At 41.7% G+C, this 61,781-nt stretch overlaps 1 protein-coding gene and 1 long non-coding RNA gene across 3 annotated transcripts; both read left to right on the top strand.

Moving 5' to 3' along the window:
- Positions 1 to 13,205: 13,205 nt before the first annotated feature.
- LOC309709382 lies at positions 13,206 to 36,038 on the top strand. Of its 2 annotated transcripts, XR_014277495.1 has the most exons (7): positions 13,206 to 13,790; positions 21,151 to 21,250; positions 22,550 to 22,634; positions 33,198 to 33,808; positions 34,177 to 34,324; positions 34,686 to 34,776; positions 35,363 to 36,038. It is a non-coding gene; the product is annotated as an uncharacterized lncRNA (long non-coding RNA). The 2 variants fall into 2 exon arrangements; XR_014277496.1 differs by lacking the exons at positions 13,206 to 13,790; positions 21,151 to 21,250; positions 22,550 to 22,634 and adding an exon at positions 33,023 to 33,076.
- On the top strand, positions 27,955 to 29,507 carry LOC309689341 (forkhead box protein B1-like). The gene has a single exon (XM_082505677.1). The coding sequence runs from the start codon at positions 28,501 to 28,503 to the stop codon at positions 29,422 to 29,424; it is 924 nt and encodes a 307-aa protein (XP_082361803.1). The 5' UTR covers positions 27,955 to 28,500; the 3' UTR covers positions 29,425 to 29,507.
- Positions 36,039 to 61,781: the final 25,743 nt, after the last annotated feature.

A 61,781-nucleotide genomic window follows, 5' to 3' on the forward strand; every position in this document is an offset into this window, starting at 1 on the left:
CTAATGACAGAGTGGGTCGAGTGTTCCTCCTAAAGTTGGATGAATTAATCTCCTCTGTCACTGCTCAGTCAGAGTTCAGCAGATAGAGCCATTATTCAGCTAAAATTCAATCACAGTTTTCCCGTGAAGTTCCCAGGCTGAGGGCAGTGACTTCTCCAGTTTAAACAGGAAATCCACACAGGAAGGAAGCTTAGATTTAAGGTTCACAGTCTGTTAGTTCAAATATTAACTGGTCTCTTCCTGTTAAAAGGGAATTCTTCCTCCACACCATCACCGAATGCTGTTCACAGCAATCTCTCTGTCTTCGAGACAGAAAGCAAAACAAATTGAACAACCAAACCGAAGCTGCTGCTTTTCCTTCTTCAGGTGACATGTTTCGTATCTCCTGAATACAGCTGCCTGCTACCTGCTCTACAGTTCTTGAACCTTTCTCTCCTGGTCTTACCTTCAACAGGTAACGTGCGGTCTACCTTCATGGCCCCGGGTCGTAGCATACAGTGCATATTGATGGATGATGATGCTCAGGGGTTTTTGAGGCCAGTGGCCAAGAGTATGAAGCTTTCTGGAGGTCAGTACATCTGTCAGGCGTGTCTGTCCGGTTCTTCAGTACTACGTCATTGGTTACTCGCTCTTTTCTCTACAGCAACAGATGGCAGCAAATGAGTTCTGCTGGTTCTTTGTGCACTGATTCAAAGGTTTCCTTTGCATAGGTCAGGAGTCCCCAACCCCCGGACTCCGGTCCAGAGCCGGAAACCATTTTCTCTTTCACTGTGTAGTTTGATATTTTATTCCTTACAGCTGCCGTGGTTGACTTTTGAACAGGCGCGAGGGGGAGTTATGTGGGTCAGTAACTTTCTGGTCCACACTCCAAGCCAGCTAGTGGCGGTATTGCACCACCAACCACCATAAAAACAGCAAAGAAGAAGAAACTATGCGGGCCTTTCAACGGCTGTATCCCAATTCAGGGTCTGCAGCCTTAAAGGCCGCATTTTAAGGCCGATTACATCACAGCGACGCGACGAAGGCTGTCCCAATTCGAAGGCTGCTCGAAATGCGGCCCTCAAATGCGTCCTTCATTTCCCTGAATTTTAAGGATGTGGCGGTGTAGACTTCGTGGCCCAACATATCCCACAATTCATAGCGCGGCGGTGGGTGTGGATAATTTTGCTGCAGACGGCAGAAGCGGAGCGGCGAAGAGTAAACTGTGAAAAGTAAGGACTGAATATTATGTCACTTATTTATGTGCAAATGTTTAATAACGAAGAACATTAAACATTCCTGTTGGCCACATGTCGGCAAAGTCATGTGACATTAGTGACGTTTGTACTAACTTGGTTTTAAAGCCTTTACTTTAAAATATACGGCGTTCAATAGCTGAGCTTAATCTTACAGAGAATGATCAAAGCTCATGTAGAAACAAACAATTGAACAAAAGATTTTCTCCTTCATTTCTGTCAAACACAGCTGTATGACACGTTTCTAGCTGTTAGTATCATGGTTGCTAGGCAACCTGGGCAGCGCGACGGACGCTAGACCGTCCCATTTCATAAGCCTCGCACTTCCGGCCTCAGCGGTCTTTGAGTACGCGGCCCTTGAGGACCGTTAAGGCTGCAGACCCTGAATTGGGATACAGCCAGCGTGGGTCGCTAAGTTACTAGCTTGGGACCTTTGCACTGGGAGGTCTGCACTTTGGACCACTGCAGCAGCTCCATTCTTGTTTTTCCAGCCATTCTTTTGGAGATTTGTTGCTGTTGTCCTGCTGAGGACCCAGTTTGGTCCAATTCAATTCAATTTTATTTATATAGCGCCAAATCACAACAAAAGTCACCTCAAGGCACTTTATATTGGACAGTAGATACAGAGAAAAACCCAACAATCATATGACCCCCTATGAGCAATATCTCACCCTGGGTCAACACACCTGAATCAAATGATTAGTTCATTACCAGGCTTCTGGAGAACTTCAAGACATGTTGAGGAGGTCATTTAGCCATTTAAATCACCTGTGTTGGACCAAGGACACATCTAAAACCTGCAGGACACCGGCCCTCGAGGCCTGGAGTTGGACACCTGTGCTGTAGAGTCTGAGTTTGAGCTGTTGGCTTTTTTGTTGTGTCTCAGCGTCTTCCAAAACACCGTCCAAAAACCAGGGGGTGGTTATGTCGCTTTAAAATCTAATATATGGTGATGCGCCTTGACAAGCTGTCAGAAGCTGGCCAATCTAAAGAGAGCGGACTTTTAGTGAGGAGGATATTAAAGCGATTAACGGCTTGTTTCAGATATAGCCAACCATTTTAGGGTAAATAGGGATTATTTTGAAGTGCGATTCATACAAAGCTACTCTAATGAAGTCTGAGATAAAAAGAGCTGTCTGTTAAAGAGCACAGAGATCCGTTTAAATCTGTGAGATGGTAACTCAAACCTTCTGCTCACATTCTTTAAATGTTTTTCTGACTACTCTAAGAATCGCTCTTCCTGTCAAACAGTTGGAGACGTCTGGTTTTAGCTCCGACCTGTATTCAAACGGCTCTCAGGTAAATATCATCGGCAGTCAGGTTGTGATGATGGCAGAGACGGCCGCCTCGGTCACGCCTGTCGCGTTGAACGAGTGCTTTCATTGAACTGCAGCAGACGTGTGATCAGCTGGAGACGATCTGTCTCTATGTGAGGCTCGGCTCATCGTTCAGCAGACTGAAGGAAAACCCCGAGAGGAGCAGCTCGGATCCAGGAGGACTCGGCTTCAGCAGAGGCAGGAGAAACGTCTGAGCAGTCTGAGAAACATCCCTGAAGACTGAAGCAATCAGCTTCAGTGAGATTAAAGTCTTTGTAAAGGAGTAAGACAAGAAAGGAGGTGGGTCCAGATATCAATAAATATATGTATGAAGAGATTTTAAAATTCACAAGTTTGGGGGTCCTGCGCAGTATTATTTTTTTACCATGAAGACTGACCCCTGCAGCTGCTCTGCAACATATTAAAAATCCAACAAAAACAGAAGCAGCACAACATCTTTTATAAAGTTTAGATGTTTCTTTTGGGTTTTCCTTGTCCAAGGTGTGCAGTAGGAAACGCACTTTCTCCACATCTTTGAAAGGTTTGTTCCTGCCAGGCTGCACTGAGGGCTCAGCTTAGCGCCGGGCAGTTCATTGAAAACAAACTGACGTAATCTTACCTGCGTCAGTTCATTTCTTTGTTACTGAGTTCTGTTAATACTTCCCCTTCATATCGTCCCTTCAAACAAAGAACAGTTTGTGTCACGTGACTTGTTCCCGTGCAGCCAGTAACATGCACGTTTCTGTTGTTTGGACACATCTTTGGATTTAGTAGCGACGACGTCAAACAAAAAGATAAAAACAGAAAACTAAGAAAGGTGGACCAGTCTGTTGCAACACAGTACAAAGCTGCTGAACTGTGAGGCCAAGCAGCTAAATATGGCATGTGCTGATTGTTAATGAAATCAAACTAATAATTTCACTGTGTCATACAATCATACAAACACAAACAGCTAATCTTAAATCATAACTGCCTCTGATTTGTTTCAGTTGAAGCTTTTTAGTTTTTCTGTCTTGTTATTTTGCTGAATTTCCCCCTGAATCTTTTTAAAGATTAGTTTCCCCATTACTATAAAAAAGAATATCCTGTGAAATTTTTCCTCATTTAGACAAACAGCTCGTTGAAATATGTTTTTATTTCAAACTCAAATGTATCACTTTATTGTCCTTTTTTAGCCAAAAACTGTGATGACGGCTGATAATGTGGCGATATTGTGCAAAGTCTAAGGCATGTCTTTAGCCACTGTTTCATTGCTGCAGACAACCCCACCTCCAAGAGGGTTAGAAAAGGTCAGAGGTCATCACTCACTGACGTGCAGTTAGGACACTTTCTGTCTGAGCTGCCATGTTTAACACTGCGAACTTAAAGATCAGCAGACCGATCAGGTTCCTCGAGTACATCAATCTGAAAAATCCACAGACATTGGCACAGATCCGTGTGTGCTGAGACATGTGTGCTGGTCTCACTGCTGATGTGGGGACAGAAGTGTGTTTAAACACTCTCATTGTGGGGACTGGACATAGGCATGCAGTCCTTTGAATAAATAGTCATTAAATTTTTCTTGGTGTAAGATTATTCTGCAGCAAGTGAGTGTGATGTCCTCTGAAGAGGTGGAAACATGACTGTGTGTGTGTGTGTGTGTGTGTGTGTGTGTGTGTGTGTGTGTGTGTGTGTGTGTGTGTGTGACAGATGGCGGGTTAATGAAGGCCTCGTGTGGCTGACATTTCAGTCGATACAGTATTGACGTCCCAGTTAAGCCGACAAACGAGCAGATTATTGTGTCGACTCCTGTTAGTGAACCGATCAATCAGCTCACTGTCTGTCCATTTATCAACACACTCACACACACACACACACGCACGCACGCACGCACGCAAGCACACACACACACACACCTGACTGTCACCGTGTCTTGTTAGGCTGCTCTCATTACATCTGCTGCTTTAACCTGTCATTAATGAGCTAAATACACAGCTGTATGCCTCTAGTGGTGTTCTGTGGAACTGCAAGAAAAACTGCTACAGGACTGAAAGGGGAAGCTGAAAGCTGCAGTTCCTGTGACGTCCAGCAGGGGGTTCCAGCAGCGAGTTAGTCCCCATAGACTCCCATGATAAAACTTTACAGCAGAAATAAACATGTTTACAGCCTGTTACACAAACTGTGTTGGTCTATATGGATAATTTCCCCCTTTATGAAGACCGTATGGAAAGTTGGAGGGATGGTTAATGTCTTTGTAGGGGCGTGGCCTCTTTGATTAACAGGTGGATGGCGACAAGGGTGGCTGCTGGGCTTCACCTCAGCCAACTGGAGTCCCTGAACTGGACCTCTGGACCACATTTGATTGTTTTAATGACATCATGTGACCAATAATATGGCTGCTGGGAGGTTACTGTCCTAACAGACCGTCCAGGACGACTGAGCTGCAGTTCTGGTGCAGGGTGAAATTCTGGGTATGTGATAAAGTTGGCCAATTAGGAGGAAGTACATATTACAAGGTATCTGCTTTTTAAATGAGGTAATTGGCTCCACAAAACCAACTAAATGGCGTGGCCAAAATCCCAATGTTCGAAATGTAAAGGCCGCTATGGTGTCATGTTTTTAATGTAATTTCATATTATTTAACATAGTAACATAATATATATCTTTAAAAGGCAAAGGGGAAACTGAATATACTCGAAGAAAAGTGTGTGTCGTCCTCTTCACATTAATGTTGACTTAAATCATGGTAACTCCTGCCAGAACGTGCCGAGGGCCAAATTCGTCTCCGGGGGCCAGAGGCAGCAGAGTAATGGAGGACTTCCTCCCTGGCTCTATTTAATAACCACCGCTGCTCCTGGGTCCCACGGTCCCTGAACACATCAGAGCCGTAATGTTGGCAGATCGTCTCCTAACAGGTCAGGACCATTTGGATGCTCCGACCCCCCCACACCTTGTTAAATCCCACTTTGTTTGCGTCCCTCGTCCTCTGACAGTTAAAGAAGTGACGGATGGCCATTATTATGGAAAGAAGGTTACTTTTATACACGGCTCGTGGTGCCGGATGAGGGGGGTGCCGCCGGCCGCTCCATCACTGTCAGGGAAACTAATGATAAGATATCATAAGACACAGGACGGCCATGTTAAGATGGAGTGGCCTCCCAGCGAGTTTTCATCAGCCGGCGTCTGTCTGAGCTCAGCATTCATCTTGATTCTGCATCCACTTGCACTTATTTTGCTTTACACCTGCAAAACTGCATCAAACACCCAGAGCTGCATGGATTTATAAACGGACAAATCTGCAAATGAATAATGATGATGAAAGCAGCTTTATTTCTGCACGATGCCACTGTTCTGTAAATGAGGAGTCTACTGCTGCCTGTTTGGGTATCAGGCGCTGACACGCTGACAGGAACAACAAATAAAGTTCAATCAAACAGTCTCAACACAGAATAAATATAAAGACAGCAAATAAATCTCACCAATTTTGGGTCAAAATAAACCATTAATTTGTTTTAATTATAGATAAATGGACTGAGCATCTGGCCACCACCCTGAGGACCCTCCTCCTGATATATATCCAACACACAGACATGTCTGCACACACTCTCCAGCTACTCCCAGAGTGACAGTGCAACACAAAGCACAAATGGTGGCCAATCTGCTTCAAAATAAAGGTTCCACCTTTTCAAAAATGTTGGCTCAAACTGAGTCTTTTACTTTGAAGGCAAACAGTCGTCATTTCTGTTTTTCTACGTTACTTTTCAGTTTTTGGGCGAGTGACAGCCAGAAACGTCCTAAAAGCGCTCACCGACGACTGGTGGAGTCGCAGCCGGAGGTTGTATCACGTCCAATATGGTGACAACTCTTGATCAATGTGAGAAACCTCTATTTGGGGCTTTGCGTTGTGCTCATTGTGGCTACTCGAGCTTTACAGCAAGTTAAAAAGACGACTGCCTTAATGAACTCGGCGCTCGGACCAGGAAGCAGGGTTGATATTTCATGACTTAATAAGCAGATAACTGAAGCTGAAAGGGCGCCATCCTTTGAACGTCCGCTCTTTGGAGCCAACAGAGAATCAGGAAACGAAATGAGCATCGAACAACCATCATTACACATATACAGCGTTAAAGCATTGCTAGAGCCCAAGGTTTAAAATAAGGTGATACACGCTAGACCAGGGGGTGGGCAACTCCAGGCCTCGAGGGCCGGTATCCTGCAGGTTGTAGTTGTGTCTTTGATCCAACACAGCTGATTCAAATGGCTAAATTAGCTCCTCAACATGTCCTGAAGTTCTCCAGAGGCCTGGTAACGAACTAATCATGTGATTCAGGTGTGTTGACCCAGGGTGAGATCTAAAACCTGCAGGACACCAGCACTCGAGGCCTGGAGTTGCCCACCCCTGCGCTAGACTAATAAATTTCTTTATTCATTTTTAATTATAATAAATCCCAAAAGGTTGATTCTGTTCATCTAGACGTGACGTTTTCAGTAGGATCATGGAACTGAGCTCCCAGCCCAGTGTTCCTTCAGTGGTGCTGGTTTCAGTCATTGTGCAAATGTCCTGTTTATAAGGTTGGAAACCTGCAGTCAGCTGAGACTGAAGACGTCACCTGGATGACGATGAAATGTTTCTCCCACTGAAAGCGTCCAGATGAACAGAATCAACTATTTGGGAAAAAACATGAAATCCACCAAAGTGTGGGACATGATTTAATGTTACAGACAGAAATCTCACATTTTTAAATATACTTTCACCTCACTACAGCATCAGCACAGAGAACCGCCGGATTTTTAGTGTTTTCAGACCCACAATGCATCCGACAACCATTGTCCTGCAGCTCCTGCGACACCAGAAGAAGAAGAAGACGAAGACGAGTGTAAGTTTTAATGAGTGGATCGTCTCGGACTCTCGCCTCTGATGGACGGATTAGAGGCTCAGATTGTTTTCCTGCTGCAGTTTCATTGAAGTTTCCTGTGAATTAATTGAAAGCGTGTGCTGCCTAAGCCCTGGAAAAACATGCAGTTTTCACCGGTCGGTTCCCAAATCTGCCCGCGATGTGTTTGAGGAGGATTTTGATTTAATTTACCGCACACATCCAGGAGCGGGGCGGCGCTGTGCTGCTCTTAATTTACAACAAAATCACACACTAATCTTCTGATAATTAAATCTTTATTTATTAGACAGCTTTTGTTTAATCGCCAGCGAGGGGAGATGAAGTTCTGCAGCAAATATATGCACAGACAGGCAAAATAAAACCTCCGATCGCACCGCTGCGAACAAAGTGAACTGTTAACAGAAACTATACGAGGGGAGAGAATTCATTTTTATCATCGTCGTTGCTTACAAGACGATCGGGGACGTGAATGTACCGGGAGTATTTGAGCAACACATCTTCTTCCTTTGGGTTTAAGATTTGGGACTTTTAATGTGAAATAAAGTAAAAGGGACAAAATATGGGACAAAGGCAGAAAGACTAAAATCAGTTATCAGTCCCGCGCAGCTTTCTGCTCTGATTGAGATGGAGAGACGACCGTGCTGGCAAAAACAAAAATCGTTTTCTGGAGGTTTCCTAAATGCCTGGAACGTCAGTGGCCAGGTTATTCCTTAAAAACCCTACATAGGTTTGATCGACTTCACATCCTCGAAAGGGCAGAACAACAGAAAAGTGCTGTGGAGGCTTTGATGTAGTGTTTTGAATGTTGGTGTTGGGCCAAAGCAGAGGAGGAGCCAGACATTTGAAACACCCGGGGCTTAGCCCTAAAGGGTAGTATGCATGTGGGATTTTTTTTTTTTTTTGAGGGGGGGGGTGTAGAAATGACTGAAAGATTAATAGGCTCTGTTTTGAGTTTTGTTCAAAAAAGAATGACTTCATATAGGGAAATATATATATCACACATGCAGGACACCTTAAACTAGTTTTTTAATTGAGCAGCAAGACAGAACGAAGTCAGGGCTGTATCAAGACACAGGGACTAAACCCCAATTCAACCAGACCCAGAACTGATCCGGAATTAAAACAGGACTACAACAGTTCAAAATCAGGACTACTGAGGACTTAACCAAGACATAACCACAATCAGAACTAGATGACAGTAGCACTAAAAATCATCATAGACCTGCACTACACTTATTTATTTAATTCTACCAAAGTACAATATTTAGATTGAGAAAAGTTTATATAATTATTCAGCCTTGTTGTGCAAACAAGCCTGCAGAACTTAATAAATATAGAATTTGAAAAATAGCAAACCTAAAAAGAAACACTAGGTACGAGATACACGAGGACCTGTGATACGCTGATACTTTTGGTAAACCACCATTTGACTAACATGTGTGTCTCACCTGCTCTTGTTCATCTCTGTTCCTCTCTCTCCCTCTTTGTGCTGACAATCATCAAATATACAGTTGAAACCAGATATTTACAAACTCTTCAGATCAAAACACTTTTTTAATTGTAACATCAAATCAGACTAAATGTTTATTTTTTTAGATTGATAAATATAAAAACATATTTGTTAACTTTAAGAGTAAAGAGAGAAACTGTCTGTATTTCTTAATTTTAAATGGCACCAAATTGTATTCAAATTGAGCCACACTTATGGAGCTCCACAGTTCTTTTCCTGGTGTTTTGTTGACATCTCTTGATGTTCCCATGTCACAGAAACAGGCTCTGTGTTTTGCCTTATATGCATCCACAGCTGTGCCACCAATTTACTCACATGGACTCTACTAACCTATCAGAAGCTTCTTCAGCTCAGAATGGAATCGTCTGGAGTTTTCTTATTAATTAACAATAAACTTAGTGTACATGTACTCCTAAATTTAATGAAAGTGATAAAAAAATAGACAGCTCTGTCTCTCTTTATTCTGACATTTAACTAATTCAAAATATATTTCAATATTTATCTAAAACAAAAGTTTACTCTAAATTGATGTTGTACAATAAAAATGTTTTATGTTTTCTCCCTAAAGTGTATGTAAATATCTGGTTACAAATGTGAATATCCTGCTGTGTACTGAAATCCCTCTTGTTTTGCATAGAAATATACTGAACAACATACAAAGCATAATATATAAAATAACATTTACCTGAGTTTTTTCTTTGAAAGAAGCCTCTAATGTCCATTCTTATATTTCAGTACATAACTGAAACCGATTTAGTCGGGGAGGGTAAGAACTGAAAATATGAAATAAACACACGTAAGCTAAGACTCTCTAAAAAATAGCATTTGTTCGGCTTTTCATTTCGCCATTTGTTGATTCACTTGAAGAGCAAGTAAAATAATATTGGTCAAGTGATCAGTTTCATATCAATCTTTCGTGATGCACCGTCATATTTACATTATTTGTACAGTACGAATGATTTGCTTTGGTACCTGGTCAAACTTAAGCTCTCCTTAGTATGGCTGGCTCCGTCTCTCCAACAGCGCACTCACGGGCAGCAGCTCCCCCCGCCCCCTCGCTCAGTCGCTTAGTGCCTGAGCTTGGATCATACCAATATCAGGGGGGGATTCACGCACAGTCGTAAATTCCCACAGTGTGCACTATGTGCTTCGAATATTGTGTGTACTTTTTGTTTTATACAGTTGTCAGCCAGACATCTAACTATGAAAAAATTACACTCCAAAAGACCCCGGGCTTCTGACAAAACAACCCGGGCTTAAGCCCAGTAAGCCACCCCCACGCTCCGCCCCTGGGCCAAAGTTCTCCAGCTTTCTGAAGGTGTTTCAAAGTTTTTCTGATTTTTCACCCATTTTCAATCCAGTCCTGGTACCTGAACAATTTGACAGGAATGTTTTTGTCTGTTAATACCAGTCTATGGATTATTCAGGAAGAAAAAAAGCTCCTAATTCAAGAGATGAGACAACCTGGCAAATAACCCTTATTAAATTAAATCGGGCATAGCAGGTTGTCACGAAACGCTTAATTTGGTCTCTTGACTCGTGTGATTAGGTAGAGGATCAACAGGGGGTCCATGACCCTCTTGTGGGACACTCCCCTAGGACTTAAATCTGGGACTCTCCACCGTTTGACCTTAGAACTGAAGAAGCTTCTTGGATGAGAGGTGAAACATCTTCAAGCAACTTAACCCTTTAAGACCTACCATAGAACCAAGTCCGCCAGAGCTGATATCATATTTTTACATGCTGTGGAGCCATTTTTGGGAACATTTCAAGTTGCTATACATCAATACAACCATTATAGCCCAAATTTTAATAATATGTATGCATTAAGTGCATAGTAATTACATAAATTGCAAAAAAGTGCAATTCACTACAAAAAAATTGAAAATCGTTTTTGTTTTTTTAACATAAATTTCTAGTTAGAGAAATTTAAGAGGCTTATCCTCAAAACTGTAAATACAAAAAAGTTGCACAAAATAGTTTCCCACCACAGGAAATTTATTTTGAGTCTCTTCATAGTTTTGTTTTTGAAATACACCAATTTTTATACACTGAAAGAAAAACGAAAATAAATATTATACTGCAAATTTGCAAAAAAGCAGCATCTGCATCAAAATAAACTATTTCCAGCAGTGCAATATGAGTCCTAAGCATCCCAGAAACGACACAGAAAGTCATAAAGTCAAAGACAACTTTTAAAAACAAGCTGATGGCATAAGATGTAAGTACAACTCCTCTGGTTTCATGTGCAAAAAAATTATTGCGCTAGCTTAGGCGGTTGCAGTGCTACCGGGATTTAAAAATAGTTACGCAAAACAGAGCGTGCTGCTCCGATCAGTTTTAAAGGGTTAAAGAAGTCCAGACGCTTTTCTTTCCAAACTCCTTAGACTACCATGATCTGGATGACTGAGAACCTTCACAGACATCATTTGGTCCAGTTTCATTAGTTAAATAAAGAAGCTTTTATTCACTATGTTCACTGAAACCTCATCAGAAATAGTCTCAGTGGAAGGGCGGCTGTCAGGAAGCCATTCTTTAAGAAGGGAAACAGGAGAAAATGAAAATGATACAAGAAGATCAGAGGAGCAGATCTGATGGAGCGATGGATCCAGATCATGGTCAGTATGTACGAGGAGGTCCAACAGTGCAGTCTGCAGCCATCTGTGAGGCTCTGTCATGGTTTCAGCTGCACGTCAGCCAGTGGTGTTTATAATCTGTGTTAAAAATGATGAATTATAATTTCTCTAAAAAGAAGCCAGGCAGTATTTTTCCATCTATTAACTCATTGTGTGATAAATGCAAAGCAATGGAAAGAACCCTAGGCCACCTTTTCTGGTGCTGCCCTACACTCAGGAGTTTCTGGGAAGAGATATTTAATATATATAACCAGATTTATGACTTAAAATTAAAGTCAGATGGAACTTGGAACATCACTGGAACTTCGGTGTCCTCTTCAGAAAGCCTTAATGTTTGTCATGATTGAAGGTAAAACACTTATTCTTAGAGCCTGGAAAGCACCACCTCCTCCCTCGTTTAGGGTTTGGCTACGTGAGCTGATCGCATGTTTCTATATTGAAGAGGTTTGTCATCGTCTGGCTGGCACATTTGTCGAAATCTGGACCCTTTTCTCAATCACATTAACGGGGATTCAAGATCATCTTTAACCCATTTGACTGCGCTTTGTGTTTATGTGAAACCACACTTCTGTCACGATCCCGGGTCTCTGACCAGCGTTTTCAGTTTACGTTTTGAGTTCTTCAATTATCCCTTTAAATATGTTGAGTAACAGGATTATCATTTGGTTGTCTTAAGTTTAGTCTAGTTATGTTTCACTTCTGTGTTAGTCTGTCATGTTTCTTGTCTTCTTGTTCATGTTGTCAAGCTACTTGCTGTTTCCTGTTTTATTTTGAAAGTCTGTGTCTTATTTCAGTGCTTTGCTTGCTTTGTCTCATGTCAGATTAGCCTCAGCCGTTTCCCCGTGTGTTTCCACTTCCCCTGATCACCTCATGTGTGTATTTAGTCTGTGTGTTTTCTTCATTCGTCGTCAGGTCGTCCGTTATTTCTCGCCATGTTTCATGTCCAGGTTTCTGTCAAGGCTCTTTTTATCAGCCTTATTAAACGGCTCGCCTTTGTTCCACCTTCTTTTGTGTCTGCATTTGGGTCTATTAACAATTCATACAGGCTGCTTCGGCACACTGTGACAACTTCTGCTGGACCCTGATTCCTTCCTGGACGTGTTCCGAACATCTATTGGACTCGGTGAACTCTCTGCTGCCCTGTCTAACTTTACACGGAAGATCATCTTCTTCGGACTCCAGCATTTGTCTCAAACTTTTGATTTGAACTGACTAACTTGGTTTTGTTGTTTTTTTGGTGGCACGGTGGTTAGCACTGTTGCTGCACAGCAAGAGTTCAATTCCACCATCAGGCTGGGTCTCTCTGTGTGGAGTTTGCATGTTCCCCTTGTTTGCGTGGGTTCCCTCCGGGGACTCCGGCTTTCTCCCACCATCCAAAGTCTTGCAGTTAGGTTCACTGATTAATCTAAACTGCCCATTGGTGTGAATGTGAGAGCGAATGGTCCCTGTGTGTTAGCCCTGCGACAAACTGGCGACCTGTCCAGGGTGTACCCCGCCTCTTGCCCATGACAGCCAGTGTTGGTCAAGTTACTTGAAAAAAAGTAATCAGTAACTAATTACTGATTACTTCCCCCAAAAAGTAATCCCGTTACTTTACTGATTACTTATTTTCAAAAGTAATTAGTTACTTAGTTACCTTTTTAAAAACACGATTTACAACCTGAAGAGGTGATAAAACGATAGATCTTTCAGCCCAATTCTACTTTTTCTGCATAATCCATCATACAAAATGTAATCAAATGGAAAAGTCTCTTTTTAAAACTTGTTTTATTAGTTTTAATCTTTTAACTTTATGCATCAAGCAAAAATGTAATTATCTGCAACATTCTCTGACTGGAAGAAATTAGTTTAACATTTAAACCTATTTTCTGCACATTCCAGCTCATAAAATAAAATATTTTGTGTGTTTACACTCAGTCTTTCAAATAGATGCAAGTAAAACACAGCAGAAAATAAATAAAGTCAAAGACTCAGCGGTCCTGTTGCTCTATTTTCACCTGTAAAGCAGGAGTGGGGTAGGCGGAGGTTTACCCTGGTGCAGGTGTGCCGCGGTCAGTGGAAGAATCCGCGAGTTTCTCTGTGAGTTTCCCATTACGTCGTAGCTACTCGGTGCTTGTTGGAAGTTTAGGGGTTTTTTCGCTGTAAAAAGAAGTTTTCTTCCCACGCACAGCGGACACTAATGTTTTTGTCACTTTTTATGGAATCAAACTCAAAGTAAGGTCAGTACTTCCACGCTTTAAACGCTGCACGCTCATACTCTCTCTGCACTCCATATATGATCCATTGTTGATCTGCACACAGCTGTTGTTACGAACGGCGCACTCGCTTACGTCACTGTCATGAGACATTCTCGCAAAAAATCACGGTTTTAGTAACGCAGTAACGCAGCGTTCCTACGGGAAAGTAACAGTAATCTAATTACCATTTTTGCAATAGTAATCCCTTACTTTACTCGTTACTTGAAAAAAATAATCAGATTACAGTAACGCGTTACTGCCCATCTCTGATGACAGCTGGGATAGGCTCCAGCACCCCCCGTGACCCAGAAAAGGAGAAGTGGAAGTGGATGGATGACCTGTGGGGGTTTTTTTTCTTCTTTTTTTGCTGTTTTGTTTTCTCTTCTCTGTGCTTGGATGTTTTTGTTTTATAATTTTTTTTCCTTTGTCTGGAGTGATTTTAATGTAATTTTGAACTTGAAATCTTATAAATTAAAAAAAAAAGATGAATTATGAACCGAGAAAAGTTTGAGCCATTACGCAGTAACATCTGGAAACATCTGATTAACAGCAACTTCATTTTTCAGCATATAGTGATCCTAAAGTCACTGTGAGTGCAGTAAAAGCATGGCTGGATAGAAACATGCGCAATGAGCCACAGAGCTGTGGTTAGGCTAACAGTTCCCGTGCTTTGGGAAAGTCAAACGCTGTCATGGCAGGAAGAAGGCGGCAGACCAGGTTAATCGTTAATGTATTGATAGCTTGATATGACAGCTTTGCTGGCCCAGAGTGATTCTTCCACTTGTACCTATTTGGTGTGACGCCACCACGAGGCCACGGGCTGCAGCTACATCACGAGATTTTAAGCACGTTTGGAGCGTGTCATAAATGTCTTCCTCCCATTTCTTGTGTCTCTTTAGTTACAAAGTATTCACATATTTCTAATTCAAAGTTCCCGCAGATACGCTGAACTCATGTGTCTCTAAGTCGAGACGTTTCTGTGTGAATGACAGAAATGAAAGACCTGCAAAACAATAATAATAGCTTTTTCAAAAAAGGGTTTGTGTCTGTGTTTGTGCTGTGGACCGCTCCTCAGTAAAATGTTTCCTCCTCAGAGAGGCCGGGCTGAAGGCTTCTAAGCCTCACAGGTTAACGAGTGTTTCTGCTCCGTGCCGCCGCCGATCCTCAGTTCGCAGCTGAGCCACCTTTACATTTACCTCCACTGATCTCCAGAGCTTTTACTCTGAAAAACAGGCTGTGGGCTCTGTCAGATCGTATATCAACACGTGTCTTTCTCCCCGTGTTCTCGCCGCCTCCTCGGGCGCCATCAGGAGAAAACAGATTGGAGAATCAGTGGATTAAACCCACAGATCACCTGCAGGAAATCCCCGCCGCCCGCCGCTCTTTCAGAGCTTTACAGAGTTGTCTGAAAGAAAAATGAAATAACGGGCTTCTTTAAGGTCAAGATTTGCTGTGGCGGGCTCAGCTCAGGCGTAAACGCTCAGTAACACCGGCTCGGCTGATTGCTTTGCTCTCTAGACGATGTCAATTTTTGGCCGAGGAGCGCTCGGTATTAAGGTGGCGGCGCATCGAGGGCCCTTGTTGGCAGCAGGTGAGTCCTGAAGCTCCGCTCTATTATCGGCTGAGCCCAGAGGAATATCTCACAGAGTAATAGCACATTACATTCTTAATGCGTCTAAAACACGAGGCGCTCCTCACACAATCCCCCCGCCATCTCTGCACAACCTTTTTGTTTTTGTCCTGTTGTTGTTTTTGTCACTTTGCTCCGGTCTCCCAGCGGCGTTTTGGCTCGCGCTCGCTGGGCCGCGGAGCATCCATCAAACCGGAACTACGTGCCGAGGGAGCGTTGGCCAACAAGGAAGTCATTAGAGAGGATGAATCTGTTGTATTTACTCCTCTGTTATGCAATAATAAAGACAGAGTGCAGCGCAGGACAAAAGGAAATGATGGTCTTTACACAGCGCTGGTTGGAGCCGCTGTGAGGGGAGCAAACTGCGTCTCTAAGATCAGGAAGAGGCTCCGATGTAAATGCACCGCGCTGGACCCTCCAGCTTTACCAGCACCTGTCTGTACAAATGAGAGCGTTACCTAAAACCATTAGGACGTATGAGCAGCTTAAGACTCACAAAGTGCTGAAATACATTCACATCCATGATTGTTAGTAAATGTGACGGATGGCTTTAAAATGAGCTTGAAAACAAGAAATTTCAACTTCCTGGTGTTCATCTGGTGCACAAACACATCAGTAAATGGTAAATGGCCTGTATTTGTATAGCGCTTTACGCACCAGTCATCCACACATTCACACACTGGTGATGGCAGCTACATTGTAGCCAAACCCACCCTGGGGCGCAATGACAGAGGCGCCACCGGCCCTCTGACCACCACCAGTAGGCAACGGGTGAAGTGTCTTGCCCAAGGACACAACGACCGGGACTGTTCAAGCCGGGGCTCGAACCTTGGACACTTCATACGTTCTAAGAACACACGACTTGGTTAAGCTGAGGCAGGATTAAGCGCCTCTCGTTTGGGCCCATTTATCTGAACAATACTCGCTCCAAACACAAAATATACTTACGTACGCAGTCATCGAGAAAAGCAAGTGACAGACTGTCAGTAATCCACGAGAGTTTAATGACAGCGTTTAAAACTGAAGCTGTGCTCTCTGCTATTTAAGTTATGTTTTGAAAAAGCTCCAACCTGCTGATAGTCTTTTAGGAAGTCCAGGAAAGACGCGTAGCAGTGATCCCGTCGACTGGAGAATATCTACAGTTTAATTCCAGGATTAAAACGTCAGCTTTTGACCTCGTGACCTCTCGTGCAGAGATAAAAGATGTCACGTCCTCTTTTCCTTCGTCTCTCTGTATGTTTTGGGTTTGTTTTTTGGCCTCCTGTGATCTGCCAGTCATTAAAGCCTCTGGTTCGACCCAATTGTTGAGGAAACGGCCCGTTTTAAGCCTTTAGAGTCAACACAGACGCCTCCTCGGGGAGAAACGAGCGGCAGTTTAAGTGATTTCTCTCTGAGCGGCCCCATAAGTGCAGCAAATATCGCCTTTAAAGCCCGAGACCTGTAAAACATCTCACTCTGAGGTCTTTTTTTCTCTCTCTGACGCGTCTTTTTAGAAAGCTCAGCGATCACCGCCGCCGTCTGAGGAGATGAGCTAATTAAATTGGTACTTTTTACAAGTCTTACTCAATAAATCTGAATAAATTAACAAGGCATTACTAAGGCTGCTACATTAAATTTGCATAGTGCATTTAATGAATATGCAGCCGCGACTGGAAAGGTCTGCCACTGTGAACCCCGGCGAATTAGCATAACTACTTCCAGCATGTTTCTTAAATAATGCTCTCATTTGCACATCACTGAGTTGGCTAATTCTGGCATCGGCGAGGGCGGCCCCGTAATTAAAGAATCTCACTTTAATTTTTAATGAAGTTTATGTTACATCAATCCTGACAGTAATGAGGGAGACATGGAAACAAAAAGGCTGCTAATAATTAAATTCACAAACCAGTTTGAGGGATAATAACTCCTGAGGAGGAATTACATGACTAATTATTAATTAAATATTCATAGTATCATGCAGCAGCAGCAGCAGCGGCGGCAGCTCCTTACCGCACGCCGCCGGAGCCCAGATGCCAAACGGCTTTTATCTGTGGAGGACCTGAGTGGATCATAACGGCGCTCCAGACTGCCATTAATTATAATGACCCTACAACAAAAACAGGCTGTAATTGGTGGGCGTCCGCCACGTCCACGGATCTGTCTGGGAGGCTTTCCCTCTGATTTGTGAAGCTGCAACTCGTCCCGGCGCCTGAATGGACTCAAATAGCTTTCATTCAGTTCACTGTTAGCACTACATTATTGTACTCATAAATATACTTTTTGAACGTCTTCAAATAAATTGATGCATTCTCATAAACTTATTAGATTAAAAATAGAGATGTTAGCCACCATGTTGCCCCGCCATCTCGAATGCAGTGGCAGAGACGTACCTCGCCACGTGTGGCTGGAGACGGGTGAAACAGCAGCGCTCGCCGATAGAAAACTTAACGATATCTCCAACAAGTCGCCTGCTCTTCAAGTATCGATGTCCTCGGACAGACGTGAGCTTCACGGACTCGTCCACTCGCAGGTTTTACAGCCTCCTCCAGGGCAAGGCTGGACTGGGACAAAAAATCGGCCCGGGCATTTTGACTAGAGACCGGCCCACCAGGATAAAGATTGAAAATGTGACGTCATTCAAGGGTAAAACCGCAAAGGATTCTGGGAACTTGTGGCAAGACGTACTAGCGCGCGCAGGCTTTCAATTGAAATCAGTCACACAGCGATAAAAAGAAACACAAAAAATGGCAAGAAGCTGTTGTATTATTAACTGCAATAGCCGGTCGCATGACAGCCACGGGAAGCCGACGGGTAAAGAGATCGTTTTTTTCGGATTACGTCGTTGAAGAGAAATTTTTTAAGCCATGTTTCCGAAGTAAGAGCCGACGGATGGTCTGGATATACCAAATATAACATCTCAGAACACTCCAGCTCACAGGTTAGTCTGCTCCAAGCATTCCCACAAAGGTCAGTCTGCTGTTGTAGTTAATACGTCATTTTTCTTAACATAATTGGTGATATAGGTTACAAGCAAGTCTGGCGCTGAACAGAAATGGTCGCGCTATGCTCCTTTATTTATTGTGCATAAATAGTGAATTGTCCTGACACAATATTGCGTTTCGCTTCTGTTATTATGGTACACTGACAAAAACATATACTTTTATTCACAGGATAAAACAGGTTTTTTGTATCACTAATTGCCCAGTACGATTACAGCATACAGTATTATTGTCACTGCTACATTTCTGTAACGGGTACCAGAAATTATTTCCACTACTAATTAATTACCGTTGAGCTCAAAGGTTATATTAATAAACGGTTAACGAATGTGTATTTATGAGGACGATTTGTGAGACTGGTAAACTTACCTTTGTTCGTACGATGGTCTTTACTTTCTACACGGTGCATTTCAAGGTCCTGCACCCATCCGTCAGTAAACTGTACCTGGGCTTGTTGCAGTGACCTGAAGTTACTAAACTTCATGAGTGTATGCACTCACTCCAAGAACTGTGTAATTATAAATATGAGCGTGGTGAAAGTTGGGCAGCACGCTGACGTCTTTTGTCCCTCTGTGTGCTCGTAAGGGTCTGACCCTTTCACTGCTTTGATTTTTTCCTCGTATCTTTTCTTTGTCTTTTCGTCGAGTCTGTCTTTGTACGGACCGGCATTGTTCTCCTTTTGTTTTGTACATTCCTTTTTTGTACGGCAAAGAAAAAGCAAGAATTTATTGGAACCGGAGAATGAACGTTTTGCGGTGCTGCAAATGCTTGCATTTGATGCGGTACTTGGATTGTTTTGCCACGAGTTCCCGGCATGCAATGCGCGAAAATCACGTGATTGCTAAACAAGGGGGAGGGTGCATCCGGCCTCCTCGGCTGTAATTGGTCCAGCCCAGAGTCGATCATGACCAATTGGCCAATCCAACACCTTTCATTATATATACCCTTCCTAAAAAAAAAAATAAATAAAAAAAAAAATCCATCGGCCCATAGAAACAAAAAATCGCCAGCGGCCCACCGGGCAAATGCCCGGTATGCCCGATGGCCAGTCCAGCTATGCTCCAGGGTAAAGAGACGTGGACACCCGGCATGAGCAGCCGGACAAAAACCTTCATGGAAAATCACGAACACATTTTTGTTTTTTTAAGACGAAAAGAAAAAAGATGTGACAACTGTTACGTGACGTTTTCTAAATTTAACCTGAGATGATAAAATATGGAGATAAAGTCCGGCCAGTGTGGAAGTCCTGTTCTATTTAATGTCCACCAGGAGGCGATACCTGTGGTTAAAGAAAGAGTCTATGGGAACTCAGTCGTGACCTCTAAGTGCTTTCCTGATGAGCTCAGTTTGTTTTAATTCTGAAGTCCATTTAATAAATGTTGGTGATGCTGATGCTGCTTCCTCACAGGAAGCGATTCATCTCAAATCGCTCTGCAGTGACTGTTGGTCGCTAGCAGGTGTTCCAGGCTACAGTTGCCTAGGCAACTGGTAACCTGCGTTTTCATTGGTAGTTGAACCTCATAAACGAGGTCAAAAGCTGTGTCCCAAAATGTCGGCTGCATCCTCCGGAGGCCGCATTTGAAGGCCGATTACGTCACAGCCAGGCGACGAAGGCTGTCCCAATTCGTCGACTCCTTCAAATGCGTCCTTCATTTCCTGGAATTTGAAGGATGGGTTGGGTGTGTCCTTCGTGGCCCACCATATCCCAGAATTCATAGCACGGCCCAGCCTAATTTCAGCTGCCAACAATGGCGGCAGTTACTGAGTTTTAAAATTACTCTTATTAATCTTTCTGGGCCACAAAATAAACTTTTAACATATTTTCAGGCGAGAAAGTAGCTGTGTAAACATCAAATATCTGCTCGTTTATCAAGACATCACATATTTGGAAAAGTGTGCCAACGTTTTCAGAGACGTCTGTTACCCACCCACTCGATAGCAAGCCGGGGGGCTCAATGGTCACTCGAGCCGGCGAGAGCAGCGGACTCCCGGCTTCATCGTTTTCCGACCCCTGCTGTCTTTCGCTACTCAGGTTAAACATGATATATAAGTCTCTCAGATAACTTAAAAATTTAATTTTTTACCCTTTTTCTATGTTTTATTTGTTCCGGAGTAAATCGGTTTGGCTGAGATCAAAGTTATTAGATTAAATAAAACTTTATTAATCCATCGGTTGGGGTCCTCCGGGATTTTCACACAGCTGAATAAACGTCAAACAGAAAACTGATTAAACAGAAGTGTGAGATGGTCGAGAGTTTACTCCAGTGCCCTGTTATATTTTAGATAGCAAGGAGCAGACGGACGAGTTTATTAAACTCCACCGACACAGCGGTGACGCAAATCTGAAGGCTAGACCGTCCAATTTCACAGCCTCGCACTTCCGGCCTTCTCGGTCTTCGAAGGACCCGGCCCACGTAGACCACGAAGGCCGGGTCTTCCGAAGGACGCAGCCTACGTTTTGGGACACAGCTCAAGAAACAAAATTCAGGCAAAGAACTGTGAAGTTCATAAACAAGGGTGTGTATATATAATGGCTGATCAGACCACTATAACACAGCAGGGGTCACTAAACACAACACGATTGCAAGCCACAAAAACGATGCAGTACAATCCAGTTTGTTAATAAACTCAGCACCACAGAAGAAAATCAAAAACACTAAAGTCTGAATTCACATATTTAGTTAAATACAAATGCTTGTTTAACTGAAGAAAATACACATTCTCCCCCCTTCAGCAAGACGTGGTGGTGCCGTCCAATCGGCCCCTCTTCGTATTAAAGTGCTCTAAACCCCGGCCACCATCTTTTGTCTGGCAACTCCCAGGGATCACGGCAGGTAAGAAACAAAGAGCAGTCACAATCACAACCCACAAATAAGAAATGAACTGTTATAAAATCACAGGCAAACTAAATGTGCACGCTTGCAAATAGAACAAATGTATTTAACCAATCAATAAACTGCAAACTAAGGTGTGTCGTTGTGTTTAGATGAAGCAAAGACTAAAAATACATGAGAGTTACTGACTTTTAGAGTCAGTCAGTAACAGCTGGAGCTAGGAACTGAACCCACAGATACTCGTTTTCTTGTGGAGTCGCCCTCTGCTGGACATTACAGAGAGTGCAGGATTGAGTGCTCAGCACTGTTGGTTTTTGTCAGATGTTGAAGGGGCGTTAGCGTCTGGAAACAACCAGCAGACTTTAAACTGAGTGACGGTTCAAATGTAAATGTGTCGCTGTTGGCGGGACTGAGTCGTAAGCTCTTCAGTCTAATCAGAGCCGAGAGTTTCTGCCATGTTTAAAAGTTAATTTCAGAGGTAATGACTGCTGAGCTCCCGCTAATACGCCACCGCTCTGAAATCCAGCACGAGGAGGCCGAGCCCGTCTGTCCTCATTACAGGCAGCAGAAACATCCTCATCGCTCCTCTATTTAATTGAGCTGCAGAAATGCAGCATCAGGAAGACTTGGGGATAAATAGGAAGCGTTCCCATTGGTCCCACAGAGGAGCTATTGATGTTCCATAAATCCCAGTCAGGAGAAATTTAATTGAGTTATACCACACTGAATTACCTTGCATCTAAATGGCACCCAGATCCAAGCAAATGGAATAATTAGGCGCCGGACAAAATGTTAGGGAGCGCTATCCCGAGCGACGAGGCGGCTGCCGATATTCATGCATGTTAACGCGATCGGCTGCATTTATGAAGAAGCTAATCAGGTAACAGGGCCGAGCAGGGAGCACTTCACAAGCTCAGAGGAGGAAGACGCTGAAAATAACGATCCACACTAATCCTCCAGCTTCACAAATACCACGGCCACATTTAGACTTTTAATTTATGTCATGATGTCTGTGGAGATTTCACTTCGTCACATGATCTTCAGCAGATGGTGGAAACTTTTTAAATGTGTATGTTGGAGCATCGGGTGAGAGGACGCACTAAAGCTCCTTCCTGCCGCAGGAAGGAAAGTAAATTTCTTGTAGACCACTTCTGCGTTCAGATGCATATCACCTCTGCCCTCCAGTATATCTCATGATTTATCAGAAAGCATGAAATCATTTGTCTTTTCCCAAGTTCTGTTTATTAGCTTGCGTTTGTTAGCAGTGGCCTCACTAATCACAGATGTTCCCACCTGCAGTGATCAGGCTATAAGACTCCATCCTGGGAACCCGCCGTGCTTCCACGGAAGCAGGATGACCTCATAAACGAGCGCTGGATCGGAGGTGGGTTTCAGAGTGGCTTGCAGATGTGGGCGGGATAAAGCAACTTTAGTGGCCCCTGTTAAAGAGAATATCAGCTGATCTGGTGCGACTGTTGCAGAAACTGACCTCATGTTGCTCCTGAACATTTTTGTAGTTGTTTTTGGCCTTTTGTAGTTCTTTGCTCCTCGCCGGGTTTGTTCAACCCGGTGTGTTTATGGGTGATTTTGGCACCTTTCTGTGTATTTTCTCTGTGGGATGGTTGTTTTGTTGTTTTATCTGCTGTTTTTAATATAACTTTATTAAAATTTGATAAATCCACAATACAATGAAATCAATAATAGGGGAACACTCCCCGTCCTTCATACTCCACTTGAACCTGACCATTAAAGGAGTCAGGACTAGTTTGGCACTTCCGGGGTCCAAAACAGGAATACTGGGTGCACTTTGGAGGAGATTTGAGAAACAGAAACAAACGAGTCAAATTAGTGAACTTTAGCATTTATATATAGACTTAATAGGTTTCTACGTTAGTCAGCCGTGGCTCAATTTGCTGTCCACTCTGTGCTTTAAAAAAAATACTGCCGTGAAAGAAAAAGTTAGAAATGGCACAGAGACAATGCCTCTCCTCGCTAAAGCTCAGGTACACTTCAAGAACACTCAAACCAAACTTGATTTCCTCATTAACGGTGCTTCTCAGTATTAATCGGATGTTTCCCATCAGGGTAAAAAGGTCCAAACCAGCCGCTGCAGGAAGGAGCTGAAGATGAAACACGAGAATTTGATGATAATAAAAAGTCCAGGATAATGCCTCGAGATTGAAAGGAGCCTTCCTGGACGTCGTCTGCGACATCTCGCTGTGACGCGGCAGCATTTTGGCAGCCCGATGGAGTAATAATCTGTCAGTGTGGCTCTTAACGAGCGCTGACGCCTCATTCGCTGCTCTTCACACGCTAATCGCCTCACTAATTAGCAGCAGCTCTCCTGAAGGCCGCTGCTCGTTTACTAATCAGCCTCCAATCTGCTTAATCAGCGATTTAATTGAAGTGATCGCCTCCCACAGGCAAAGAACCACTCGAGCATGAGAGAGCTGGGAATCGAACCTGCAACCTCAGTCTTTAACCCAGGCTCAATGGCCTTTGACCTTCAGATTTTAACAGTTATATATATATATTTTTTTTTTTAATATTTTTGATCAGTCCTTTAATTTTCGCATTCTTTGTGGTGAGTTGACTGTCTGTAGTAATATTGGGATAGTGGAGTGTCTGTTTAGCTCCGCCCAAGCCGCTGTGTCCAAACACTATAATTGAGTGATTTACATTGTTTTGAATTGTGTCCTCCTCCTGATAAATCAGCAGCTCTAATGGAGGCCAGCAGCTCCGACTGGGGGTTGGAGGAAGGTGGGGGGACGGTGGGCGACGTGCTGGGCGGTAACAGCTATGACACGTTCGGTGGCACCCATTCATTCATTTCATAATAAGGGCCTGGCAAATCTGCGGCGGTGGGAGGGTCGTCATTAATCCGTCACAAATTGGTGCCTGGATGAGGAACATTTAGAGGAGAAACACGGGTTCAGGTTAATGAGTTTGTGTCAACGTGACAGAAGAACCACAAACAGATTTTTACTTTTTTCCTGTTTGTCGATAAAAGTCCGAAACAGAAATTTCCTCTGAGCTTCTGGGTTTTTGTTTCCCGACACCATTTGAAATATATGTTTGAAAAATAACAACAGTTGGGCAAAAAGAAGATGATTATTTGGAAAATGGGGGGTATTAGTTTGCAATGTGCGCACATTTATCGGACACCTGGAAAGAGCAGGACTGGTTTTAGAAGTATGGACGTGTATTTGCAGAAGTTTGGATGTTACCACAAAGATTCAAAGCTCTGTTTGTGACATCAGACGAGGGTTTGGGTCAGTTTAGGATCATATTCCAATTTTAGGGTTAATGTCCCAGGAATGCATTGTGTTAACGAAGGTCCTCACAAAGACAGGTGTGTGTGTGTGTGTGTGTGTGTGTGTGTGTGTGTGTGTGTGTGTGTGTGTGTGTGTGAGGTCGTGCTTATTTCCTGAGTGCAGCTGAAGTGTTGGTAGATGATGAGAAGCGTGCTCAAGTACCACCGCCACTGCTGCTCTGCATTTTGAATCCCCTCAAACACACACACACACACGCATGTATGTTTTTCTGCCTTTGTGGGAGCCTCAGTAACATAATGCATTCCTGGGACGCTAACCCTCAGCCTGAACCTGAACCTTAAAACCAGACCTTTGATGCTCTATCACAGAGTGAAGATCTCCTCGGGTTCTGCAAATGTCCCCGCAAAGTTTGAAACGTGAACGGGTCCCCACAAAGTCAGATAAATGACAACACACCCCCACATGTAAAAGTGATGGGGAATGTGTAGTCCCTCATTTTTAAGAGCCCCCACCCCCCATTAAAAAGAAATCACGGGAACACCCCTGGAGAGTACAGCATTATAGCTGAATAACATCAAACCTTTTCATACTGAAAACAATTTTACATGAACTGATTTGAAAGCAGATGTTAGAAGATTTGTTCTGATAAATGTTTGGTGGCATGCCGTCTTTGTTCAGAGCTGAGACAGAAAACCTCGAACATGTCAGGGAACATGTTGGGGAACATTTCAGTGGACCGTGGGGATGAAACCTGAACAGGGTTAGGTGTTCCTCCTCTTCCTCCTCTGCTGTCGGCTGCTTTGAGCTCTGCTTTAGTCAGTTAACAGAGCCGTTAATGAGAATCCTCCTGCTGCTAATTAACTGCAGCCGGCTGAATATTTATACCTGCTGATGATTGTTATCGTCATTGCAGGTGCTATTAATGTTTGCATCACAAACCTGTAAGTGATAATAATAATAATATTAGAGGTGGTGTTTAATTCAGTTCAACTTTATTTATCTCAGTCAGAGGTGAGACCAAAACAGCTTCAAAAGCTCCCGGCTGTACCTGCCAATAGTGATCAATACATTGATTCATTAATAGCATTAAAAGTGAAAAGGCTGTTCTTCCCTTTACTTGTAATTCTGATATTATTTGTCTGTTTTCAGTGTAAATATAATTAATAAAGCATATTACGTAACGAGGATTAATTATGATAATTGGGATTACAGCTTCAGCAGGTTAGGAGAAGCTTTAAAATGTGTTTTTCATTTGCTCACATTAAATAATAATAATAATAAAAATGTAAAAACCACTGCTGCAGAAAAAATATAAACTGGCTCATTCAATATAGTATGGATAATTTTTATAAGAATGAGTCGTATTTATTGCATTTGTATTCAATATTTATTATGTTGGATATTACTTTTAAGTGAACACTGATTTTTTTTTTTTTTACAAGAAAAAATTGTTTTGTCAAACATTTTAAACTAAATATACATTAAAACAGTTTTTATTTTATAAAAAAAAAAAAAACAGCGCTCAAAGAGTTTTCAATAAAACCTTAAGAGGAAGCAGTGACCTAATTTAACTAAAACTATCACACTGACCATAAAATCTGCAGCTACGTGCTGAATATTATCAATAAGTCATAAATCACAGAACTTATTACATTCAGCACCAAAATAAAATCACATCATAAAAAACTGATTTTATCATTTAAATTCTTTTAATCAGTTTTTGAAAACTAAATTTATTTTATTTGTATTTAAGTCACCAGAAAAATTAAACTCACAGCCTAATGCAACATGAATGAATGAAATCATAAATGATGATACAAGAATTAAATGACACTGAAATGAATTTTCATCAATTTAAAAAATAAACAAAAAAACCTAAAATGAAAACACCTAAAATGCACTGAATAAATAAAATAAAATATAAATAAAAAACAGAGAATAACTAAAGTGATGAGCACCAACAATAAGAGTAACTGGAATAAATGATAACAGGAAACTGAAACTAGAAAATGAAATGACCAAAATCAAAAATATTAAACAGGAAACAAGTGGAAACAATAAAAAACACAATATAATTCTGTATGAAACCCTCTCATGTCACATTATCAGCTCACAGGTCAAAGGTCAGACGTGTGAAAGTAGCTGTTTGGTGTCACCCCCTCCCCCCCCCCTCCTCTGGGACTGTTAAACCCCGGGGCTCCTCCAGTTTAATCCTCCTTCTGCTGCACTTTAACTGACACGATGAAACGATGAAGAACAAAAAGAAAACAATGGACATGAAAGCAGCCGTTACGTCAATAATTAATGACCAAAATATGAAGAAGAAAATCAGATTTAATGCTGCAGCTTTTTAGAGTGATCATTAGTTTTGTTTTGAAGAAACAACTTTAGTTTTTACTGATAACTGATCGTATTGTAAGATCATAAAATCAGTCAACAAATTAACTCATCATCAGATGATTCTTGCACAAAAATGACTTGAGAATATATCAAGTCTCAGAAATAAGTTCTGCAAATAAATACATTTGGTAAAACATTTTTCAGTGTTAATATAATAATAATAATAATAATATATGGCAATATATCTGCTAGACTATTTCCTTTATTTTAAAACTGACAAGTCTTTTTTCAGGATGATGAAATCATTCTGTCTCTTTAACGATCAATAAGATTTTTAATTGTAAATTACTAGATAAAATAAATGTATGTGCTACAAATATCAGATATTAAGATTATAATACGTTAATTAAATTGCATTATATTAGAGTTATACTGACAGATCAGTTCAGATGAAAAATGAAGCTTTGCTGAGTAAAATAAAAATGATTAAGAACTTTAAGGCGGAACCTTCAGATCCATCTGAGGAAAAAAGACTCAAAGCTTTACAGGCTCCTTAAAAATATCTGCCTATTATTTTAGAAAAAAAAGATAAATGTGGCATTTGGGCAAAAACGGGAGAAAAAAAGCAAAAAGGGTTAATCGTATGAAATTAATCGCAGAAATTATAAACTCATTGTTTAAAGTTCAGGGTTGTTGTTTCCACACAGAGCTGTGGATAATAATTATAACAATAATTTGTTTAAATTTCGTGGAAATTCCCTTTAATTCCGTAGTTCAAGGAAAGTGGAAAAACAGGAGCTTATTAAAGGAGTTTCTCTCCCACAGTGAGAGAAGTCTCGTCTTCATCAGCTCAGACTCTGTGAAAGATACCTGGATGTTTGGAGAGAAGCTTCGTAACGGTTCTGTGAACAGAGACAAACGACAAAAAGACAAATAAAACAAATTAAAGCGCTCACACAGCAGCTCTCAGCGGCTCTATTAGTCAATGCAAATTGGTGCGAGAGGCCACAAACAACCCCCCGACACACACACACACACACACACACACAGACACACACTGCGCGTAAAACGGTGCCAACACACCTCCGCTCAGCGCACACGTTCCCGACAGTCGTGCTCCTCTCTTTTGCTCTTTCTCCGCTGCAGCTTCAAATGAAAGACTCGTGTCGGTTCACCGTGTAAATGACAGCACGGTGTGCCCCCCGCTTCCCCCTACACCCCCGCCTCCCTCCTCCTCCTCTTGGCTGTGATCATGTGATGGCGCAGAAGTGGCCCATTAATGAAGCTCCTCACCGGGGGTCTTTTCTGCTCCTGTCACCGCGCACGGGACAGATCTGAGAGGGGCATGGAAGAGGCAGCAGCAGCCGCTTAGCGCAGCTCACCAGCGGGCAGCAGGAGGACGGACACCGCGCTGCACCTGCCACCCAAGCGGAGGAGAGGAGGAGCACCCACCGCTTCAACTTCTCCCAAAGTTTCGCTACCAACTGTGCGTAAAAACTGGGAGCATGCGTCCAGGACAGCCGGCGGTTTCCGTCTCATGCGTAAAGGCGCAGTGAAGAGTTTGGAGAAAGTTTCCGAAAACAAAGCGAAGAGAGGCTCTTCTGACGGGATCCCGGTCCGGCTCGGCAGGACAAAATGCCGCGCCCCGGGAGGAACACGTACAGCGACCAGAAGCCTCCGTACTCGTACATCTCCCTGACGGCCATGGCCATCCAGAGCTGCCCGGAGAAGATGCTCCCACTCAGCGAGATTTACAAGTTCATCATGGACCGGTTCCCGTACTACCGAGAAAACACGCAGCGCTGGCAGAACTCGCTGCGCCACAACCTCTCTTTCAACGATTGCTTCATCAAGATCCCCCGTAGGCCGGACCAGCCCGGCAAGGGCAGCTTCTGGGCTCTGCACCCCAGCTGCGGTGACATGTTCGAGAACGGGAGCTTCCTGCGGCGCCGGAAACGCTTCAAGGTGGGCAGCATGCAGGCCGCGGACCCGCTGGCCGCCAGCAAGCCGCAGGATGCGACGCACTACCTGCAGCAGCAGGCCAAGCTGCGGCTGAGCGCGCTGCACGCAGCCGCGCACCTCCCGCAGATGCCGGCCGGATACAACCTGAGCTCCGTCTCGCAGCCGTCCAGCTTCAAGCACCCGTTCGCCATCGAGAACATCATCGCCAGAGAGTACAAGATGCCCGGCGGACTGGCGGCCTTCTCCACCGCCGGGTACCCGCTGCACAACCAGCTGACCCCGGCCTGGCCGCACATGTACGGCTCCGGAATGATGGAGACTGCGGCCCCCATCTCCATGGCCGCCAGCGACTACTCGGCCTACGGCATGCCACTCACGACCATCTGTCACGGCGGGCAGACGCTGCCCGCCATCCCGGTGCCGATCAAACCCTCCCCAGCCTCGGTACCCGGCCTGCCGAGGCTGCCCGCGCACATTCCGGCTTTCCTCGCGAACTCGCCCCAGTCTCTGAGCCCCACCTCCCCGCAGACAGCCACCGGCCAGAGCAGCCCGGGCGGCCCCGGAGAAGCGCTGCAGTCCGCGGTGGCGGTGCACTGACGGGGGCTGCTCCGCTTTTTCTATATTTAAAAAAAAAAAAAAAAAAAAAAACTTCCACCGCAGAGAGTTTAGGAAACCGCAGGCTGACCTCTGACCTCCACAGAATTAATCAAAATGATCGACTGGCTTTCTTTTCCACCGAGGTCAGAAACAAATTTGCTCCACATTCCTTCGCTTCACCGTGACTGAGTTTAACGGCTCGGTGGATCCCGCACAGACAAATTATCCGGATCTTTTGTGTTTGCAGCCTTTTCTTCTCGGACTCAAAGAAACCCTCAGATTAATGACTCCAGAAGATTTTTCTCCCTCTTGAGCCTCTCCGTTTCTTTTCTGCCCCCAAAACAAAAGTTAAACCTAAAAGGAGGTTAATTTGATCCCATTTGTAAAACTCAAGAGGAAAATCTGCCTAAAGAAGCCGGCAGGCGTGTGAACAACCAAATATGTCCCCGCTGTTTTTTCCTTTCTCAATCGAGTTTATTTTGTAATAATCGATATGAACAATCGCAGAGAAGATGAAACGTAAAAGCATATATTTATGTCACAGTCTAAAAACCCACCGGAGAGGTTTGAATGCAAGGATCTATGTCTCTGAAGCACTTTTTAAAGACCAACTTTAGATGTTTTTTATTGAGTAGCGAGGCCATGTTGGTTTGATTTAAAGGTTTGGTGTTACAATGAGCCGCTGTCTGTGTATTTGTACTGCTGCATGCTCCTCCGTCTGAAAAGCAGAGAATAATCCAGTGTTTGTATGTTTTTTTTAAATGATTATTTTCATTTTGGGGGCATTGAAAAGCATGAACATGACTAATGGGCTTTTTATTCCCTTCGCTGTGTCTGCTCATCCAGATCCATTAAAGAAACCTTCATGGGCAAAAATACAGGAAATAAAACCAGTCCGAGTGCATTTTTAACATTTTCAGCTTTCGTGGATTTGTGCAGTTATAATTCAGTCCTCTAAGTTTGTACATTTAACCTCTAACCTGCTGTTTTCTCCCTTTCTTAAAATCACAAAGTGACATTTTTTATTTGAGTGGGATATTTATTATATTTCAGCCCAATATCACAGCAGATTGTGAAATAGTCACAAAAAACAAATGAAAGTAGAAAAAGTTATGACTATTTCACAATCTTTGTTAAATCAAATTAAAATTAAATTAAGAATAATTTAGATTCGCACCTTTAATCTCAGTAAACGTGGCTCTTAAAGCTGACTTTCTTTTAACTGCAGAATTCTTTTTAAATTTATTTTTCTTGTAACCTGAAATGTGGTTTAATAAATCTGCTTTACCAGGTGTTACATAAACTCAGCAGTTTACCTGGTAACAGCTGTATTTTCTTTGAACTCCTCACTCTGTGAAATTTCACCTGTTCAGGTATTTTAACAGCCTGACACTACTTCTTGTTTCCCTTCTGTTATATATAAACCCAAGATCAAAGGTACCTTAAATTCAAACCGTTTTATCAAAGTGTAGGCCTCCTGTCGTGAAGTACGAGTACGTCTGTATTCCTGAGATTTGGAGCCGGAGGCCTCCGACAACAAACCAGTTTTAAAATGAGATTTTACGGTTTCTCTGTCTCGCCCGTTTTATTTTTAACATTTCTTTGTCACTTTCACAAAGCAGCAGCTGAGAAACTGAACTTCTGTCAGTGATTTATAGGTGATCATTTCAGTGCAGCCAAATATAAAATCAGAGTTCATTTTGGGAAGCTGAGATTCACATTTCAGGCTCAGTGTTATTAAATCAGGATTAAATGAACCCTCAGACTGTTTCTATTGGAACACATTAACGTGCTCAGATATTAAAACTGGACCAACGCACCGTCTCACACAGTTCATCAATGCTGCGCTGCATTTTAATGCTAAATCATTTATTTAATAAGACAGCAACATAAAAATACACACTGAACTAATGGGCGTGAATAATCTTAACACATTTTTAGTTTAGTATCATAAAAAAATCATTTGAAAAAATATTTAATGCACACTAAAAATTCTTTATTCTTTATAATTTGGTAAGTAAGAAAATAAAAATGAGTGAAGCTTTATTTTGCTTTGTCTTTTTTTATATACACAAAAAACATTTACAATAAATGTGAAATTATGTTTAACCTGTTCAGGTGGCAAATCTGTTGAGTGAGACAACAACATAAATATAAGTTTAAATAAAGGTTTGAATATTTTTCAGTCACCTGTGACTGCAGATTTGTTCTTGTCATAGTTCACTGATGTTCGTGCAGTGAGCTGATATCAGAATCAGGTAAAAAGTCCCGTTGAGCAGACCCGACATGTTTCATTTAATATTACGCTGTAAGAAAACGTCATCGATAAACTTTGACTCAGTTTTAACGTCTAAATGTGAAAACAAACAAAATGTGAAACAGAGAGTGAACACAGAACGAATTCAAAAATAATCCTTTCAGTTAATAACTAAGATTTTTTTTGTTAGACTACAAAACAAAGTCAGTTTCTTTGGTTTTGTTTTCTTTACATCAGATGAATTTCCACGTGTGTGACAGGATAAAAGATGCTGAGAAACAGGAAGTGGCGCGTCTTTGATTTATCGCATTAAAAAAATAAGATGGAAATGGAAAACCTCGTAAAAACATTCACAGTAAATCAACATAAATGTGACTCCTTTATACATCAACTCGGATATTAATAAAATATAAATGCAGCATGTACTGATGTCAAGAGAAAAATCTCTTCGTACCAAATTTATTTACTAAATATTTCACACTTGTGAGGATCCTCAACATGTCGTGACTGTAAATCAGAAGAAGACCGAGTCCCGCTTCACGTTAGTGCCGAGTCACATTAATATATTCTCAGGGTGTGAACCATCAGTGCAGCACGTTCACATGGAAACGCTCCACAAACATGCGTGTTACACACGAGTGTAAAACATGAACCATGGACGATGACTTCCCTTCAGATAACATTAACCTGGTATGTCGAGCGGCCGCGGCACTACAAACATTTCCATATCACATTTAGCAGGAGTTCAGTGCTCCAATCATGTGATCCATTATTTTCAGCTTTTGTAACTTTTATCTTGTTGTCATTACTGTGACACAACTGCAGCATTTAACCTTTTAATTAAGCGCCTTTAGCTTCTCATTATCCTTCACATTTACTTGGAACCAGAAGAAAAGGGGCAAATAAAGTTGGATACTTCAGCTTTCACGCATGTAGTCTGACAATGATAACACATTTGTACTGTTGGGGCATTTTCTTATGTAATTATCTGACCAATAATGCGGCTCCTGTGCGATTAACGGCGCTAACAGAGCGTCCAAGAGACCGTGAGCTGAACTTGGCACTTCCTCCTCTTGCTGAAGCGGCACCGAGATCCAGTTCAAGGCAAGATTTAACTTGAACTGTGATTTATGCAAAGCTGCTCTAGTAGAGACCAAAAGTAAAGTCTGCAGTGTCAGTTTTGTCTAGAAAAAGCGTAGATGTCACCATGACAACCAAGAACCCAGAGCTTAACAGGAAGTAGGAAGTGTTTTAACACAAACCAAGCCCTCTTCCTAAACCTGAACCGGATACTGAAACCATGTCACTTGAATAATGTAAACATAATCAAGTTTATTTGTGTTTATTTTAGTCGTCTACACTGAAAAAAAGGGACTGGCCATCTCTTGGATTTATGTAAGCATCTTGCATGTATTTAACGCAATTGCCTCATGTTTTAAAGATAAATGTAACTATATAGTGTAAAAACTACATGATATGCAGAAAGGGTGTATTAAATTGTTCATATCATGTTCAGGTGAAGTAAGTCAATAAGATAGCAACGTTAAATCTCGTGAAACCACGCGTGATTTCATCTCGCGGGCTTTGGATCGTGGTTTAAAAAATGCATCCATCTCAGTCAAGTCGAGCAGCCAACTCTACGTTTTTTGGTATGTCTTGATTTTTTGAATTAATATTTACCATATTTCAGCCAAATGTAGTTAAACGTCTAGATTGCCGCCATGTAACATGCTAAAAAAGAGCCGTTAGCTTATTTGCTGTTTTATCTGTTGTCAAAGAATTGGCGCTTTTTCATTTGAATTTGTCTTTGGCACAAGAGCCGTAATATCACATTAAACCTAATTATGAGGCACTCATAACATAATTTGGTTTTCTGTGTGAATAGATTTGTCAACTGACTCTTCAGTTACATTGTGTATTTACTGCACCGTGGTGTTAGTGAGATTTTGGACATTGAACAGCTTTAGCTAATATCATCAGCGGCATTATGCTAGCTTACATCCCTACCCCTCCTGCCCTCACCTGCTGTCCTTTTGTTTTTGTTTTTGTTGATGCACATTGAGAGACCACATCTATTCTGCATTTCACCAGGAGTCAGCTGATGGATTGTGGGTTCAAGGTGTTATGGTAAGAAAGTATATTCTATTTTCGCTTAAGGTTTCTGTAACTTAATTATAATAGGTTTTTTTATAATTATTAGGTGCATGCATACTCAAATAGACCACCCTATTAATACAACTGAGAAATCCAAAATCTGCCATAGGTTTAACCTGTATGTATTGTCAGAAAGGTGATTACTGGACTCACATTAATGCACACTTGAACTAAAATGAGGTTGTAACTTGTGGGTTCTTGGGTTGCAAATCAGAAACAAACATCTTTGGATTTTTTTAATCCCATAAGATCTGGAAACACAGTTTTTATTCAACAAAACATTACTGATTAACCAAGCACAGTGCCTGCTGTTATTTCAAAATAATTTTATGTCATTTCAGATGAAATGCAGCATTCCAGTGCATCCCAACCATGCCTTTACAGGTTTCTGACGGAGCTGAGTTTCTCTCTCACAGTCTGCTGAAAGTGTTTGCAAAGTGATCGGGGGAACAGGGCACAAAACTAAAGGATGTAGCTGCCATGATGACAGTAAGAACTTTAAAATTCTTTAACTACAAAGTGTATATGTATTGCATTAGGTCAGTAAAAGATTTTTATGCTGCATCCATTGAAACAGTCAACTATTACCTGTGAGTACCGATTCCACTAAAAGGATGCCATAATTTTCGTCATGCATTTACTGGCCCACTGAGAAAAATTTATCTTTTTAAAAAAATAAATGTTCTGGAAACTATATATCCATAAAGTTGATGTCAAACAGAAACTTTTGATATTTCTTTGTAGATGCTGGTGTTGCATGTTGACTGGTTTAAGTTTTGGTCTGGGATCATTTTCTTCTGTGCTACTGAAAAGTTCACAAATCTCTGTTTTCTTTGTTATAATACTTTAGGATGACATTAATGCTCAAAGGGAGTCTCATCAAAGTGCTCCGCATCCGTGTGAAAGACAATTGCAACATCTTCTCCACGCAGGAGTTCATGGTGAGTGTTTTATGAGTAGATTGTGGCTTTGCAACATTTAAAAATGCATTTAGTTATCCACTTGATCCTCATTGGACCAGTTAGGACCAGTAGTCCTCTTTAATAATTTGAAGTTCACATGAGGCCTGGTAGTGAACTCGGCCACCCCCCCTTGAGGCCCCACCCCCCTATATTAGGGGTCACATCAGTGTGAAAAAACTTTAAATTTGTCATTCTAGTGAACAAAGGAAAATCCCACCAGTATTTACATTAGCTTTTGTTTGAAAAAAAAAAAGACCAACAGCTAACCAAATTGTGGGGCTGAAAGTCTAAATTCTAACATCTTCTGAGTGACAAAACCTGGATTTCTGATGGGCCGGTGTCTTTCTAACAAAAACTAATGTAAAGCATTTGAAATTATTATGTTTTTCACTCTGTCTTAGAAACTCTGTTAGACCATGAATGGCAGCATGGCAGGCAACTCTTTGGCTATAGCTATTTACTATGTTGCTTGCATTGGTTTAAATTACTCTAACATTAGAACTGGTAGATTCAAAAGAGATGAGTTTAAAAAGGAATCTTAAAGAAATGTTTTGTGTTTAACCAGGACTTGACTGAGGCCACTGCACAGATTGAGAAAACCACAATGAACATCTGTCTCCAGAGATGCGCCAGGCAATGACTTTTCTGATGTTGTTCTTCAAGATCTGGATAACGTGACCTTTGCAGTAGCCATGCTGTTTGGACCTTTTTTATTCCTTCAATATGAGTTACCCATCACAACTCTGCTACACTTTTGAGGTGATTCAAAGGGTGGTAATGGAGTTGGATGCAACTCAGCTCTCAAGAAAAGCTCACAACTGAGACAAAACTGCTCCTGCAAGGAAAGCTCACTGTTATGCATGTGAGGTGACCAGCTCTAGGTGAGAGGACATTTAAATCTCACACTTGTTCTGCTGCATTTTGAAGCTCAATTCCAGGAACAGATCGCAGGGTTCATTTTTATAAACTCTGCAACTGCCATGAGGACGAGCCGTTTTTGTTGTTGTTGTTTGTTTTTCCTTTTGCTCTGTACAAGTTCTCTGTCTGTTTGGCAGCATTTTTAAATTTGTCTTTGTATTTTTTCTTTCTTTTACTAGTGAAGAGATGTAGCATGAACAGTTATGCAGTCTAAATATCCCATATGGGTCGTGTGAAATGGTATTTTCAATTTCATTCAGTTGAAGTAAGGAACGTTGAATATTTCTAAGTGTGCTGTTTTGAACCAAGATGTCACAGTATGATCAGTGCTGTATTTTTTGACAGTCACTGTATCAATGTTATTTTTGCATCTCTTGAATAAAGGTTTTGACCTGCAGGTGCTAATTTCTTTAGTTATTGGGGTAAAATGGGTAGTGTTAATAGGAAGGTGTTTGCCAATTCAGTAACCTAATTTAATGTTAATGGAAACTAACATTACCTCAAATTGTTTAGTTATAATTGTTGTTTAACTGAATCTTGACGTCAGAGGCCTTAAATAGAATGTTTTGATTTGTTCTTTCCCAACATTTTTCAAAAGAAACAGTCTAATTTCTTTGCTGTGATTGATTCCAGAGAACACGGAAGAACTGACATTATTTAACTGTTGATTTATGTAGATTCAGTAGTGGAGTAATGTCAGTTTAATTCTTTACCTACTGTCAATGCAGTGAAATTAGACATTTTGTTTTGAAAGGTTACTGGTGGATGCCAGCAACCATCTTGGAAGAGAACAATACAATCTGTTATAAGGCCTCCATTTGAAAATTGTGTATTTGATACTAGAATATAATAGCAAAATGTAATTTGAAGATAACATGTAGTATTTAAGTGACCAAGTAGTATTGGGTAAAAGTTATCGAATGGTGTTGGGATAACGTGAGAAAATTGTGAAGGATTAAAATATTTCAAGAGCTCAAATTACTTCATCAAAACATGTTTAAGTCACATTTTATCAACACAAATTGCACAGGTTTATTGAACATGAATAAATTGTGTTAATTTAACTCAATTGTTTAAGTTGCTGCCAAAGCAAAACATCTGTGTGCAACAAATGTCCACCATTGAATTAAGTAAATCCAACAACATATTTTTTTCAGTGTATTAATTAAAAACGGTTCATAGCCCTGTTCATAGTTAAACTGCAAAAATCTCATGTTTGAGTCAAAACTATGATGATTCCCACAGCAGTTTGTGAAAAGTCACAGTCTACGTCAGAAACATCTTTATTGGATGCACAAGTTTGAATTTATATTTATGCCTTCCAAACCCGGTTTTGATGTGCGTGGGATCCAAGCGCAAGTTTCAACCATCTAGCTGTTTTTCTTTTGAGGTGAAGTTGAAGAGTTTGGATGTAGACCTCCTCCAACATTGTTCCATCCACTTTGTGCAGCATAGCGAAACTGCTGCCACCACCAGGCCTGACAGTTGGTACGGTGCTCCTACCTTTACTCTTCCAAACAAACCTCTCGTCATTGCAGCTCAATCTTTGTCTCGTCTGATCGTAGAACTTCGTGTGGGCAGCTGCAGGTGTCAGTCAAACTTGAAGGTGTTATTTTTGGAGCCAAAACCAAATTCTTCCCTGCACGTGTCCATGGTGATGTAGAGCTGGCTTCACTGTGGACAGTGATGCTGGTGTTGCAGCAGTTTACAGTTCATGGCAGAGCCTTGGTGGTTCCTCTGTTATTAACATCCTAACCACTGGGCGCTCATGAGGGTCCGTTTGGGTTTTCTTCCAGACTCTTGGCAAAGTGGTGACGCATTAAAATAACTTCTACTGAAGTATATCTGCAGCTGTTTAGCAACGACTCCACGAGACCTTCACATCTTGTGTAAATCTACAATCATCTTTCTTAGATGTTCATTGACTCCCAGGAGTTTCACATTGTTTTGAGTGTAAATTTTGTAGTAGATTAATGTGCAGACACTTATGGCTGCATTGATTCTGCAGTTAAAGTTTAAGGTGTAATTTATTGTTAAATCCTGGGAGTAGCTCAGCATAGATCCTGCAGGTGGTTTCTGTTTAATGGACTCTGTTCCTCTGAGCGCTGAGAGCCAGCAGCTCGTGTGAAGAGCTTTTCCTCCCCCCGCAGTGACCGAGCTCTGGTGTGTAAACACTGGCCGGTTTGTGCGGAGCAGTGAATTAGCAGCGGGCGGCGTCTGGGCGGCCGTAAGGGATTAGCCAGTTAACACTTTCCTGGTGCCAAACACAATTGTGCTCCGTCAATGCGTACGGGTCTTTGAGTGTGTTGCCAAGAGACGGCGACTGTTACCATAAAAATGTCAGTTTCTGAACACCCCTGCCACCACCACCTCCATCCTCCTGAGCTGTGTGACCACACACAAGTAAAACAAACCGACTTTAAAGGGAAAAACCTCCACAGACGTAAAAGACGAGGTTAAAATAATCACACGGGTACAGGAGGAGGAGGTGCTGGGAAAGATGGACCTCCAGGGGACAGAAGGAACAGAACAAACACGACTTATTACTCCACATTTATTGATTACTATTGATTCCACAGGGACTAAACTTTGAAATCAATAAAACTTTATTACACGCAGCAACAGAGCAGTCAACAATATCTAAAGTTTTTTTGGCATTTGAGTTGAATTGCAGGCGTTCATAGCAGGTTTGATTATTTGTGGCTTGTGTGCCATTCCTACATGGGAATTCAGCGCGTTTGTTTTCATGGTCAGACCCAACAGAGGCTGGAAGCTGAGTTACTGAGTAAGGATGAACATGTGAGCTGTTTTAAATCCTGCAGTTCCACGTTTAACCCTCGCAAACATTTTAATACGCAGCTGAGAAGCTTTTTAATGCCTCGACTTCAGTTTCAGTCGAGTGAAGCTGGGAAATATCAGGAACACGATTTAAGGCGAAGATCTGCTGGATGTCCAACATCAGCTGCTAAACTCGCTGCTCGCTGAAGTGCAATTAATCATGAGCCCCTCGCTGCTGTTCGTTAATTAGAGACTTCAGGAAGAGGTGTGACAGCGTTAATTAGCAAACTGTACAGACGATCTGTGGAGAAAGACTCAGAGAGAGAAGAAGAAGAAAAGAAGAAGAACGTGGCGATGATGATGATGACAGAGCGTGCCGTCTGCTGTCAGCCGAACAACACATGGCTTATTTACACTGACGAACTCGTCAGATGATGAAAGGCTGTGAAAGATTGTTGGTCCTGAAACACGACATGAAAACGCAGGACGGCAGAAAACACAACTCGCCGCTGCTTTCATCATCGAGTCATCTCCAGTTTGGCTGAACAAATATTTAAAGTCATGTAAGACGTGGTTCTGATTTATGTTAATAACAGAAATAACACAAAGTACCATCCAGCCAATAATCCTAAACACACAAATATGGTTTTTCCTACATTAGCCGTCGTGTCGCGTCCTTCTATGAGCCAGTCTCAACAACTGGCAGCCATATTGAAACACCCCCAGACTGTTATTATGATGTTAGGTAAAATATGGTCAATTTTAATGGTCCCCAATAATAAAAACTGGATCAACAGAAAGCTCGCAGGTTTTTCAGGTCCCTTCCTTCAAATTGAGAAATTGAATTTTTCCCTCTTTAAGTTACTTGGTCATGTTTGCTGTTGCAGAATTTTTCCACAGAGGTTTTTTAATTAGACGGTCTCTGGTTTTATTTTCTTAACATTAGAAAATAGAAACAAATAAAAACATTAAGCTCTTTATAGCCAACCAACAGCAAGAGATTATCTAAATATTCATTCTACCTTTTCCACATGTAAGAAGGCAGCAAGAAATATTTGCCTTAAACTTCTGGTTCAATTACCCAGACGTGTAAAATTTGTCCAAATGTTTCATGTGTTAAAACATTTGTCGCATCTCTCTTGGTCTGTGAAGGCCTCAAAGTTTCAGATCCAACCCCACTTTTTATTTTTCAGCCTTGGAATTTTAAGCTTGGACTTTCTGATTCTTTCTCAGGGCTGAAACACTCGTATACGGTGTTTCAACAAAGCTCGGATGATGTTCTTAAGATGATTGTTGTTAAAACAAGAGAGCCATGAAATACCTAAAGATGTGATGTGCAGCTCATATTTGTGCAGTACCCTGAGCCTGCAGCTCAGACCCCCTCGTCTCCGTCCTGATGTGGAAACTGGTTTTCCTGTCAAAACTGCTCCAAACTCCTCCAGGGCCGACGTGGCCTTTTTCCCAGCTGCAGGAACGTTTAGCTCCTTTCAGCTAATGTTTCTACCCTCCCTATCATAATCTATGAGACCTCACGTATCTGCACATCTTTCCCCTTTAAGCGCTGGGCAGGTTTTTGGCACCTCGGCAGCTTTGAAGTGCGGCTCTGAGGTGTTAGTTTACGGGCTGAAGGTGGAGATAAGATTCCTGAATGGGTCGTAAATTAAACCCATCACTACAGAGGTTTAAAAAAGAGGCTGGAGGCAAAAACACACCGAGGTCATTAAACCTGAAAGTCTGTTATCAACTCGAACATTCTCCAAATACAAGAGAAGCTCTTCAACAGCCTGACCCGAAGCTTTACGTCTGTTTGAATAAAGTTTTTACTCATGACCTCCAGTGTGTGAGCTGTTCACATTTATTATCTTCATGTCATTTCATGTCCTGGGGCAGTGAGAACAGAAACTACAAAAAAACTTCATATAAAATAAAACGATGAGTCGTTTTTCAAGCAAAAGCTAAACTGACACTAATTAAAATGCAATTATCTGACAGATAATTCTGAAAACGATCTCCGTTATCTGCAGTCTGCTTATTTACAGAAGTCCAGTTTAGTTGAGTTAAATTTGAGGATTTCATCTGGGTGTTGCTCACTAGTCGCTGAATGAAGACACAGCTAGCCAACCATAGGTTACAGTGCATACAGCCGCAGCAGTTGTATAGACTGTATATAAAAGATGGACTTATCCACTGTGATGTCACACCAGGGTCTGTAAAGTCTCATTATGAAGCTGCGTGCATCGTGACACATCGGGTTTAATGTTTTCATTTTTGCCGTTTTGTTGGCTTGAAACTGGACGTGATGAGCGAGACTCTGAGCGATGCAGCTCACACGTTAGCTAACGAATGACGGATAATTTAATCTGTTAGCATGGCTGGGTTTATTGTTTTAACCCAAAATTGAACTTTAGTTTTAAACTTTGTGTTTTTTTCAGTGGGACTTGAAACTTATGAGAACAGCGATGAGCTCAGATCAGGCTACCAGCAGGCTCACTAACATTTACAGCCAAAGAAATCACAGTGAAATATTCACAATACACATTCAGTGATGAAATGTGCAGATTGTGTTTCTAAGATTAATAAAATCTTTTGTATAGTTCCGTTTTAGAATATTTAATTTGCCACAAATAAAGTGAAAAATGAAATGAATTAAAAATGAGTCTTGGTGATGAATTTTCTTGTTATCGGGAATTCTTTGAGCTACGATAATCATGCCGTAAAAATCTGATATCCCGGAATTAGTAAATGTTTATATAATTAAGTTTAAAAATGTGACGCATGCCCTTTAAGAAAATAAGTAAAATAAGTAACAACGCACGAACAAAAGAAAGGAAAATAATTAAAATAAAATAAAAGACTGTTTGTAGGTTTGTTTTTTTAACTTTTGCAGTTTTTGTTATTTTAGAAGTTATTAAAAAATGAATTGTCATATTATTGAACTGGAAAGCTTTTATATTTTATAAAAAGCTGAAATTTTCACTAGTTTGATATCCTCTGTGTTAATGTTTTGCTTCATATTTTGGACTTTCCTGACATCACGTTTTCCTTACTTGAAGTTTACATGATCATAAGTTTCATATTTTTAGATTGTTTCTGTTATTCTTGTAGTAAATTGGGATCTGTCCTGGCGTTGGTGATCCTGGTTCAGGATCAGTTTGGGGTCTCAGAGTTCAGAAGTTCACTGACAGTTTATGGCTAAGTTGAAGCACCTGATGGCTGCAGGGGGCGACACCCCCGTCAGTGCCGTGCACAGGTGGGTTACGGGAGGGCGGAGCCGCCTGCCACAAACCATTTAGGGTGTAGAGAGGGGAGGCCAGGGGGAGGTTAGTTAGTGGGCGTGTGAAAAGAAAACGACACTAATTCATTGGTAATAAAAGCACCACCTCGCCACCTCCTCCCCTGTCTGTTCCCAGGCAACGCCATGCTCAGCAGCCCCCATCTTCATCCCCTCCATCCTCCTCCAACTTCTATGACTAATCGTAAGACATGTGGGGGAGGAACCCGCCGCTGTGCTTGCGACCAACACGGCTCATCAGCATCATCACAAACAAACAAGCAGCGAGAGCCGGACGCCGCACACAGGAAGTTGCGGGTTTCAGGCCTTAGCGTCGACAAATAGCAACTGACGGTAAAGGGAAGTCTGAAAACAAAGATCTCAGGGGGGCGGGAACCTGGATGACACATGTTTCTGATGTTGGTTTCAAATGTGGATCAGGTTCGTTTCCAAACCTTTCCAGCTCTGGTTTATAAACTTAATCGAGCAGTTTCCTTTAACCAAACCAAAGACTGACTGAAAAAGAACATCTAATGAGTCCCACCCAGTGTACTTCATGAGAACCAAATAAAGTCCATAAAAGCTTAGAATTAGCTTAACGATTTCAAATATACTTTTTTATTTATATGCTAAAGTCTTTTCTTGGCAAATGCATTTGCAGGAAAATTCACCAGGAGACAGAAAGCTTGTGTTGTGGATGGATTTACTCCATTTTTGGTGTCTTCACCAAGGACCTCAACTTTTATCAGGAACAATTTACCCTTCATCCTCCATCTTCCCTGTGCTAATGTGTTCTAATTAGCCTGACTGCAGCTATGAAGCTGCGTTGGTGTTTAGTTTTCTGCCTTTGTTTATTCCCAAAGTTACTCCAGAGCTAAATGTTTCATGTTGAAATTTTTATATTGAATAAATCCATCATCAGTGGATCATCTTTACATGGAAGGTAGCAGGTTGCCAACTTCTAACTCCCCTAAACCTCTTAAATCCTCTTTTTCATGGATGTTGGATTTTATTTTAACAGCTGGGCAAACAGCCACACCCATCACTTATTGGAGCTCAAGTTATTTTGGCTGTTTTTATAAAAAGTAAGCTCAGTGATGTCACTGCGATAAAGAACCGGAAAGTTTCATTTTCACTGCTACGATTCAATAAAAAGTAAATAACCTTAACATTTCAGTTTAAATATTAACTCTGGGTTTACGGCAGTTACTTTTTCAACCAGCTGCTTCGAAACCCTGAAAACACATTTTATTCTCAGTTAAACTGCTATGAATCTTTTAGGCTCATAATCTCGTTCTCGCCAGTTTTACCTAACTCTTAGCGAGGAGTGCCGGTGAAATATGAATAAAGGTAATTACTTGGAAGGTGTAAAGTAAATAAAACGTTACATCGTGCAAAAGAAAAAGCAACATAAATGCGTGAAGCAGGTCAGCGATGGCGCGCTGACCCGTCGGGATGGACTCGTTTCTCCCCGTCGCTGCATCATTTACACCGTCACTCAGGGGAAGCCGTCTTATTTGGGTCACACATGAAATCAAACAGCTTCACCTCTAGCTGAGACGGATGATTTATTCAGACGCTGGCAGCCGCTCAGCACGGCGGCAGATTGTGTTCTTGGTGATCTGCCTGAAGGCGCCAAAGGGAAGCCATCAGAGGACGCTCTGCAGAGACACGGAGGTTTGCCGCGCTCACAAACCGGGAGCTCGGAGAGCGCTCGCTCCTCTGACAGATTTCAGTTTGTTTCTTAAACAAAGCACGACGTGTAAAAGAGGCATATTCAGAGACCACGTCCAGTCTTCTCCTGGCTGCTGTCCCAGCTCGTTGTCCCGTCAGAGAATAAACTCACATCTGCAGGTGATGAAGACTCGAGTATATATTCAGCGTGGACCTAGAGCCTTACACATTATGAGAGATACACCACCCTCTTTGATTGTGAAGTCAGGGTCTGTGGGGCTTCTGCCACACTCCAATTGGAAGTCTGACTTCAAGGAAGTTCCAGTTCAAAATTCCGACTCAAAAAGTTGGAATTACCGATTTCCCAGAATGCAACATTAGGACCTAAAAGCTACTCGGTCAGTCTTCAGGCTCTAAAGACCAGGCTCGCTGGAGGAATCTTGAATTGACATGGATTTTATCTTTATGACCTGCCGTCCTGCACCTGCATCCTTTTTATCAGGCGGAGAGGACGAACCGAGGCCGCACACATTCACATGTACAAGATTAGGCCCAATTCAACCTCCTTTCTTCCTCCACAGCTTGAAAGACACGACGAGGGGAGGGACAGACGAGCCGAGAGGACTCCTCTGGTGTTTTTTTTTTTATCTGCTGGAGGGTGAAAGGCAGAGGGGGGAGAGAAAAGAAAGAGGAGGCGAGGAGACAGAGCCCTTCGTGTTTCTCTCAAGTGCTAATTCACAACGGATTCCTCTTAATGCACTCGTGAGGCTCTGGTAATGGTCTGAGTTTGCATTCAAATGGTGTATTTGTAGCTTTATAATTAGTCTTTTTTAAAAATTGAAACGAGATCAGTTTAAACACTTCAGGAAGTCTAACTGGTGCAGGATGCTGTTGACATTGAAAAATCACTGCTGAGTGACACTTTTTTTTTCACTTGATATTTGCTGTTGGCAGAAAAAGGAGCTCCAGCACTTTCACACTGTATAAAACCAGCAGGTTGACTTGTTTAGCTTAAAGTGTCATGGTTTGCTGCTTTTCTTCCTCTGGACCTCAGCAGCCCATAAAAACACATTTCCAAGTTTGTCGAGCTATTTTTAAAACTGAAGACCAGCTGAAGTTGCGAAATGACCAAAACAGGACAGTAAATGTATATTTGAGAGAAGCTCAGATTAATAACTACATATTACGTAGAAGCTGTTTTACCAAATGAGGATAGAACAGTTATGATATCCAAGGGTTTATTTTAATTTTGCAGAAACACTAAATATTCAGTGATGTTTAAGAAATACACAGTATTCATTAGGGCTGGGTATCGTCACTGATTTCTAGAATCGATTCAATTCCGATTCACAAGGTCCCGAATCAATTCGATCCATGATTCGATTTAATTCGATTCGATTCGATTTAAATCTGGGAAATTTTGACAGTCAGAAATATAATTCAGATCAGTACATTTACATATTTTTGTATCCATAAAAAGGAAGCTGACACACGCAAGACTTTATCACAGGTGTAAGCGTCACAGCAGAGGCCTTTGTGTCAAAGTAGCTGAAGATAAAACACAGAAAAACATGAAGGTGATTTTCCTGGCCTGGGATTTTATAAAAATATTCTGCAGTACATCAAAAACGAAAGAAAACCATTAATCAACATATGAACATTACCTCTGACGTTACAGCGGTTTTATTAGAGACACGGCTAAGCATTTTGCATTTTGAATAATTTTAAAAAGTTTAAATTTGTTCAGTATTGAACAGCAGAAATGAGGTTTTCTTTTCGGAAGAATGTAAAAGGGAAAAAAACAGCGGCCGACAACCTGTAAACAGCGGTAGACTTGTGCGTAACAAGCAAGCGAATAATGAAGAAAGGGAAACTGTTCTTGAAGTACAGAGAGAGAGAGCTGTGCATCGCGGTGGAAGCAAAACAGTAAAAGTCAGAGTGAATTCATGACGATGTTTATGTGAAGCGTTTGGAATCCAAACCGAACCAGCAGCAAAAGAAGATCCAAACTTTGGATCTTCTTTTGCTGCTGGTTCGGTCAATATTGTTTGGAGAGACATCAAACTAACAGCTTTAGAATCAGCGCATAAAGGGCGTGAACACAAAGCGCCGACAGATCAGAATCAGCGAGCTGTCGGCTTTCAGCCCCGACTGTGAGAAAGGCGACATCTAACTGATTCTGATCCGCGGGTCGCGCTGTGTGTTTAAGTCTATGTGCAGAATCCCTGTACCTGCTCTCATTTACTGTCTTAACTGTTTGGTGGTTCTTGAAATTTTGTGAGATGTCACCAGAGATTCTGGCATTTCGGGCAAAATAAATTTATATTAAAAATTCGATTCAGGATTTTAATGAATCGATTTTACGTTATCCAAGCCAGAATCGATTTTAATCGATGAATCGATTATAAAAACCCACTCCTAGTATTCATTATGTTCAGCTAGCATAAACAGATTTTCCTTGTCAACACGCGAGCGAGATGAAGATCCAACTAGATATTTTTTTGTAGTTCTTTATGTATTTAGTTAAAACATTCTGTATTTCCCACATATATACTTACTTCAGCGACGACCTTAGCCGTAGCTTAGTTCAAAATGTATAACTGATTTAATAATAAAAAGTCTGGGTAGCTTAAACTCAGATTTCATAAATAGAAATATGGGAGAAAAATACATTTTTAGAATAGAAATGTTAGCCCAGCTTAAGCATTAGTTAGCTTAACTATAGTTGGATTCATGTTAGCTAAAAGTTAGCGGCTAAAACTCTTAAGCAATTTAATAAATATAAGTTAACAGTTAACTTTAGAAGCAAAAACGGCTTATTTCATGTTTAAGCAATAATTTAATGGTTCAAATTGTCTAAAAGTTTTGTTAGCAGATAAGGCTAACGGTATATTTCAGTTTTTCTTGGTACTTTTTGGTTTAAGGTGATTTATATAGTTCAAATTCATTGAAAGTTGTGTTTTACAAGGGCTCTGATATTTGTATATTTTGTACACTCTTATCGGTGATATTCCTAGAAGAACAGATATTTAAAAAAAATTATTTTCAGTCATTATTTTAAAAAAAAATTGAGGTAAAAACAAATTTTTGAGCCACGCATGAAGTTTTACAACATTTTCCCAGCATTATAAAGCGAGTCTGTCCTCTAAGTGTGTCAGTGAGTAAATATTAATTGTTGGAAAATTATCTCAATGGCCTCTTTGTCTGGAGCTAAGCTCTTTTTTCCTGTTCACTGTTAAAATCGGTAAAACTAACAGTCACTTCCAGCCGTATTTGCTCACAGCCATTCAGCCGCACACAAAGCGCAGTTCAATCACGTTCATCCACAAGTGGGACTCACGTTTTGTTTCGACAAAATAAACTACCGGAGCCGTCTTTTTCTTTCTTTCAGCCTCCTCGCAGCTTTTATTTCACGGCTGCCCCGAGTCTCAATGGGAATGTCAGCACTGAAGAATGCTTCGCCCTCCTCCTCCTCCCGCTCCGCTCGCCGGGATTCAGCCGCCGTCCAGCCGGCTGACAGCTTCCCCACCACATCACCTGGCGACTAAAGGGACCACACACACTCCTCGTCCTCTGTGCCCGGCTAATTCTTCTTCTTGGCTTTTCTGGAGGGCGAGACTGTTTTCAGCCACAGGTCTTTTCTCTCTGGCAGCTTTTCACCCTCGAGGACTTCCAAACAAATTTCAAGCATGAGTGTAAAAGCTGTCGAGTGTTATTGGACAAAAGAAATGTCCCCCCGTTTGTTCCAGGTCGAAACTTTACAGCACTCAGATCTGTGTTAGTCATTCAGCGTCCACAGCAGAGCAGTGACAAGTCATATTTTGCCAGGACCACACATGCAAGACTTTATTATCCCAGAGGGAAATTTCCTCTGGACGTACAGTAAACAAACGAAGCGTCCAATAAATTCATACTGAAATAAAAAAGAGACGATCAACGAGAGAAATCTTTAACCTAAACTACAGCGTCACAGTGTGATACATGCCAGCATATATACGAAAGAAACATGTCTCATGTCAGCATTTCTAAGTAATATATTTTAACAGTAGTACATGCAAATTCATGTTTTTTTGTTTTATTTTACTTATTTTTGTGGAGGTTCGGCTGGTTTAAATGCTTCTACAGTTAACTACAGCTATACTAGCTTTGAGGTTTGCTTCTTTAAATGCCTGATGGTAAATCAAAATAAAGTAATTTATAAGTGATTGAATAAGTTGAATGTAATTGATAACACATGCTATTAAGAAAGGATTCTACATGGTTTAAAACTGCCAAAATCAACCCTGTTAACAGAAAGGGAAGAAACAGTCGCTCTCAACGGCTTCCAAAATGATCTGCGTTGTGATGAAGAGACGTCAACTAAAGTCGAACTAGTGCTGATCTGTACTTCGGTGTATTATCAAATTGTACCACAAAGTGTTGCTGAGACTGACAGTAACCTTTATTAGATCGAGTTAGTCATGCATTCTTAATCACAGTGGGGAAAATAAATAATTAGATTGTGAATGTCCCAATATGCATTTGTGATGCTTTTGTTTTGAAGGAGTCGAGTGAGTTTGGACTGGAATAATTGTTTAGGTATAAAATAACTAATTGTTAGCCAATAAGCTTGCAGTTTCTCTCAGTCTGATTGTTCATTGATCGTATGAAAAGCTTTGCTGGCTACATGGCGTACATGTTCACTGTCACCAGGGGGCAGCGTCAGAAATACGTGCTACAATCAAACTGCTGTGTAAGGCGAGGTTTTCGACGGTGGATCAAAACAGAATTCGATCACTGCAGTGTCTCGCCACATTGTTGTGTAGCTTAGCTCATGCTAAGTGCTAATCAAAGCCTGGTTAGCTTTAGCCTGGTAGGCGACTGGTTACTGTTGCTGCTGTTAGGATAATCCGGTCATTCAGTCTGACGTCACTAGCCGTGTCTGGGCCTAAACTCCGCTGCAGGTCCATATATCAAACGATCACTGTGGCATTACTGAGAGTTGAAAAACTGTCTAAAGTCTTTCATCTTTAATAAAATGATCAGCGTTCTGCTCTACCAGGTGTAACAATTGAGTTTAACATCCAGGCATCCATGAAAACGGAATTTATGACATTTAACGGAGTTAGAAGTTAGCAGGGAGTTAGCTCGCTAGCTTCTATCTAAATACAATATAGCATGTCCTGACTGCGGGGTTTTGGAAACAAATTCAAACGTACAGCTCTGTTATCACTTCCAACATAAATGAAGACAGAAAACTAAACAGCAGTGATGTTTGTAGGGTTACTGAAGTTGGGTTAGCTGGTATATAATGATGTGCTACGTGACCGCTAGCGACACAGCTATGTTAGCATAATATAAACAAGCTAACTTTTTTTCCACTGGATAAAAGTTAACGTGAGTGTTCTCGGTGGTCAGGAACAAATGTAATCGCATGGCAGGATGCTGTAAAAGGACCAAACTTCAGCCAGGAGAACAACTGAGATAATCCATCCACAGTACGAGGTTAGTCATTCATATACTGCTGCATGGGCTGGGCTGTAGTTACATCCTAAGGTTTTAAAAACTGAGCTTAAATAAATGATTAGCGGTAATAAAAGCCGAGGGAGGTCAACAGTGATCACTGACTGTTTTAGGAGCTTTTTGAGATCAAATAGAAGAAAATACAAAACATTAAACATGTTAACAACACAAAAGCCATATTAAACGCAGACTACTTTAGACCCGGAAGTAGGATTCGTCACGTCATCACTTAACGACCGGATTGTGTCACCAAAGTCACGCCCAGTCTGCTCCAGAAACCTAATTTGTTCTGCTCATGTGGAAAAAAAGGGCTATTTCCTGTTTCTTCCCATTAAAATAAGACTGTGTGACAGATTCTGGGGTTAGAGTAAAATATAATCCTTGATTGTGATAATTATGAAATGGCGCTATCACTATTCCTCCCATCAGGTAAACTCTTTGTACATAAACCGCATATATGATTTAAAAAAAACAAACATATTAGGAATGGCAACTTATTCCTAATTTATGTAATTAAAAAATAAAATGTAAATATTCTTTATACATATTTTATAATTTTCTCTGCTTAAATGAAAAGCACAACATCTCTCTTTATAAAATGAACTGCTGAACATCAGGCGCGCCGGTGTGTTTCCATGTTGTGACAATTAAACCCTCTAAACCACCACGTGGTCCGCCTTATTTTGAAGGGTCGGGAGGCACTGCACGCTTCCTATGTCAGACGCTGTGTGCTTTATGGCCGACAGTAAAACATTTTAGTGCCGCAGAAATTGGGCTGTTATTAAAATAGCGGGCTCGTATCTGTCACGGGGAGACGTACAGTTATCTTTTGGTGACGCCGAGACATATTTTATCATAATCTGCCGAGCGGGGCCTTGTACACATCATTGGCTTTTCCTGCTCGGTTAGATTGTGAAGGTCAGAGTTCCTGCAGCCTTTTATGGCTGTTTAACTTTTAAGAAGGATTGCGAGGCGGCGGCCGAGGCGATTTATCTTCACCTCCATCAGTCAGTCAGGGCGTCGTGTTTGGACTTTTACAAGATCTCTCTGTCAGTCCACGAAACGTCACTCAGATCAGGGGCTCCAGGTCAAATTTAGCAGATAAATAAAACACAATTTTCTCTTTGAATGGCTCTGAGTTTAACATGTACGATATACAACCATGTAAAAATGATCAGATTGTATAGAATAAGAAAAATAAGATTTTATTTTGAGAATTTAGTGGAAATTTTGGATCAAAATAAGACTTTTAGTGTTGCTGCCTCTACAAAACGTTACTTCAAAGCCAGGTTTAGTAACCAGGATGCACTGATTCATATTTAGGCATAAATGCAGTGTGGTTATTAGGATTAAGGGAAAAGTGCACCAATAGCCTGCACAGACATATCCAGATGTATTGGCGCCCTCGCTCTGTGACCTCAGTAAACACTTCCTGATGAGTTTATGGTCTCAGTCGCTGGTTTTAAGACTTGGCGAATAAAGCCAGTTTAATTTGTAGATTATCTTTCTCACATAGCTGAAAAAGCTCAGCTGGAGACTTCATGCAGACTTGGGAAAACTGGCGGATGAGACCTTGCTGTCTGTCCTTTTTTCAGACTATGGTAAGTTTCGATATTTTTCCTCCTTAACGCTCTTTTCTTTGGATGTCGTTTCTTTCCACTGGTCCTTCGTACGCTGACTGATGACAGATTAAAATTTGACTCGTCGGCACGTGAACACCTGCGACTTCTCGTCTGTGTTTGTCGTGGCGCTTTCATAACACACGATCAGTCAGAATGGTGACGTCTCTCTCGGCCACTGTATTCAGGATGGCGGCAGCATGGCGTCCTCCATAAGCCGGTGCCCGCTCCTATGTATTTCTAACAGCTTAATTCTAAGTTTAGGAGATTTGTTGGAAGATGTAATCACACACTAATCTGTGTATATTTTTAAAATAAGCTCTAAAGAGACAGACGGTTCCTTTAAAGTTTCATTTACAGTTTTGTCTTCTTACACAAAGTGTCTCTAAATCTGCAGCAGACTTTGTGGAGACCGACTGCATCAGGCTGAGTCCGACTGTGGGTTCAGGTTTAAAAAGCAGCTTTGCAATAACTGAGCTGATAAACTGACATCGCGCCGGCGCTCCTTCACATAATGGACTTCCTGAAGTGCCGGCCTCCCGTCAGGCGGTGAATGTTTGGCCGGTGGTTTCGGTCTCACGGGACTCGCCGTCACCAGCAGCGTCTTCTTTAAACTCTGAGCAGCCGTGTGGGATCGTCTCCGTTTCATTCGCTTCCCACCGCCGGTTCCCTCTTTGTGCTCATTAAATATTTAATGGGGAGGTTTAAGCGGTCGGCGGGATTAGCTTCAGTCTCCGGGGGAGTGGGCTGCATTGTTTCTCTCCACGGCTGCAGGTTTAGTCTGTTTACATCTCACAGTTTAGTCGTTTTGTTGACGCTGACGGTGAACAATAAGCCGAAAGAGTCTCAGTTTAAAGAGAGGATACAGTGTGAATGGTGATGGACATGCGGCGGGTGGTGTTTGGATGAGCGTGCCAATTAAAACCATTTAGGCGGAGCTCCGAGTTTCACAGTGATTCTCATACACAGCTTCAGCTCTGTGTCACATGTATGAGCTGCATCAGTCGCCAGCAGGACGCTGAGGTGGGTGAAGGTTACAGTGAAACTTCAGTTTGGTTGACCTCTCTCTCAAGCAGAGGTACCTGCAACGTGCAGGAGACGGAGTCTAAAGGGGGCCACGAGCGGACTAACGCTACAATATTGTAACTGTAGCTAAAAGACAGTATTAAAGTAAAGAAAGATCATCATCAGACGATGAAGTCGCCGTGTCCTCTGCGTTGGCAGTGCTCGTTGTTTACTTGTGTGGACTTGAACCCAGTTTAGCTGAGTGGCTCACATGTGAGCGGCAGTCCTGCTGTCTTTGTAGTGGCAGAGCTCTAAAAACTGACACCCCGGGGGCCTCGGGGGCCCGGGGACGTTGGTATTGGGGGACTGCGGGGCCACGCCTTTCAGCCACCATATGCTCCAGATACCAAGTCAAACACGGGACTCTTTTCTTGGCTCATTAAAATGTTCGACATTTGGCAGGAGACGGCTCCCTGTCTTCCTGACCTATTTTCATGTGCGGAGCTGTGAACGTTTCACGGGTTTAGTTTGAGAGACTGATGCTGTCAGATATTCCACCAGACTCTGAGATTCCTCATCCTCTGCTCTTCAGAGGCCTGCAGACTTCACGCTCCTTTACCGTCTGTTAGCAGCTTGATTATAATGTTGTCTCTCCGAAACAGGGCCACTAGTTCCACCCTTAGAGCTTGTTTACTTTTTAATTGTAAGCTGCGGTCTTTATTCTGGATTTTTTCTGCTTTTTTAAATTTTCTTGTCAAACCTGGTCAATTTTCAGTGTACATTCAGCTCCAGAAACTCAGTTTATCACTTTTTCTTATTCTTGGATCTGTATGATGTCACAGAGATGGCTAATATTGATTTTAAAAGGGGAGGAGCTAAAACAGCTTGTTTCAGACAGTTCAAACTGACCTCCAGGCTCAGTCTCAGATAAATAAGGATTACTCTGAACTGTTAATCATGCAAAGCTACTCTAGTAGAGTCCAACCATCAAACTACGAAGCTTAAAATGATCAGAAAATGTGCACTTGGACGTGAACTAAAGATGTGTGTCACATATTGTTCCTGCCTCAAAGTGCAAAATTAATCAGGAAAGATTTTCACTCCGACTGAAGGAAAACTAAGAAATTCACAAGAATCCAGCAGTCACAAAACAAACCAATCACAGAAGCACAAATGATGACAGAAACTTTGACACTTGAGTCACATGATCACTGCTTTAATAAATTTTTATTCATTTAACTCTCGTCAGCAGGATTCATTAAGAATATGATGATATAATGAGCCAAACACAATGCGAGGCACTAACTCACATATATTATTTTTTAAAATAGTATTTTTCAGACATGTTTTTATGTTTATCTCTGTTACAGCTGCTTTATTGCTTTGATTGCTATTCAATAACTATGTTGGCCGTTTGCATTGGATCTTGGTTTGTTGTCTTAAATTGAATATTCTACCTTTCTTGTCTGTTGAAGCACTTTCCAAATTTGGCACCTTTATAAACAAAATCTTTTTATTGTGGGGACTTCTTGTCTTCCGTACGCGTGAGCATGCTCTAAACTGTTACACAACAAGAAGTTGCTCTAAATGCAGCCCAGAGTTTAAATGTGTGACCCTGAAGTAACGTACAGATGAATGGACGCTTTCTTTAAAATCAATAAAAACTAAAAGGTAAACAACAAACTAAAACAAACATGGCTGAATTAAAGTGAGCCGATCTGTCTGTGCGTGATGTTATTATTAATATTAATAATAACATCACCTCCTCCTCTTATTGTCCCAGAGGAGCAGCGTCTTCTTTTATTACCCTGCAGGGTCATTTACAACCTGTCCCGTCTATTCATTGGTTGAGGAGATAATCCCGTGATAAATCCTCGCCGTGCCCTTCACAGTTGTCATAGCAAGACCATAAACAGCATTTATAACAATCTGAGGAGGGAGGGCGGGGGGCTCTGCTTAGCATGCAGAACAGATTAAGATGGGACGGGGCTGCTTAGAGCCCCTCGCCATCCGTGACAGACAGACGGACTCATGGGAAATGTTCCATCGCCGGCCCGTTTATTCTCAGTGGGAAATGAGCTGCAGAGACGGCGCTCGCCCGGTGGAAACGCAACTTTCCTTAAAGTGGAAAAGAAAAGCAACAAAAGCAGTCAAAAATATTTTTCATTTCCTGCACTTGCAATTTTTCAGTTGGTTTATGTGTGCATGAAGCTTTAAGGAGTTTAAGACTTGGTAACAGTGTGAATGTGTGCACACGAGTGGACTCGAGGCGCTCAGTCTCAGTACGGTCTCAAAGACATTCATTCTATATTTTGTCCTATTTTTGTTACCAGTGAGTAACATTTGGGTGACGTATGTTAAATATGACAACAAATGCAACTGTATAACACAACATCTCTTAACATTACCAAGCAGTTTTTAATATGTGACTGTAACCAGTATTTTATAGCACTCAAAAAGAGTGTTTAGCAGGTAAACCTTTGATGGCATCATCATCGTCTTCTGTCAGAATCTTTGGCTAACACTGGAATTGAGCACACAGCATGTTAGCAGTTCACACCGTACAGGAAACTGTTTGTTCAAGGCTATACTGTCCACGTCCCATCAGCGGTGTCCTTCAGGCATTACTGACGGGACCGCTGCTATTTATAAATTATCTTCTTCTTCTAGGAAATATCTTCATTTTTGTAAACGGTTCCAATTTATTTCTTCTGTTATATTTTATGCAGATGACACACAACTATATTTTCTACACACCCCAGACCTTCTCTTCCTGTCCGTTCCTCACCTCCTGCCTACAGGCAATCATTACTTGGCTCAACCTTAACGACAATAAAAGTCACGTTGTCCTCATTAGTTCAGAGGATCACCTACACAAAGTCTACTGACCACACACCTGCTCTCATCCAGCTTCACTGGCTCCCAGTTCTTCAGCGTATTAAATACAAGAATTTATTTCTCAAATCTGTCAGTGATTCTGCACAAACCAGTTTTTCCAGGACTGCCTCCTCCTCACACGCTCTCCGTGCTTTCTGCTCAGCTTCAGCTGTTCTCCGAACTTCTCACTTCAGGCCGAACACCGTGGACGCCCGAGCCTTCAGCTGTGCTGCACCTCATCTTTGGAGTTTATTACCACTACACCTTCGTCAGCTTGACTCTTTGTCACAGTCATATCAGCCATAAGCTTTATGTTTTACATTCTTATTATTCCTGGATTTTAAATGTCCCTAATGTTGTTCTTGTTGATTTGGATTGTAAGGTGACCCTGAGTTGTTATTATTATTATTACTGACCCTGACCCATACCAAGTAGTCTTTATGCCTGCCTAGTCAAATGCCACAAAAGTAGAAACTGTAGAAATAAGAGCAGTGTGATAGAAATCATGCTCAGGCTAAAATAACATAAGTGGGAATTTTTGTGTCCATAAACTCAAACCAACTAAAAAAAAGTCCTTTTATATAAAAACTGGTGTTGAGAAGTACAAATGAAAATGTCACAGTAGCTAAATATTTTCAGTATTTAAGGAACTGCTGTGATTGTGTGTTGTTGTTTATTTGTATATCTTTTAAAAATGATGCACAGCGTGCAGTAAATCATAAAAACGTGACGTTTCTCAGGCAGGTTTTTTCATCAGATGTGCGATTGTGTAAAAATACTGATGCGTGCTGCGCGTTCCCGGAGCCTCGGAGTTGCTGCCAGATTAAACACGACATCAATAAACAGTTGTATTTACTGCTGTCTCAGCTCTGCGAGTCAAAACAAAAAGAGCCGTCAGTGCTCGCATCCTCCCCCTCCTCCTCCGGCTGCTGAACGTCACCATGTGACAGCGTTTAGCTGCTGGCGTCCGGGCTAAACACTGCCAGAGGACTCTTCCCAGGTACGCAATTAATCTTAATTAAAGCAGAGTGTGACAAAGGCATCCCACACAGGCCTTTGTTCTGCCTTCAGTCTGCATCAAAGCTGCAAATTAAAATATACATAGCTCTGAGATGGCGTGTCAAAGCTTTGTTAAAACAGAAAAGCACAAAATATGCAGAATAACAACAGTAATTAACTTTAATAGAATAAAACAATAAAAAATACATTTGAACTATTCAGTCTCGGGCGTAGATCCAAGCAAAAGTGCCTCGATAGCTCGCTATTGAATCAAATAAGTAAAACCGAAGCACTTTAATGTTGCGTCTCCTCCAAGGAAACACGTGAGATCTCGTGAAGTGCTGTCCTGTAGATCACCACGGACGCAAGTGCGAAAACACGGAAACATGTCCTGCATTTTACTTCTGGCATTTAGACCCAGAACTTTCTGGAAAGATTATTTATCTTGTTCTGACATGAGAAGAGCTCAGCATCTCCAGGAAGAACAAAACTAAAAGCTAAAACCACTACAGTATTAAATGCTCCATTACAAGAAAACGTTCAGAAAACGAGTGTTGCTCTTCATCTGCTGTTAAGCCAGTTGCTCAGCTGATGGCATCCACATGTCTTATCAGCATGTCTTTGTATTTTAATTTTCAATGTAAAAAGGAAACAGGAAGTCAGGCTGTCACATTTTTCACGTCTTTAAGTCTAATAGGTGGTGCGGCCCTGCAGACTCTCTGCTGACTGCTCTGTAAAGAAAACAAAGGACAAAAAAGCAATTAAGTCGGGCAGTAAAAGCCCAAGTACCATAACATGCTACATTAAATATCTATTGGGCTCCATAAATTAACACCAAGCAGCTTCTTAAGCACTTTGTCTCATTGAGGTTGTTTACCGGAGGAACAAACTTGGACTCTTTCCTGCAGATGAGCCTGAAATGTACGGAAGCCAAACAGTGCCAAAAATTGAGGTTACGCTGCAGGCATTATTATGACTACAATGACTGAATGATTTTAACAATCAGTCAGATATTATGTAATTGTAGAGAAAATGTTGTGACTAAAAGGATAAAAGAATGATGCTTTTATTTTAATCTTTAAAAAAAATAGACACCTTTATCTGCAGAAAGCTGCTTTAAGACGCAGCCTCGCTGAGTCCCATTCAACCAGCGTCAAAAGTGCAGACTTCAAACTATATGCAACATTTTAAATTACTAGGCAAAGTAAACCCACAGTTATGGTGAATGTTTACCTCGTGCTTTTTCCTGAATAATGTTGTCAGGAAGAAATGGTAAAAACTGGATTTTCCAGGGAAGTGCACAAATAAACCTGTCCCTATTCTATTGGTGGGAAACTGCACCACTTCAACCAATCAAAAAACTGTGTGACACGCAAGCTTTGGTTGCCGAGTAAGAGGGGTAAACTGTGCGAGTGACGGCGGTGAAAGCGAGAAAGCGATGTTGATGGTGAGTTTTTAGATTTGTGAGGTTTAGCGTGATGCGTGTATGCTTGCTTTGTTCTGCAGTTCTGTTTTGTTTGTTAAATCTATGCGACGACTACTGAATGTGGTGCAATCAGCGAAGCTCTTTTTCAGCTGGAATAAGCCAAACAGAGTCCGAGCCACGCAGTGACAACTTTAACCAGGAAGTTTTGTTATGGGAAAGAGGAAGAGGAGCCCCCGGCATGCACACAGAGAAAGGTTCAGCTCTGAGCCCAGGAAGGAGGAGGAGGAGGAGGATGGTGACACTGCAGGTTCCCCATCAGAGTCCAAAAAGAACGTTTTCTGTTGTTTTTGACCAGTGACACAGTCACGACAATCTACAGCAACATGAAGAAAAACGCTGCAAAAAACTCAAGACTGGAGACAGAATCACACCTCATCTGTGCTCCGTCCACACAGAGTGATGACAGGAGACAGGTTCATCCACCTCTGTAATCCTGAGGAGGAAAAACCAGGTCATGACAACCCTTTAGGGTCAGGCCTCTCTATGATGACATCCTCAGTGCCTGCCGGGTATATTACAACCTGACGAGGGAGCTGGCAAAAACTGGCACGACACAGTGTATAAAAGACCCGCTGACTGCAGATAGAATTTTTTATATTAACTGAATCTAGAAGTGGTTCAGCATATGAGCCTTATTCAGCCACCCTGTCTGGGCCCTGGATAGCATGTTTACATGGACACTTTTTATACCAGTCCTGAACTCGTCCTGGACCCGACCAGCATCAAGTCTGGAGCATGTGGTACCTACATGGGGAGGGACGCCCCAGAGGGAGGGCAGATGTTCTCACCAAAACATGTGGATGAATATTTGTCAGGTGGTCAGCTTTGTGACAGGGACTGGTGATCCCTCCACCGTCACAGACACAGATGCTGGCCACCAATCAAATGTTGTGAATAAAATGATCTAAACAAAAGGTAACTGTAACTAAGTATTTTATTTATAGTATTTTTTTAACATTATGAACATTAAACTAATTTATAATAATTATAATACTTTAAGTGGCTGATTAATGAATGACAAAAAATTAAAAGATATTAATGAAACAAGAATATTTATAAGAAATCAACAATATTTACAGGAATATTTACAGGACTCTGCATAGTTATTTAAAGTGGCCAATGCAGGATTAACCCGAGTGAACCTTTCTTTAAACAGCAGGCCATAGAAAACGGTGCATACAAAATATTAACTCTATAATACTAATAATATTTCAGCAGACAAACAGTTGAACCAAGAACTTTTAAAAACAGATATTCTTTTTTTTTTTTTTTTTTTACTCGCCTGTTATCAGTAGTCGTGGTCTGGTGGCACCTCGTCCTCCAGGACAGAAAGTTGGTCCTTCCAGAGAGCACCACCGACTGCCTCCAAACCTGTCGCTCCTCCTCGTCACGTCCTCCTCAGGCTCATCCCGAGGAGGTGAGATGCAGATGCTGTTGACCCAAAATAGCTGAAATCAGATGTGACTTACAAAGGTGTGGTTTCCAAAGATAGCCAGGATCCTGGTCTTCATCGTTAGAGGTGTGCTCTGGAATGATGACTGTTTAAGTGCTGGGCTCCCACACCTTCTAATAGTCTCCTGTGGTACTAGAGTAATGTACTGACCCAGATTGGTCAACCTACCTGTCAGTAAAGCCACCCTGATGGTCACAAACCTGATGGAGGATGGGAACAGTTTCCTGTTTCTGTAGCACGGACTATAAGAACTGCTCAGAGGCTCAATGTGGATGCAACAGCTGTCGATTGCACTCTCGCCATCCTTGCAAATCCACAGGACACGAACTTCAGGTGCTCTGGATTCTTTGGGAGGTGGATTACCTGGTGGCAAATGGCCACCAACTCCTCTGTGGGTTTATGGACGATGTAGCGGAACAAAGCATGCAAAACACTCTTGAGGCTGTGCTGTAGGATACTCTGTTAGCCAACCAGAAAAGAAAAACCACAGTCTCAATCATGGCGTCCCATCCATGTCTCTGATCCTGGTTCTAGGTTGAGCAGCAATGACAGCGGCTAACAGCTCACCCGAGGACCCCCGGGCCAGGGGTCCTCTTGGTAGCCTAGGTCCAGGACTGGGAAACTCAGGATAATCCTGCAGTTTTTTGTATAAAGATGTGACTTTGTTTATCTCAGCCTCAGATCCACACAGGCTCCAAAGGGGCACATTTACCTGTTCAGTTACAATCGAATATAAACAGGAAATGAATGTTAACACATTTGTCTTTCTAACTTCCTGTCCAGCCAAACACATTGTGACTGACAGCATCCGGCTAAGTGTGATAATCTGTGGAAGTTTGCGAACTTCTCGGGATAAATTGAAATGCTGTGGGTGTGGGATCGACCATTAAGCAGATTTGAGTCCACCTTAAAGAGCGATGTGCTGCTGACTTCATCACTGAGAACAAACAGCACTTTAGGAAATGAGCCGGCGTCTCTGATGAATCTGCTGCGTCGTCCAGACGACTCATTTTGGCGAGGTTGGCCCAGCATTATGGCCGCCATCGTCAGATTAATAACCTCCACAGTGGACCGGTGCGGTGATTCAGCCACGGGTTAATTAAACATTTACATATAGATGCCCGCCGATCTGTTGTAGCTGGAGATTATTTATACCATCAGTATGCAGTTTAATCAGAAGCGGCGGGAGGGCGCATGTTAGCGTGCTCCGTGCTAATTGGCACCATGCTGGCTGCTGTTTTGGAGCTCGGAGACAAACGGAGTTCACTCTCGACTCGACTGTTTCCTCTTTAATGCGCCTTCTTCCTTTCTCAGACTCTCAGATCTGTGCTCTTATTCTGACAGAACTCTCTCCATCCCCCACATGGCCTCTGAATGAACCAAAACATGTTATTTCATACGTTAAATGTCCTTAATTTGTTCATTAAATCCAGGCGGATTCTCCATGAATCAGCCACAGCGGTAAAGGGTTAGCATCCACGGTTTCTAAGGGATTTATTTATGAAGGCTGCAGTCATTAAGGGAACTTTTTGAGGTGTTTTGTGCTGGTTTACAGGGTTAGTTATGGTTATTGATGCTGAAAGACACGTTAAATGACCCCTCACTGATTTCATAATTAAAGCTATTCACTTACTTGGATTAGATTTCTTTTAACTGCTTGCCTTTACACCCCGAATTCTTAATAAACCCTTAAAGTGAGAAATGTCTGTGTTTGATAGCATTTTCTTTTTTACTGACTCGTCAGGATTTTCATGTTTGGCTAGAAAGTTAAATGGGGAGCAATTTTTCTACTATTATGCCATTTTTATATATTTATATTAAGTATTACAAAAACAATCCCCATTAGCTGAAAGGTCACTGTTTAAATTACTCCAAATACTGTTTTCAACTATTCTACTGTCAGATTCTCTGAACTTTTCTTTGCTGAGGGTCAGGGATTTGTTTGAATTATTATTTATCTTAGCAGGATGTAGTGCTCTTCAGTAGGCTTCCAGCACTTGGCCAGTAAAGCTAGTTTCTCTTCTAGTAAGGACATATTCAGTTTCCACAAGTCTTTTTTTTCTAGCTTTTTGTAGAGCTTCTCATATAATCCTCTGTCTAAACCCAGAGATCGTCTACATTACACAGCATATAGAAAAAACACAGTAGCTCCATTTTAATTGTTGTAATTTCAACAGTTATTTAGCTGATTTTAGTTTTGTAGTCCCTTCAGTTTGTGTTTTAAGGGTATCAATCTGTTTTAAAGTGCTTTTATAACTTGTTAAAAGTGTTTTATATTAAATAAATTCGAGTTAAGTAAGTAAAAATTATATGAATCTTCATGATGTTCAAACAGTTGAAACTGAGGCTTGAGCTTCTCTAACATCTTTTTGTTGTTTCTGGGTTTTTGTTTCTCTGCATGCTGTCAATTAGAGGCCGAAGAGCTAATGAAGCTGGTCGGCTTTGATCTGATCGCCACACAGAGACGTTTACGGGATCGAAGCGTCTGAAATCCTCCTGAAAAGGATCGTGTTTTTACATTTTCCCTCATAAACATCTGTCTGACTGCAGCTTTCAATATTTGCCATGTCGTTGTCGTTAGAATGCAAACACCCTGTTGACACTTTACTCACGCAGGAAGCTGCATGAATATTTAATCGCCTGTAATATAAAGACTGCGAGCACTCGTGTGTCGCCTGTTTCCAGCCTGCGGAAAACAGAAAAACAACAGGGAGCATTAAAGCTAACCTCTGGGCCCTCAGTCAGTTCATTACAAGCAGACGAAGCGAGAGACAACAGAGCAAATAAACAGAACAACAGCGAGTCTTCCAACATGGCAGGTTCAAAGGTGATTTAAGGAAACAGCACTTTGTAACGCGCTGTTCACACAGTCGCCCTCGACTCTGTAAAGGCAGTGTGGTTATTATAATACAGAGGAAATGCTCAAATCTGCTGAATGTTTCATATGTTCTTCACTTTATTAAAGCCAGTCCTGTAGTGATGTGCAGCTGGCTGGTTTTTCAAGTGTTCAGGCTTTTTAATGCTTTTGTGATCAAAGTGTCCAAAGAGGTCACGCAGCACAGCCTCGGGTCTTTATTGCTAACTATAATCATTACTAAGACAGCAGCTTCACTTTAATTATGATATTTATCTTATGTAAAACCAACAAAAAAGTGAAGCCAACGATGAAGTGCCAAACTCTGCAGTTCCTCTAACGTCCACCGGAGGCTCCAGCACTGAGTCAGTCCCCATAGATAGGGATGGGTATCGTTGAGGTTTTATCCAATACCAGTACCAAACCGGTACTTTTGAAACGGTGCCGGTGCTTAAAGAATCAAGAACACAAACTTTGTCCAAAAACCTCTCATGTTTAGCTGTTTTTTTGTAAAAAGATAACAATGTTAGCCTTTTCTGCAGCTATGG

The sequence above is a fragment of the Aulonocara stuartgranti genome (genome assembly GCF_965226115.1).
Source record: "Aulonocara stuartgranti genome assembly, chromosome: 1".
NCBI classification, from domain to species: Eukaryota; Metazoa; Chordata; class Actinopteri; order Cichliformes; family Cichlidae; genus Aulonocara; species Aulonocara stuartgranti.

What these genes read in the sequence shown, in the direction of transcription:
- LOC309689341 (XM_082505677.1), top strand. Translation starts at nt 28,501, where the DNA reads ATGCCGCGCCCCGGGAGGAACACGTACAGCGACCAGAAGCCTCCGTAC.